A 71,835-nucleotide genomic window follows, 5' to 3' on the forward strand; every position below is an offset into this window, starting at 1 on the left:
CTTAGCACCAGAGTCTCAACATTGACCCGCATACCTGAAAGGACGGGACAGGGTGCCATATCGAGCGTGTGTGTATGCGCGTACGGTGAAAAGCAAGATGAAGCTCACAATGATGGATGAGGCCACACCACGTACGGTCGTGCCATGAGGCTGACTCGCGAGACCCTCCGTACACTACCGCCAGGACGTCAGCAACAGGCTCACTACAGGGGGTCATCGCGATGGACGGCGCCATACCGGGGGTATGGTCGCACGACCGTGCAGAAGGCCCATCCCTTCATTCGGGAAAGAACTCTCTCTCTCTCCCTTCCATTCTTGACAAAAGCAAGACATCTATGTAAGATGTCTCCCTTGAAATGTAAAAGGGAGAGCGCCCCCATCTCACACATAAGCACACCAGTTGTAACAGGCCCCAGAGCAATACTACGATCATCACTACACTGGACTAGGGCGTGAGCCTGAACCAATATAACCCTCTGTCTCAATCGCACGTTCGAGTCTTAGCGATTCACCATTCGAAGTGAGTCCACGCTAGAATCCCCACTAAACAGAAATCTTATTGTCCATGGTTTCCCAAACCATGACAGAATGTTTATTGTAGCATCACATGCATGCATGAATTATAAACTAATTAGAGTTAATAGACTTGTCTCACCGTTTAGTTGCTATCTTTGCAATTGGTTTTATACTAATGATCGTTCGTTGCGACGACACATAATTACTTTTGATATCCATAAAAATAAAAAATTAATATCAAAGTGAACATATGGTCCACATATTAGATATTAAACTGAGAATAACAAATATTATATTTTATGTTAGTCAAAAAGTCAAGAAAGGTATGAGTTGAAAAGGTGCCCAACTCCTTTTTTATAGCTCCATTGGTCACTCGTACTCCTTCAGCTAACAAGGTGGTACTATGCGGGAGTGTTGCGTTGCGTGTGACTTTCTAACATGGTGGGCCATATGTGATGTAGCAACCCATATTTGGTGTAACGACCCATTGGTAGGCGAGAAGCAGAGAAAAGGAATAGGCCTACGTGCTTTGCACATGACGTACTTTATACGAAGCTAGTGCTTTAAAGTAGTAACAAAGAAGAGAAATGAAACAATATTTAATATTTGGAATAAGTCTACATAACCCTTACCTTTAGGGAGTGGTCTACTTCACCCCACTTTCAAAATATTTATTTAACACCTTCAATTTTACAAATAAGACAAATAACCCCTTAACCAGTTTTAGTCGTTGGTTTTGATGATGTGACACTGATTTAAGTGATACCGCTTTTATATTTTTGTCGGCGTTTCGACAGGGGGTCCCTGGACCGACAAGTAAATTGTCGCTGCGTGTCCCAGCCCAGATGGGTCGGCGCGAGACGGAACACAAGGGGGAGCAAAAAAGGGAACCGCGGCTCGTGTTGTCCTGCGCCCAGGGTGGATGCGCTTGCAGTAGGGGGTTACAAGCGTTCGCGAGGGAGAGTGAGAGAGAGAGAGCCTGCCCGTCAGCCCGTTCTCCCGCGCAGCCACCTTCTCGTACGAGGGCCCTGGACCTTCCTTTTATAGATGTAAGGAGAAGGCCCAGGTGTACAATGGGGGGTGTAGCAATGTGCTAACGTGTCTAGCAGAGAGGAGCCAGAGCCCTATGTACATGCCGACGTGGCTGTCGGAGAGGTGTTGGTGCCCTGTTCATGTGATGTCGTGGCCGTCAGAGGAGCGCTTAAACCCTACGGAAGCACAGCTGTCGGGGCTGTCGGGTCCTTGCTGACGTCTCCTTGCTTCCGTAAGGGGCTGAGAACCGCCGTCGTCATGGAGCACGTGGGGTGCCATCATTACCTATTTACTGGGGTGAGCCAGATGGGACGTCGGTCTTGTTCCCCGTAGCCTGAGCTAGCTAGGGGTAGGGTAATGATGGGCCCCCCTGTAACGTGGTCGGTCCGAGCCCAAGGTTGGGCGAGGCGGTGACTCCTCCGAGGTCGAGGCTGAGTCCGAGCCCTGGGGTCGGGCGAGGCGGAGACCGTCTTCCGAGGTCGAGGTGGAGTCCGAGCCCTGGGGTCGGGCGAGGCGGAGACCGTCTTCCGAGGTCAAGGTGGAGTCTGAGCCCTAGGGTCGGGCGAGGCGGAGACCTTCTTCCGAGGTCGAGGTTGAGTCTGATCCCTGGGGTCGGGCGAGGCGGAGACCGTCTTCTGAGGTCGAGGTGGAGCCCGAGCCCTGGGGTCGGGCGAGGCGGAGCTTCCTATGGCGCCTGAGGTTGGACTCGGCGGCTGTCATCCTCACCCTGGCGGGTGGCACAGCAGTCGGAGCAGTGCAGGCGACGCTGTTTTCCTGTCAGGTCAGTCAGTGGAGGGGCAAAGTGATTGCGGTCACTTCGGCCTTGTCGACTGAGGAGCGCGCGTCAGGATAAGGTGTCAGGCGATCCTTGCATTGAATGCTCCTGCGATACGGTCTGTTGGCGAGGCGATCTAGCCAAGGTCGCTTCACTGTGAAGCCTGCCCGAGCTGGGCCTCGGGCGAGTCAAAGGTGCGCCCGTTACTTGAGGAGGCCCTCGGGCGAGGCATGAATCTGCCTTGGTCTACTGTTCCTGCCCGAGGCTGGGCACGGGCGAGGCGAGATCGTGTCCCTTGAGTGGACGGAGCCTTGACCTGAATTGCGCCCATCAGGCCTTTGCAGCTTTGTGCTGATGGTGGTTACCAGCCAAGTTTAGGAGTCTTGGGGGTACCCCTAATTATGGTCCCCGACAGTAGCCCCCGAGCCTCAAAGGGAGTGTTGGTACTCGCTTGGAGGCTTTGTCGCACTTTTTTGCAAGGGGACCGGCCTTTCTCGGTTACATTTTGTTCCGGTGGGTGCGCGCGAGCGCACCCGCCAGGTGTAGCCCCCGAGGCCTTAGAGGAGTGGTTTGACTCCTTCGAGGTCTTAATGCCTTTCATGATGCCTCGGCCGGTCTGGTTGTTCCCTCATGCGAACTGGTCGTAGCCCGGGTGCATAGTCAGGTTCCGAGTTCTCGGGATGGTATGTTGACGCTGTCAACGGTTTGGCCGGAGCCAGGTTTGCGAGAGCAGCCCCCGAGCCTCCGCACAGGGCGAGAGGATGGTCAAGGACTGACTCGGCTTTTTTCATACGCCCCTTTGTCGCCTTTCCGCAAGGAGGAGGGGGGAAAGCGCCATGTTGCCCTCGGAGGGCGCCGAACATGGTGTCTCCAGTGAGTTGCTAACGACTGATCCGAGTGGACGCCCGTGCCCCGTTCGATAAGGGTCGGCTAGTGGCCCAGAGGCGCGCTCCAAAAGTACCTGCAGGTGATTTGCCGGACCCGGTCCCGTTTGATAGGGTCCAAGGGCTCGATGCCTCCCTCTGATAGGATTCCGTTACAGAATCGCTCCTGCTGGTCTCGGAAATGTCCTAGGGTACCTCGGGAGCGTAGCCCGAGCCTCGGCCATGTATCGGACGTACACATAGTCATCCCTCGCTCTGCATGTTCTGAGGCGGCTGTCGAACCCTTTGGGGGCCAGCCTTCGAACCCCTGATCAGTAGTGGGCGCGGAGCCCGAGTGGCCTGAGGCGGCTGTTGAACCCTTCCGAGGGGCCAACCTTCGAACCTCTGACCAGTAGTGGGCGCGGAGCCCGAGTGCTCTGGGGTGGCTATCGAACCCTTCCGAGGGGCCAGCCTACGAACCCCTGATCAGTAGGAGGGCTCGGGGCCCGCTTCCTTCGCAGAGAAGGATCCCTTTCGGAGTATCCCCTTTCTCGGTCCCTGTAGCAAGAGAGAGAAAGGGGAAGAGGAAAAGGATACGAAATTGAACGACGTGGCACACCTTTTTTGACGCGGTCATTATGGCAGAGGTGAAGCGTCGCCCGCTTCGCCTGCCAAAGGTGTCGCCTGCCCTGCCGCGGAGTTAATGCGACGGGACGAGTGGTTCGCGGGGCAGCCGTTGCGCGAGCCGTTCGAGGAACGGAACACGGGCGCGTCGTCTTCACGCCGTGGGAGAGGGCTCCCCTGCTGCTCCAGGAGGGGACGTGAGCCTGCAGATGATTTGACTGCTGCTTCCGTCCGTGTGCTGCCGCCATTACTGCCGGCCCACTTTTGGCCATATCGACCGTCGTGCCTTCTCCCGTGGCTGACTGACCCATGACCGACGTGCTCGGCTGGCACTGTTGGTCCATGCGCAGGGTTGCCTCGAATCGCGACACCGGTTCCGCAGTCGAGAAGGCGCAACATTGGCGTAAGTGGCGGTGCATTTTTTCACACGTAGTAACCGGCACGCCGGTTACATGACGTGTGGGCCTGGGACTCCATGCTGGATGCGTCGAAGTCGAAGGGGTGCATCCTCGTGGTGCGGCTGCATGCCGCCTGCATGGTGGTTCGCCCTTTCACCCGCTGGTTTAGGCGAAGATGGAGGAGTGCTTGTAACCGCTGGGCGGTTACACGCTCCGCGCGCGGCGGTTTGGCTTCTTCTGTCCTGGGCCAGCTCATATGACGCGTGGGACCCAGCCCCCGTGTCGTAGGGGGAGGACCTTTGAGCGCGTTGGCGAAGACTTAGCCCGCGACGCCTGAGGACGCGAGTGGGGTGTGTCGCCTTTAAAAAGGGATCAACCTCCTGGGTGGTAGCCACGCCTTCGCACTTTCCTCATGCATCGCGCCCTTCCGCCTTCCAAGCCCCCGGATGGGGAGCGCCCGCGTTGCCTTCGTCTTATCGTGGGAGGAGCGCAACCTCGTAGAGGTTGGCACCTTTCAGCCATCGCTCAGCTTCAAGGATTTTCATCAGGCAGCCCGACTGCATCCCCTCACTAATGGTCACCCAAGACGGTGACCACCAGTTCGATGGTGGGGAGAAGCAAGCCAGGCTGCGGCCTCTGCTCTGCCCTCAGCTTCAAGGATCTTCATCATCCTTGCTGGGGCGGAGGGCGAGCTGAGCCGGGGCCTGCCTTCGCGTGGGCTGGCGTCCCGCCTCTTCCTCCGACATCTGGGGGTGGAAACCATCCTCCAGCTCTGCGGAGGAGGCGTCCTCCAGCCATGCCGGGGAAGGCGAACTGCTGCTGCCCAGCCAGGGTGCAGCATTCTGTCCTCTGTCCGGGCGACGGTGGCCAGCCGCACCAGTGGGACTCACAACACGTCGTACGCCGCAAGGGCAGTACTCGTGTTCTGGGACGGTCCCATTCTCGTTTTCGTGGCGAAGACGGGAGTGAGGACCTGCCAGTGCGCTTTGGGGCGGCCGGCACTCGCTGGTGCGGTGTTGGTGGGCAGGTGGACGCCACCGTCAGTGCTGAGGTGGTGGCAGCTGGAGAAAGCTTCTCCGCCGATGAGACCGTCAGCGCCATTCACGGGCCGACCTCCGGCTCTTTGGCTTTAATATCTGGTTCTCGTCCTCCGCGAGGGGACGCGAACGAGAGCCTTCCAGCGGTAGCGTCCGCCCTGGGACCATCGCTGCTGCTGCAGAGGTCGCCGGCGAGTCAACCGGAGATTGTCGTCCTGCAGGCCCTCCAATGTGGGGGGTTGTTCGTACCTGCGGGAGTGGAACCGGAGTTCCGCCTGTAATGGCATCTTGAGTGCCGGTGTATGTTCATTGCGGCTGTCGGGGCCTGAACATCTGTGTATTTGGGCGTAAAGCCATGTTTCTTCCTCATCTCAAGCACCAGGTCTCGCCTGTCGCCTAGCTGAACCGCTTAACCAAGTGTGAGTTGCCCTGCGGGGAAGGTGACGAGTGAGGTATCTGTATCCCGGAGGCGTAGGAGTCCCTCGGCTCGGTCGGCCTTGCCACTCAAGGCTTCTCTCGCTTAGTTAAGGAACCCTCAGCTGCTCTGCGATGAGCCAGAGCTGGAGGCAGCGGTGTCAGCATGGACAGAGGCGGAGTTAGCTCGAAAAGGGGGCTTCGTCGGCCCAGGAGTAGGGGGCTTCCCAGGCCGAGGAGGCGTAGCAGCGGCGGCCGGAGCCTAGCCGGGTCGTCCACTGGCGGGACCAACCCTGGAGTCGGGCTGCCAAGGCCATGAGCCGGGCTGGTGTCCTCGGGGGACAGCTGACTGAGGCTACGGAGCGGCCGGTCCAGCCGTCTGCTCGGGCCGGGTTCCTGGAGGAGACCCCCGGCGGCGATGGTTCAGGCGCAGCGCTGACATCTTCCTTCGAGGTGGAGATCCTTCGCCCATGTCGCCGTCCGAGGCCGGGTCAGATTCCGCCGAAGGTGGAGACGACGCCGAGGGTGCTGCTGCTCCCCCTATTGATGTCTGAACCTACAGGAACAGTTTGTCTATAGTGTGCGCATGTTTTTGCGGCCGCCGAGGCCCAAACATGTCATTGTCGTGTTATAAAGCTGTGTTTCTTTTCCTCTTGTTTCGAGTATCAGGACTTGTTTGTCGGTAGCAGAATCGCTCATCCGAGCGAGAGTTACTTATCGCGGAAGGTGATGAGTGAGGTATCCGTATCCAGGAGGCGTAGGAGTCCCTCGGCTCGGTCGGCCTTCGCCGCTTACGTGTACTCTTGCTCGTCTGCGGGATTCTGTTATCGATATAGTCGAGAAGGCACGAAAAATCGTTTCGGTAGAAAAGTTTTCAAGCGTTAAGACTTGTTCGGTCAGCAGAATCGCTTATCCGAGCGTGAGTTACTTATCGCAGAAGGTGATGAGTGAGGTATCCGTATCCCGGAGGCGTAGGAGTCCCTCGGCTCGGTCGGCCTTGCCGCATACGTGTACTCTATCGTTTTCAGGATCCCACTATCGAAGTAGTCAAAAAACACGAAAGATGTTCTGGCAGAAAGACTTTTTCTGAGGGAAATTTTAACGCAGAGGGGGTTCCCCCTTCTAGCCCCCAAGGGAGGGTCGGGCTTTGCCGAGGCAAGGCTGACCCTTCCTTGATGGTTAGACTTTATTTGTGTATGTAAAGAGAACGAGGTATATGAACGACTTGAAAACATCTTAAGGGTAGAAGCGACGTAGCTGTCGGATGTTCCAAGCGTTGCTGTAGACCTCGCCTTGACTGTTGGCCAGCTTGTATTTTCCGGGCTTCAAAATCTTGTCGATGATGAACGGCCCTTCCCAGGGAGGTGTGAGCTTGTGGCGCCCTCGGGCGTCCTATCGTAGCCGAAGCACCAAGTCACCCACTCGGAGGTCTCGGGACCGAACCCCTCGAGCATGGTAGCGTCGCAGGGACTGCTGATACCGCGCCGAGTGTAGTAAGGCCATGTCCCGAGCCTCTTCCAGCTGGTCCAGTGAGTCTTCTCTGCTGGCCTGGTTGCTTTGTTCGTTGTACGCTCTTGTCCTCGGGGAACCGTATTCTAAGTCTGTGGGCAAGATAGCCTCGGCCCCATAGACTAGAAAGAACGGCGTGAAGCCCGTGGCTCGGCTTGGCGTTGTCCTCAGACTCCAGACCACCGAGGGGAGTTCCTTCATCCATCGCCTGCCGAACTTGTTGAGGTCGTTGTAGATCCTCGGCTTAAGTCCCTGCAGAATCATGTCGTTGGCACGCTCTACCTGCCCATTCGTCATGGGGTGAGCTACGGCGGCCCAGTCCACCCGGATGTGGTGGTCCTCGTAGAAGTCTAGGAACTTCCTGCCAGTGAACTGGGTGCCGTTGTCGGTGATGATGGAGTTTGGGACCCCAAAGCGATGGATGATGTTGGTGAAGAATGCCACCGCATGTTCGGACCTGATGCTGTTTAGGGGTCGGACCTCAATCCACTTGGAGGATTTGTCGATAGCGACCAGCAGGTGCGTGAAGCCCCTGGGTGCCTTCTGCAAGGGACCGACGAGGTCCAGACCCCACACAACAAACGACCAGGTGATGGGTATTGTTTGTAGGGCCTGAGCGGGCAGGTGTGTCTGTCTTGCGTAGAATTGACACCCTTGGCAGGTGCGTACAATCCTAGTGGCGTCGGCCACCGCGGTTGGCCAGTAGAAACCTTGTTGGAAGGTGTTTCCAACGAGGGCTCGAGGCGCTGTGTGGTGACCGCAAGCCCCCGAGTGTATTTCTTGCAATAGCTCCTGACCTTCGGCGATGGGTATGCATCGCTGGAGGATGCCTAAGGGGCTGCAGTGGTAGAGCTCCTTTTCATCACCTAGCAAGACGAACGACTTGGCACGCCGTGCCAGTCGCCGAGCTTTGGCTCTATCGAGGGGTAGCTCTCCTCGGTGGAGATATTGCAGATACGGGGTCTGCTAGTTTCGATTAGGCTGACCCCATTCCGCTCTTCCTCGACGCGCAGTGCCTCACCCTCGGCGGCCGAGGGTGCCTCGGGTTGAGCCGAGGGTGCCTCGGGCCGAGCCGAGGGCGCCTCGGGCAGGGCCGAGGCCTTCTCGGGCTCGGGCGTGTCGTCGGTCTTGACGAAGGGTTGATGTAGGTCTCTGGAGAAGACATCCGGGGGAACCGTTGTCCGCCCCGAGGCTATTTTAGCCAGCTCGTCCGCAGTCTCGTTGTATCGTCGAGCGACGTGGTTGAGCTCGAGCCCGTAAAACTTGTCTTCCAGGCGCCGAACCTCGTCGCAGTAGGCTTCCATCTTCGGGTCGCGGCAATGGGAGTTCTTCATGACTTGGTCGATGACAAGCTGCGAGTCGCCACGAGCGTCGAGGCGCTGAACCCCTAGCTCGATGGCGATGTGCAACCCGTTAACCAGGGCCTCGTACTCGGCCACGTTGTTGGACGCCGGGAAATGGAGGCGCAACACGTAGCGGAGGTGCTTCCCGAGGGGTGAGATGAAGAGTAGGCCCGCGCCCACTCCTGTTTTCATCAGCGACCCGTCGAAAAACATGGTCCAGAGTTCCAGTTGGATCGGAGCTGCTGGAAGCTGGGTGTCGACCCATTCAGCCACAAAGTCCGCCAAGACTTGGGACTTGATGGCCTTCCGAGGGGCGAACGAGATTGTCTCGCCCATGATCTCCACCGCCCACTTTGCAATCCTACCCGAGGCCTCTCGGCACTGGATGATCTCCCCCAGGGGAAGGACGACACCATAGTCACCGGATGAGACTCGAAGTAGTGTCGCAACTTTCGCCGCGTCAGAATCACCGCGTACAGTAGCTTCTGGATTTGCGGGTAGCGGATTTTGGTCTCAGACAGTACCTCACTGATGAAGTAGACCGGCCTCTGGATGAGCAATGCATGCCCTTCTTCTCGTCTCTCGACTACGATCGCGGCGCTGACCACCTGAGTGGTTGCTGCTACGTAGATCAAGAGGGCTTCTCCCGCAGCGGGGGGGCACTAGGATGGGCGCGCTTGTAAGGAGCGCCTTTAAGTTCCCGAGGGCTTCCTCGGCCTCGGGGGTCCAAGTGAAGCGCTCGGTCTTCCTCAAGAGGCGGTACAGGGGTAGGCCTCTTTCGCCGAGGCACGAGATGAAGCGGCTCAGAGCCGCAAGGCATCCCATGACCCTCTGTACTCCTTTCAAGTCCTTGATAGGCCCCATGTTGGTGATGGCCGCGATTTTCTCCGGGTTGGCCTCGATGCCCCGCTCGGAGACGATGAACCCCAGGAGCATGCCTCGGGGGACTCCGAAGACACACTTCTCGGGATTGAGTTTTACGCCTTTCGCCTTGAGACACTTGAATGTCGTTTCAAGGTTAGAGAGGAGGTCGGAGGCTTTCCTTGTCTTGACTACGATGTCATCGATGTAAGCCTCGACCGTTCGGCCAATGTGCTCTCCGAACATGTGGTTCATGCACCTTTGGTATGTCGCGCCTGCATTCCTCAAACCGAATGGCATAGTAATATAGCAGTACATGCCAAAGGGTGTGATGAAAGAGGTTGCGAGCTGGTCGGACTCTTTCATCCTGATTTGGTGATACCCTGAGTAGGCATCAAGGAATGACAGGGTTTCGCACCCAGTAGTGGAATCCACGATTTGATCGATGCGAGGCAGAGGGTAGGGAACCTTCGGACATGCTTTGTTTAGACCAGTGTAGTCTACACACATCCGCCATTTCCCACCTTTCTTTTTCACAAGCACAAGGTTGGCTAGGCATTCGGGATGGAATACCTCTTTGATGAACCCTGCAGCCATTAGCTTATGGATCTCCTCACCTATGGCTCTGTGCTTGTCTTTATCGAATCAGCGCAGAGGCTGCTTCACGGGTCGGGCTCCAGCTCGGATATCCAGCGAGTGCTCGGCGACATCCCTCGGTATGCCAGGCATGTCCGAGGGACTCCACGCAAAAACCTCAGCGTTCGCGCGGAGAAAGTCGACGAGCACTGGTTCCTATTTGGGGTCGAGCTCGGAGCCGATCCGGACTTGCTTGGAGGCGTCGTTGCTGAGGTCGAGAGGGAAGGACTTAACCGCTTCTGCTGGCTCGAAGTTGTCGGTGTGGCGCTTCGCATCTGGCACCTCCTTGGAGAGGCTCTCCAGGTCGGCGATGAGGGCCTCGGATTCGGCGAGGGCCTCAGCGTACTCCATGCACTCCACGTCACATTCGTATGTGTGTCGGTACGTGGATCCGACGGTGATGACCCCGTTGGGGCCCGACATCTTGAGCTTGAGGTAGGTGTAGTTGGGGACGGCCATGAAATTGGCGTAGCATGGTCTCCCCAGCACTGCGTGGTAGGTTCCTCGGAACCCGACCACCTCGAACGTGAGGGTTTCCTTTCGGAAGTTGGAGGGAGTCCCGAAGCAGACGGGTAGATCGAGTTGTCCAAGGGGCTGGACGCGCTTCCCGGGAATGATCCCGTGAAAGGGCGCCGCACCGGCCCGGATCATGGACAGATCGATCTGCAAGAGCCCGAGGATCTCGGCGTAGATGATGTTGAGGCTGCTGCCTCCATCCATGAGGACCTTGGTAAGCCTGACGTTGCCGATGACGGGATCGACAACGAGCGGGTACTTCCCCAGGCTCGGCACGCGGTCGGGGTGGTCGCCTTGGTCGAAGGTGATGGGCTTGTCGGACCAGTCTAGGTAGACTGGCGTCGCCACCTTCACCGAGCAGACCTCCCGGCGCTCCTGCTTGCGGTGCCGAGCCGAGGCGTTCGCCACTTGCCCACTGTAGATCATGAAGCAGTCATGGACCTCGGGGAACTCTTCTGCCTTGTGGCCCTCCTTCTTGTCGCTGTCATGGGCTTTGCCACCTTCCGCCGGGGCCCCGGCCTTATGGAAGTAGCGCCGAAGCATGACGCACTCCTCAAGGGTGTGCTTGACGGGGCCCTGATGATAGGGGCACGACTCCTTGAGCATCTTGTCGAACAGGTTGGCCCCTCCGGGAGGCTTCCGAGGGTTCCTGTGCTCGGCGGCGGCGACAAGATCTGCGTCGGTGGCGTCGCGTTTCGCTTGCGACTTCTTCTTGCCTTCTTCTTTGTGCCGCACTGAGCGGACGCCTCGGGGACGTCTTCCTGCTGGCATCCCTGAGGCTGCTTGTCCTTCCGGAAGATGGCCTCGACCGCCTCCTGGCCAGAGGCGAACTTGGTGGCGATGTCCATCAGCTCGCTCGCCCTGGTGGGAGTCTTGCGACCCAGCTTGCTCACCAGGTCGCAACAAGTGGTGCCGGCGAGGAACGCGCCGATGACATCTGAGTCGGTGATGTTGGGCAGCTCGGTGCGCTGCTTCGAAAATCGCCGGATGTAGTCCTGCAGGGACTCTCCTGGCTGCTGGCGGCAGCTTCGGAGATCCCAGGAGTTCCCAGGGCGCACATATGTGCCCTGGAAGTTGCCGGCAAAAGCTTTGACCAGGTCGTCCCAGTTGGAGATCTGCGCAGGAGGCAGATGCTCCAGCCAGGCTCGGGCGGCGGTGGAGAGGAACAGGGGGAGGTTGCGGATGATGAGGTTGTCATCGTTCGTTCCACCCAGCTGGCATGCCAGCCGGTAGTCCGCGAGCCACAGTTTCGGCCTTGTTTCCCCCGAGTACATGGCGATGGTAGTCGGGGTTCGGAACCGGGTCGGGAACGGCGCCCGTCGTATGGCCCGGCTGAAAGCTTGCGGACCGGGTGGTTCGGGCGAGAGGCTTCGATCCTCCCCGCTGTCGTAGCGTCCCCCATGCCTGGGGTGGTAGCCTCGGTGCACCTTTTCGTCGAGGTGGGCTCGACGGTCGCGGCGGTGGTGCTCGTTGCCGAGGCGACCCGGGGTTGCAGGCGTTGCGTCCCGCGTGCGCCCGGTGTGGACCGAGGCTTCCCGCATGAATCGGGAAGTTGCGGCGCGATGCTCTGGGGGGTACCTCTGCCTTCAGGAGGCAGAGCTTTCGGCCCGTCGGACCGCGACATCCTCCAGGAGATTCTTGAGTTCTCCCTGGATACGCCGCCCCTCGGTGGTGGATGGTTCCGGCATCGCTCGGAGTAGTATTGCTGCTGCAGCCAGGTTCTGGCCGACCCACTGGAAGCTGGGGGCAGCCTTGCCCTGGCATCGTCAGTGATGCGGTGCTGGACGTCCTGAGGCAGATGACACGCTTCTCCGGCCGGTGCTCGGCCTGCCCACTCATGCCCGACGTTCTGCCGGAGCTGCACAAGTTGTCCTGCTTCCTCGTCGAGCCTGGCCTGCATCTCGCGGATTTGCTCGAGCTATGCGTCCTGACCCCCCGCAGGGACTGGGACCACAGCTAGCTCCCGAAGGATGTCAACGCAAGGCGCAGGCCTAGGGGGATCACTGTCCTCCAGCATACCAAGGTGGTTGCCTTCGTCGAGACCCCCTAGATCGACGTGGAAACATTCGCGACTTGGGCCACAGTCCTCGTCGTCAAGGCTGTGGCCACCATCGGAGCAATCGGAGAGGCAGTAGTCACATGCGGTCATGAACTCTCACATGGCACTGGAGTTACTGAGCCCGGAGAAATCCCAACCATAGTCGGGCTCATCATCTTCCTCGGAACCCGGGGGCCCATAGGTCGAGACGGCCGTCAGCCGGTCCCAGGTTGACCACATATGGTACCCCGGAAGGTTAGGATACGCCTTTATGAAAGCGTCCACCGAAGCGGGGTCGCTTAGTGGGTCGAAGCTGAATCTAAAAGGCACAGGGTGGAAAACGGACAGTACCTCTTGATCGACGGATGGTGACGGAGTCGCGTCAGGGACGGACTGCACCGTGATCTCAGGTACGAGGCTAACGCCCAACAAGTCCTTCGCGAGCGTGCTGGCGTCATCCGTCCGCTTGGGGTTGGCGTGTTGCGGGGAAACGACGCCCGTCTTCGTCTCAGACGCGAGGTCGACGCCCGACGTGTCCCCCGCTGGGGCGCCGGCGTCGTCGACTCGCTCGACAGCTGACGAGGTGCCGCCTCCTGCTTGGCCATGGTTGCCCCGCCTCCTCCTCATGCGGCGGGGAAGGTGACGGGACAAGCCTGGATGCTGTTCTTCCGCCACGGGGGGGAAGACGTCGTCGATTCCGCCGCCGACGGGCGGGCTGAAGGCCGCCATTGTCGTTGTCGCGCGGCGGAGGAAGGAGTACCATGTCGTAGCTGTCGTCGAGGGACATGAACTCGACACTCCCGAAACAGAGCATCGTCTCGGGCTGGAGAGGTTGCTGGAGACTACCCATCTGGAGCTTGACGGGAAGCTGTTCGTCAACACGCAGCAGGCCCCTACCTGACGCGCCAACTGTCAGCGTTTCGACCAGGGGGGTCCCTGGACCGACGAGTAAATTGTCGCTGCGTGTCCCAGCCCAGATGGGTCGGCACGAGACGGAACACAAGGGGGAGCAACAAAAGGGAACCACGACTCGTGTTGTCCTGCGCCCAGGGCGGATGCGCTTGCAGTAGGGGGTTACAAGCGTTCGCGAGGGAGAGTGAGAGAGAGAGAGCCTGCCCGTCAGCCCGTTCTCCTGCGCGGCCACCTTCTCGTACGAGGGCCCTGGACCTTCCTTTTATAGATGTAAGGAGAAGGCCCAGGTGTACAATGGGGGGTGTAGCAATGTGCTAACGTGTCTAGCAGAGAGGAGCCAGAGCCCTATGTACATGCCGACGTGGCTGTCGGAGAGGTGTTGGTGCCCTGTTCATGTGATGTCGTGGCCGTCGGAGGAGCGCTTAAACCCTACGGAAGCACAGCTGTCGGGGCTGTCGGGTCCTTGCTGGTGTCTCCTTGCTTCCGTAAGGGGCTGAGAACCGTCGTCGTCATGGAGCACGCGGGGTGCCATCATTACCTGTTTACCGGGGCGAGCCAGATGGGACGCCGGTCTTGTTCCCCGTAGCCTGAGCTAGCTAGGGGTAGGGTAATGATGGCCCCCCTGTAACGTGGTCGGTCCGAGCCCAAGGTCAGGCGAGGCGGAGACCGTCTTCCGAGGTCGAGGTGGAGTCCGAGCCCTGAGGTCAGGCGAGGCAGAGACCGTCTTCCGAGGTCGAGGTGGAGTCCGAGCCCTAGGGTCGGGCGAGGCGGAGACCGTCTTCCGAGGTCGAGGTTGAGTCCGAGCCCTGGGGTCGGGCGAGGCGGAGACCGTCTTCTGAGGTCGAGGTGGAGTCCGAGCCCTGGGGTCGGGCGAGGCGGAGCTTCCTGTGGCGCCTGAGGTTGGACTCGGTGGCTGTGAGCCTCACCCTGGCGGGTGGCACAGCAGTCGGAGCAGTGCAGGCGACGCTGTTTTCTTGTCAGGTCAGTCAGTGGAGGGGCGAAGTGACTGCGGTCACTTCGGCCTTGTCGACTGAGGAGCGCGCGTCAGGATAAGGTGTCAGGCGATCCTTGCATTGAATGCTCCTGCGATACGGTCGGTTAGCGAGGCGATCTGGCCAAGGTCGCTTCACTGCGAAGCCTGTCCGAGCTGGGCCTCGGGCGAGTCGAAGGTGCGCCCGTTACTTGAGGAGGCCCTCGGGCGAGGCGTGAATCTGCCTTGGTCTACTGTTCCTGCCCGAGGCTGGGCTCGGGCGAGGAAAGATCGTGTCCCTTGAGTGGACGGAGCCTTGACCTGAATTGCGCTCATCTGGCCTTTGCAGCTTTGTGCTGATGGTGGTTACTAGACGAGTTTAGGAGTCTTAGGGGTACCCCTAATTATGGTCCCCGACAATTTTCAATTATATATTCTAGTTGTATCCAAATTTTATGTAATTTTACACGAAAAATAATAATTAGATATTATATTTTCCCAAATTTATCTGTAATTTTAGGAGTAGCAATTTAATTACTAAATATAAAAACTACATAAAAAGATATTAATGTTTTTGTCTCTGATTCATTTCTTATCTTATGAGACTATACATTTTACTAGAGCTAAATAATACTATTGTTGGGGGTCTTCTTCTCCGCCGAAGATCCTCAAGGAAAAACACCTTCCGCAAAATAATACAAAGGCTCGTCAAAATTACTTTCAGCCTCGGTTTAGCCCCTCAAGACGAAGACTCTGCGTAGAGGCGACAACGCAGAACGCCGAAGCTCAATAGCTTCGGCCCAGACCAAGCAGAGAAGGAAAAAGGACTAGATGGACCTTATTAGTTTTAGTTGCTTGTAAACAAATGTTCGAGGACATGGATGTAATTTTACCCGGATTGCGTCTCGTGCCTATAAATAGATAAACAGTACCCCCGTACTGTTCACGCTAGATTGTAATCTCTATCACACCATTCTCGCTCTCCCGCCTTTTGGCAAACCGAAGGTATCATTGTAATATGAACATTGTTAATGTTTATTCATGTTTAATGAAGGTAATGATAAATGGATTATTGATATATAGCAATTATTACCTTTATCTCTTTGTATTCTTCTGTATTCCTTTACTTTTTTATTTATATTCATGTTTACATGATAAAATCATGAAGGTATGACCTTCATGACATTCGTCTGAAGATTATTATATCTGAGAGGAAATAATGCTTCGAAGGACGAAGACCTTTAACCATTAACAATTGTGTTGTCTTGTTCTTGATTTATAGCATTTGAGAACAAGTGAACAACAACTATTACTAAACTACAAATTTTTTTATTTTATTAATCAAGTTAATTGGTTTTTCTCCTAATTACTAATTAAATTAATTTATATTTGTTTTTAGAAGCACCTAGCAAGTAGTGATAAATGATCTTTAATTTTTTACATAGATATTATCTTAGCCAAACTAAGATATATACAAATATTTTTATAATTTTATGAGAAATTTAAATCTCAATCTATATAAAGTTATGAGAAGTATTTATGTAAATTATGGGACAAGATTCAAAGTTCTCATAAAACTATATAAATTTTTATGTATTTGAGTTTAACTAGGAAAAGATTTGTGTAAAAATTGGAGATTTGTTACTGTTTGATAAGTATTTTTTAAAATTAAATATATAATTGATTAGTAATTAGAATAAAGATCAATCAACTTAGCTAATAAAATCAATAAAAATTAGTAGTTTGATAATAGTATTATTTAGCTCTAGTAAAATTTTAGCATTAGAAGATAAGAGATTAATTGAGACAAATATATTAAACTCTTTTTATGTAGCTTTTTAGTAAATAATCTGTTAATTCTAAAATTTTAGAAAAATTAGGATAAATATAATATATAATTATCACTTTTTGTAAAATTATATAAATTTTAGACACTATAAGATAACAGTACTGAAAAGATAAAACTGAATACTACTTAAATTAGTGCTATATCATTAAAAACGTAAAAACTCGCTCAAGAGATTATTTATCTTATTTTATAAAACCGAAGAGGTTAAACAACCAATGTTAAAAATAAAAGTAAAGTTGACAGCTCTATTTTTTCTTTAGAAAATAAAAATCTTTTAAAAATGGAGTTACCAAATTAGCCACAAATATTTCTAGTTAGTATTCAAACAATATAATAACTACACTAAAGGCATGTACATATATTTAATATAGAGATTTTTGAGATGTCTAAAGAAGATTTTTGCAAAAAATCTAGAGCCTTCTCTACTTCTGTATTTATTAATAGACTATATTTATAAATATTTTATTATATAATAAAATCTTTTAATTATCTTTTGTACTTGAAGAACTATTTTGATGTCTGTTCATTGTACGTGCCCTAAGTTTTCCGCTGCAAGACAAACGAAGGAGCACCGCCTTTACAAATTGTGCGTTGGCTTTTTTGTGTTGTACAAATAGGAGATAGGACAGAACCCACCAACGTGTTGGTTATTTACCCCGTTTACCACTGAGTCCTCCGCAAGCCATTCTTCCCGACATGGCGATACCCACGGCCACGCACGCGTCAGAGATGAGGACGACGACAATCAGGATGAGGGTTTGAGCACGGACGACCCCCTCTCCATCGTCCGCTCTAATTTCTTCCTCCCCCGTCAGCAACCCTTGTAGTCTCTGCTACCGTCAGCCCGTACGCGATCAAAGCCCCGCTGCACTGCGGCCAACCGTTTCTGGCACCGGCACCGGCACCGGATCCGCCGCCTTCGTCGTCCAGGATGGCGATGATGAGCCGGACGCGGGATCTGCTGATGGAGGGGTTCGAGGGGCTGGTGCGGGATGGGTCGTTCAAGTGGGGCCTCCCCCGCCGCGGGGACACGGCCATGGACGACGGCGGCGACGACGACGGCTCCCTCTCCGTGCAGCGCTCCTCCATCGCTGGCCTTTCCTTCAAGGCCAACGCCGTCGTCGCCCGCTGCTCCCGGTAATGCCTGAGACCGAGCTTGATGCGCTTCGCCTGACGCCCTCCCTCTCTTGTGTCTCCGGAAAGGGAAATGCTCTAGGGGACTAGGATGCAGATTGTTCAAGCTCCTGCCGATGCCCAAATGTGGAAATTGATCACCAGTAAAACCCAACCCTGTTCTTCCTCCTAGCAGAATTTGTTGTTGCCACTGCTTCTATGTCTGAAAATATTTGAGGAAACATTATTGTTGTGATGAGTTAAAACCTTACATCTTACTGACCAAACCAACCTGTACACCACACATGTTGGAGCAGACACCATTCAGCTTCAGCAGGAACTAGTGCTTTGTTGCACTTGTTTTTGTAACTCAACTGGATGGATATGCCCATTTTTATTTTTAATTTAAACTGTTATCTTTTATAGTCAACATTTCTCTTGAATACGGTGTATCTGCTTGCATTAATTGTTGATCAATTTCTTTTTTGTTCCAAATATCTTTCAGAATCCTTGGCGTTTCTACCAATGATCTACAAAATAACTTTGATAAGCAAGCATCTGATTCCATAAAGCAGCCAAAAAGCTACGCAAGAAATTTTTTGGAGTACTGCTGCTTCCTGGCACTTGCTCAGATATCACAAGTGACAGGGTATCTTGCTGACAAGAGCTTTCGCCGCTTGTCTTTTGACATGATGTTAGCTTGGGAGGTTCCCTATTCTTCAAGCCAGCTCACTGTTAAGGTACTGCTTTGTTCTGTTACAGAATTAGTTAACATTCCATCATCACTCACAAGTTCTATGTTATGTCAAAGATTTATATCAGTACCTTTTGTTGTATTGAATTTCACCCCCGCTTTGCAGGCTGAGGTAGATAGCACAGTTAGCTCAGAAGCTTTTACAAGAATAGCACCTGCCATCCCAACCATTGCTGATGTAGTAACTTGTGCAAATCTCTTTGATGTACTTTCATGTTCGAGCGGAGGCCGTCTTTCATTTTCTGTATATGAGAAGTACCTTTCAGAATTGGACAGGTCACTTTCTTTACTACTATAATCATATACACATTAACTAGCTTGAATACTTGGCCTCTGACAAGTTTTGTTGACCTTTGGTTCTGTTGAAAGAGCAAAGTTGTGCCTGTACCTGGGTAAGAACGCTTGTTAGTTACTAATGTGAAGTCGTCATGAGGTATTGAAATGCAATAATAACAAAACACTACTAAATCCTAGATAATGTTATGAAATTCATATTTTGATTATTGAGCTCACGTTTCTATTGACCAAAATACACACCATTGATGAAGGGTGCATATTGTTGGCATCTATTTTGTAGTGGTACCATAAATATATGATGGTGGCATGGTGCGAAAGGGCCTCTAGCCGAGTGGTTAAGGGCTTTCGAGTAGCACCTCCAAGTCTCAGGTTCGATTCCCTCGGGGGCGAATTTTCCGGCTTGGTTAAAAATTCCCCTCGTTGTGCCTCATTCGCTCTCGGGTTACCGATTGGGCCGTTGCAGAGCGGACGGTTGACGCCGGCCCGTTAGTGATGGGAGGCCAGAGTTCGGGGATTTTCTCGGCCGGGACCAGTATTTCAGTCTCTTCTTAGCCATCCGTGGGTTGTGTGCATCCTTGAGTGCCGAGTGCCGACCCTAGGCATTATACCGGGAGGGCGGTCTTTTCCTCCCCGTCCGAGTTTTTTTTTAATATAGATGGTACATGTCACTTCTGTTGGAGATTTTTCATAGATGTACCATGGTACAGACCTTGATATAAGAATAGACTTGGATCCTTTTACAATGGTAGAAAGAGGGTTACATAGTTATTGACTGCTGTAACCTTAGCCTACAAGCCCCAGTTACCCATCGGTTAGAGAACATGGAAGTGTTAATCCATATGCATATGCTCATGTGGATGATAATTATGAATCCTTTACAATCTTAACATGTCACTTGATCATTACTCACTTTACTTCTGTCTACAATTTTTAATGGTGGAATAAAGTTCTCTACTTCTCTGACACGTTTATTATCCTATGAATATTTAATAAGTACATATAAATTTCTGTTTTATCTTGTTTGCTAAAGGAAGCACTTAGCATATGTGTTTATCTCATATAGAGCGGTTAAAAAGATGAAGACACAATCTGAGTCATCACTTCTATCAAACTTTCGGTCTCAGAGAGGAGAAAGGATTCTGGAAGTTGATGGTACATTGACAACACAACCAGTACTTGAACATGTGGGTATTTCAACGTGGCCAGGTATGAGTGGTTCATTGATGGGTTGATCAGGTTGCTGTCATGTTGATTTACTTATTAGTGAAATCACATGTTACATGTATTTGCCTTTCTTTATTCTTACATCACTGGTTTGACCCTCCTGATGCAGGAAGATTAATACTCACAGATCATGCCCTTTACTTTGAAGCTCTTCGGGTTGTTACCTATGATAAGCCCAAAGTTTATGAGCTTGCAGAAGATTTAAAGCAGGTTGTTAAACCTGAGCTGACTGGTCCATGGGGGTCACGTCTCTTTGACAAAGCCGTTATGTACAAATCAACAACCTTGTAAGTTCTTAACACATAAGAAAGCAATATTACACAAGCTACATGCACCTTATCTTTTTTCAATGGTCTTTTTATTGTTAGTTTTAATATAGGGATCATCGCCATTTGTGATCCAGAAACTTTGTTATATTAGAACTTGTTGGTAATATGATTCAGCCAGTTTGTGGCTTTGTGCATTTGTTTTTGAGATAGTCATAACTTGTGTTTATTCCTATTGTGCACGCAGAACAGAACCTGTGATCATAGAATTTCCGGAGTTAGCTGGCCATTCTCGCCGAGATTATTGGCTGGCCATTATATCAGAAGTACTTTATGCCCATAGATTTGTTAGGAAGTTTGATATAAGCGGAATTGACAAAGAGGAAACAATTCTGAAAGCAGTACTTGGTATTATGAGGTTACAAGCCATTGAAGAGTTACATTTTGAAGTTCCAAATCGTTATGAATCTCTTTTGTTGTTCAGCCAATGTGACAAACTTCCTGGAGGTGATGTTATACTTGAAACATTAGCCAGTTCTATAGCATCAAGAACTTCAGATCGAACTAACCAACCTGGCACAAGTAGAGGAATGCATGCTGTCCTGTCAAACCTGGGCATGGTATCACCAGTTAATAGTGGTGAGCGTTTGTTTGTTGGTGAGATTGTTGTTGGGGAAATTAGTGCCTTGCAGAAGGCTGTTACTGATTCAATGAACAACTATAAGAAAGTTGAACTGGCCCAAGCGTCGGTTGATGGAGTCAAAGTTGATGGTCTTGATACAAACTTAGCAGTAATGAAGGTAAACTACTAAACCCTAAACAATCATTTTCGCCTTTCATTTATTTACTTTAGATTGTGTTGTGCTGTCACTTAGTTCCTGTAAAGCAGGCTCTCGTTTCATTCTGTTTCCTGTTTCTTCTATTTAATCCTTAAACATGCTCAGGAATTGTTATCCCCGGTAAGTGAGCTTTGGAGGGTTTTGCTATTGCTCACATCATGGGACGAGCCTATGAAGTCCATGTTGTTTTGCTTCCTATTCTCTTATATTATCATCAGGTATGCTACTTTCTCCATGGATATTCATATGATAAGTTTATTTTAGAGATGCTGCTTTGCCATAGTAGCAACTATTGGCTATTTTATGTGTAAGGGAAGTTCATGTTGAGATGTAATAACTAAGATTCTAAGAAAGTAGCTCATGCAACAATGGGCCTATTAAAATAAACTTATGTGACTGCTAGCAATTATTGACCGGACTTATGTTGATCGGCAAGGCGATTAATCACACCATATCGACGATTAGTCGGACGATAAGGACGATCAGCTCCTCTGATCGAATCGACTCCTCTAATCGAGTACTTAGAACCGATCAGACCGACTAATCGTGACTAATCACGATTAGTCGGACGATATGAAAGCACTGCTCCGAATCATCAATATGAAAGAAATAACATCTAGATACACTCATATGCATGTGCGCACTCTCATCTCATTTCTTCGTTGGGTCCTGGGCCAATCTATTTCCTTATAGGTACTTCAGTGACAACTGACAACTTGTACTGTAGCTTTAGTAATGTGTACCAGAGCTGATGAATGTGAATGATGTAGCTAGTTAATATTACTGGGCCAATAATAGTCTAAGAGTGTGTTCAGCCAAGTGCAATTCTAAAACATTTTGGTCAATTTGACGGTCCACCATTGATACTGATTCTTTTAGGTCAATGGAATGTGGACCAAGAGCAATTAGCAATCCAGATTTCCTTAGCACAAATCAGTTTTCAGTTTCTTTGTTAGCACTCTATCCTTTGGGAGGAAAGAGCTGTTTAGACTTCAGAAACATATCACAACAAAGCGAATATGGTAACTATGCTTGATTGGCAGTAATTGACTCTTCAGTTGGTTTATCACTCATACATTTTATATGGAGCTACATATATGGTTGGCAAAGGAATAATGTAGTTTTATACTAGTAGTCTGAACTGTATATTTAAATTCTCAGACATATTAATCTTAATGAGATTTGCTAATAGTTCATAATTTGCTACATGTCATCAATTCTCCTTAGATTTCTTCACATTTGTGATGTCTCTATGTTTCTTTGCTGACACAGGGGGTGGGTAATCTATTTTATTGTCACGGTACTATTGTTTTCAGCAACTTTTATGTTTCTCACAAGATTAACTAATCAAGGAAAGCAAATGAGTGAGGTAAAGGTGGTATCCCCACCTCCACTGAACACAATGGAGCAGCTCCTAGCTGTTCAAAATGCCATTTCTAAAATTGAGGAGCTTGTCCAAGATGCAAATATTGTTCTTCTGAAGATAAGAGCTCTATTGTTGGCTTTTCCATCCCAGGTAATTCTAGTAGCTCACTCTATCGTTCTGAGGAATTCTTTTGTTATACAGTTCCGTTGAGGAGTTATATACTGTGAATATATTGTGACTTACATCGTGTAACGGTGTAAGTGCAAATGAAACCCTTAACCCCCAAATTATGATTGGCAGTATACTTCAGTTAGAATAAAAGTAATCTGTGCTATGTTATCATATGCAATGCTCCATGAAATTATTACCTGAGAAAATAAATGAAATTTAGAGTTCCTTGGTCATTAAAGCATTTGCATTGGTCTGAATGACTGACCAAATCCGGTGTTAAATTTACTATTCTGATGCTAAAAATATTTCAAGCTGTTTTTGTTATGTGGTAGCTTTATTACGACCTTTGAAGGAAGGCTTCTTTGGTGATGTGCTCCTTCAGACCTTGCAATGAGAGATACTTATATAATCTAAGTCATGGCTTTTGGCTTGGTTAGATAGTCTTGCCCAATTGTTCTATCTGCCCGGCACCTCTCTCTCTTTTCTTTGGTCTCTGGTTTTGTAAAATATCATTACTTGGAACATGTGTTCATTTTCTGGACCCATATTTGGTAAAATGGTAATTTGATTTAGTTGCTGAAATGGCTTGTGTAAACGTTTGCTACAAAACATGACAATTCTAATTGGTTCTTAATTAGTTGAAACTTGAGAGGTCAAGGCTTCGTATCTTGGTTGGAGATTTCTTTTAGTAATAGAGGAGTAATGGGGAATAGGATTTAATAGTATTGACTGATATAGGCATTACAATATATAGCAGTCACAGGGTGACGCACTAGGAAGGAGTGCGGCAACCTGGACGCAATCAGAGCTTGCCTACCATGAATGGGATCCTACTTCCTATATAGAGATAGCAGATCCTATCTACCATATGAGGGAGCATCTAGTTGCTATACTAGTCCTCATGCAGGAGGAAACAAATAGACAATCAAACCTCACACAAAAGGAAGCCTAGGAACATTGCCATAATAGTCTAACATTTGGAAATGAATAGTTGTGTATTTGTGGTTAGGCTATCTCCCCTTATTAAGTTGCATGCATCAACCAGTTCAACATAAAAGCTTAAGCTACAATTCATTTATATTTCAACACCCCCTCACGTCGAGACTTTCTCAGGCCTTAGATGGGAATATGAACGAGCGACAATTATTTTATTTATAGGATTCAAACTTGAGACCATTGTCTTTGATATCATATTAAAGTTGCATGTACCAGTTCAACCCAAAAGGTTAAAGCTGATAGAAAGATGTAGGTAATTCACTTATATTCCAACCATTGTTATTAAGGTGTTGCCTAGGTGTCGCCTAGGCGGTAAGGCGTACCAGCGAGGTAAAGGTGTCGTCCTCGCCTTACTCCGACACCTAAGGCGTGCGCGCCGCCCGCCAGGGAGCAGAAGACGGCCGTGCCCGGGGAGGGGAAGGCGGTAAGCCGGTGACGGCAATGGCCTGGAAGGCGCGCCCTGAGCAGAGGCCACCATCGCAGGCAACGGGAAAGAAGGGGGAGGGAAGAGGAGGAATGACGTCTTCCATGGCGAGGAGAGTGGCCGGCAGCGGCATAGAGGCCTCTTCCATGACAAGCAACCGGCGGCGGCGTAGAGGGAGCGTGGGGGAGGGAATAACAGGAATAACTGGCTGGGTAGTGGGAGAGTTAACCTAATATTGATGGGCTTGCTGGGCTAGTTGGGCTGTAACCTTTTTCTTTTTTTCTTTTCTGTGTCTTTCTCTTCTTTATTGATATTTTTGTCCTAAACACTTGTTTAAATATCAATATTTTTCTATTTTTTAATATATTTAAGGCGTCGCCTCGCCTTGCGCTTTACCTCTTAAAAGTTTAAAAGGGTATCGGTCGCCTTACCACTTTAATACCTATGATTCCAACACCTTCATAAACAGTTCAAAAGTAGAGCCTCCCTGGGTTTGGTCCTCTCTTTTATGGTTAAATATTCGTTCCATATGTCTATGGAACCTGACCTCCAAATTAATAATATCATGTCACTTTCAAAAAAAAAACCCCAAGTCAGCTGCTGATTTAGGTGAGATACCATTCAAGCACCCATAGCTAGACCTGATTGAGTGCGTTGGGAAGTTTTCTGATTGTCCTTAACTGGATCTATCTTACGCACAAACAGTCATTCATTACCACAAGCTGGATCTGTCTGACGTATAAACAGTCATTCATTCCAACAAGACGGATCTGTCCTACTAACAGTCATTCATCGCCCTACTAAACCTCCTGGTAGAGTGTAACTGGAGAGCTTTCTGATTTCTATACCAACAACTTGGACAGATCTGGTTTTCTGAAGCCATGTGCGTTGTCAGCTAATAAGAGCTCCACTACTTGTTACTGTCAAGTTTTCTGCCAAATGCTATAACCTGTATGCATAAGTTCTGACAAGTTTATAAATAGAATCTCTTTCGATATTTCACTGTGTGCTTCTCATATCACAGGCGACGGACAGGGCTATTCTGGCATTGGTACTGATGGCCCTGAGCCTTGCCATCGTTCCCACAAAAGTGCTTCTGCTGCTGGTGTTTCTGGAGGTATCCACGAACAACTCACCACTACGAAGAGCAAGCACAGAAAGGTGTACCAGAAGGTTGAGAGAGTGGTGGTTCAGCATACCTGCAGCTCCAGTGGTGGTGGAGAAAGAGAAAGAGGACAAGAAAACTAGATGATACATCCAATGTAATCTTTATGTTGCTTGGCTGATACGTTGTGTAACGTATCAGCCAATGCCCACCTTTGTACAAAGACCGCAATATCAACAACGAGGGGCAGTTTCAATGAAGATTTCATCTCACTTGTACCACCTGCCCTGTTTACATGGCTCTTGATGCTTTGTTGCAAGTTGACTAGAGCTGAGGCCGGTGTCAATCGCCGCTAATAACACAAATCCCTTTCTCTGGGTTGGACATATCGCCGTGCGGACCTGCGCCCCTTCGTTTGTAACATGAACAGTATTGATTCTTCGATATTATGGGATTGCTTCTCTAATAGACTATGTAATCTAGTTTATATATATATATATATATATATATATATATATATATATATATATATATATATATATATATATATATATATATATATATATATATATATATATATATATATATATATATTATTTGATCTCTTCTTTACGGGTTCGAGATTATATGCCAAGGCAAAATTGTTAGCTGTCTTGAGAATTTCTTCTGTTGCCAAAATAGGGTCAACTCCTGTTAATGGCATAGTCTATCTTTGTTAAGGTTAATGCCATATATATCTTCTCCCTCCACGACAGATAATTAGAGATATACAATAACACTCATTCCATTAGACATCTTAGGCGGTGATACTTTACAAACAAATAAACTTGAATCAGTATACATGTAAAATTCAACATTAGTTTAAATTAAACATGTATATATTATGGGATGCACGAAGGTTCTTCGAAGGTTAAGCACTACGAAGATGGAGATCTAAAAAATGTACCTTATGCATGATTCTGTTCAACTATTTATAGAGAAGACGAACCAACTTTATACAGATTTACAGTAATGCTCATCCACTTTTATATAAGCTATTTATACATGACATTAAGACAATAACGTACTTTCTTCATTCTACTCCGCAAATTCCAACCTTCATGTACAGTTGCCTTCTCTTTTGACTTATGGCCGAAGTTGTCGCCTCGTCTGTCAGTGACAACATTATCTTTGTTGCTTGTGTATAGACGAAATGCTTTTGTACGCTGCTTTTAGCCGAAGCTTGGCTTCTTCCATCAGTGGGAAAATTCCTGAAATACACTTGTTAACGACAAAGCCACATGTTAATGTTAGATAACTGATCTTTGCCTAATGAGTGATCTTCGGCATATAAGGTCCCCAACAACTCCTAACATCCAAACAGAGCCTTAGTCTTCCTCATATATTTGAACATTTTTATCTAACGTCAAGTTAAGATTTTCTTCTCTAAGGGTTAGTTTGAAAACCCCATTTTTTTTTCAAAGGATTTCTATTTTTCTAAAGGAAATTAGTTTATTTTCCACTTGAAAAAATAAAAATCCCTTGCAAAAATAGAGTTCTCAAACTAACCCTAAATAACACATTCGTCCATTTGATACGGTTAATGATATGACAGCTAAAATAACATGCATATCCTTGAGACCTTCTATGTAGGGGTGGTAACATGCTCCAAATTTTACACTATAGAATATAAGTATGGAATCGAATTAGAATCAAGTTCTATTTTTATTTATTTTTAAACTAAATTTTATTAAGGGCTCGAGACATAGGGATCTTGATCCATTATCACCGTTAGGGTGGATAACGAGTCAGCTCGGCTCGTCCGAGTTCGAGCTGGCTCGTTAAGCTAACGAGTCAGCTCGACTCGGCTCGTTAAGTTAATGAGCCACAGAGTCAGCTCGACTCGTTTATGAGCTCGAGCTGACTCGTTTAGCTCGCGAGCCAGAGCAGAAAAATAATAATATGTACATAATAATTAATTTTTAGTTAATTTCAAACTAATTTAATAATAGAAAATAGTAATTATACTTATAGTTTTACAAACCACGTCAATATAACACCAAATTAGCATAATTCATCATTCATCAATTCATAATTCACATACATGTTCATCAGTTTAACTCATAATTATATTTGCATAGACCAATTTAACACATAAACATAGTTCATTAGTTTAACTCATAAACCATAGACACCTCACATACATATAACATGTTCATCAATTATTTCGTATGATATGCATATAGTTTTGTTTTGCTAGAATGTGGTAGTTCGTTTAGCTCGCGAGCTGGCTCGTTAACGAACCGAGCTAGAATGTCAGCTCAGCTCATAAAAAAATTCAAACGAGCTAATCCGAGCTGACTATGAACCGAGCAAGCCAACGAGCCACAAGCATTTCGTTCAGCCTTAACCACCGTGTCTATACATCAGCAACATGTAATGCTAAATAGGGAAAAAATAAATGGACATGTTGCCAAACAAGGAAAGCATAAATATCGTAAATATACATGTGAATTAAATTATGCCAATTTGATAAATGAAGAGTTAAAAATAAATAATCAATAATTTCAAACACTAAGGTAATAGCACGTACAAATAATATTCAATATATTTCATGCAGGGTCATCTCCTCTACGGTTAAGACTACAAATGTTGGGGAGATTTGGTACTGATTTCCTTGCAGGTCATCTCTACAAGGCTCGCTTGCGTTTCTGAAACACGAACAGCTCTTTCGATAGTAGTAGCTTATACGAGGTGCGCCCTTCAGAGTCAATCACACGATCTGGTGTTTTGAACTTTACATGAACAACTCTTTCGATAGTAATTGCTGGACGAGGTACTGCCCTTCTGGTTCCTCCAGGTAGATCTTGTCGTTCAGATAATTCTGTAGATTGTTGACAGCCTCAGCCTGCATCTTGTTGCCTTGTTCCTTCAAAGCCGGTAAAAAGTACCGTGAAATCACATATAGGATTTTCATGAACTGCGATCCATATTTCTTGTGAAGTGCAAAACCAGCCATCTGAAAAGCATAAGAACCCCGATTAACTAATGGCACGCAAACAGGAGGTCTTGAAGCAGATTCCTACCTTGAGGAAGGCGTGAAGGGCACAAGCAGTGGCTGTAGTAGCTGGAAGAGAATTGAGGAACATGGCGAGCCATTTCCATCCCTCAGCTAAGCCATGAGGATGGCGTACACCCTTGATTTCTGTCTGTAAATGAAGTTAGAGAGACAACTTTCTGTTCAATTGCAATAGGCCAGTATACTGGACAGAGGCTTATGTCTTATGAAAAATTCATTAATTCAGATAGAAGGTATAAAACAAGCACGGAACAAGAAAAGAAGTGCACACACTTGAATCATTGCCGCGTACAATTTGACATATGCAACGACATATGTTAGATAACTTTCAGTGCTCTCGAATTGTCCATTTTCTTCCTGGTAACCTATCAGTCTGTAATAATCTCTATTTCGTGCTTCTGCCTATAAAATTACAGATATCGTGAGAAAAAAATCCAAAGCTCGATACATTTATATAAAACAGTGGGTGACAGTATGTCACAGCATTTTGGTCCACAAATCTGCTGCATACAATTGTTAAAAATGCATTATAAATAATTCTGAGCATTGCTGTGTCTATTAGGGCGTTTTCTCATGGCATCCCATATAAGAGTCAGAAATAAACAAATTCCAAATATATTACAGAGTCATACCATGCAGACTTACATTTAAAGCATGCAAATGCTTTGGAACCGTGTATATGCAAACTCTGTTGAACTCAGCTAAAAGATAGTCCATTGCATCTGGTACCTGATCAATAAGATATATCAGATGCGGTTATGAAAGAAAATGTGTGATCTTAGAAATTTTTGTAAGTATACACCAGAAGATTTCAAGAGTACAGCAGCAAGTATCACGCGTCATAATAAATAAGAAATGCCTTCAGATTGGTGCTCTAGTGTTAATTAAATTATACTTCAAGCAAGATCACAAGTGTCAAGTGGCAAGTCATAGGAAATAGGTCATGTCATCTTGGCACATGGAAATGGAAGCAAAATTTTACAACACGGTTGGTGTCAGTATCATCAAGATCCATGCCTATATTCATAATTCTCACGAATTGGATGCAGAGTGTGGCCATATCATCTGGGTTTCACGCTTCCACTGCTCACTAGGTGCCTGGGTTTACGGATACATAAGATACACTTTGTCCAGCTCACATGTTCCATCTTTACCACAACACGATTTCATATAAGCTATTTGTGATCTGACCCGAGTACAGATGAGATCATGGGCGGAGCCAGGCCCGGCTAATCTAGGCACATGCCCGGGCTTCAGCAGCCCAGGATCATGCAGTGTCATGGGCATCATAGGGAGCGGTCACTCATGTGGGGCCGCACCTATGCGCGCCAAAAGCGAGAGGCCGCAGGGGGCGCTGGCAGCAGCGCGCGCAAGGAAGGCATGGCAAAGGAAAGTGACTGATTTGGTGGCTAAATTGATAGACCTAAATTGTAGGGGAGATAATTCCAATTAGTCACTTGCCTAATTAGTGATTGCCTAGTTCGTCAACCGGTGGCCTATATATAGGCCTGTACGCAGGAGACAAAGGAAGAAGGAATATATTATCAAACCAATCTCTCTCTCTTGCAATGACTCTCAAGCGCCTAGGGCTGCTACCCTAGAACCAAGCCTGCGGCAAAGGGTATAACCTCGCCGGAGAAGACAGCCACCCCCATGGACCGAAGGTCCATGACACCTGGTATCAGCTCCAGGTTATCCTCACCACCACCAGCCGCCCATCCCTCACCACCACCAGCCGCCACGCCATCAGCCGCCGCAACGCCCTCCCATCCGCCCTCTCCAACTCCAGATGCATTCACTCGGCTCGAAGAGAGTTTTGGCCGTTTCGCAGAGCAGTGGGATTAGTTCGTTGTGATGTTCCACCACTACAAGGAGAAGACAGAGAAGGAACTCCAAGCAGCGGTGCGGCTTCAGACGACAGCGCGAGGGTTCCTGGCACGTCGCCAGGTACAGTCCCTTCGTGGGGAGAAGCACCTTGATGTGGCCTCCAGGGCCACCCCATGGCCATCATCACATGAGCAGGCCGTGGTGCGCCTGCAAGCCGCAGTGTGCGGCTTCCTTGTTAGGCGGGCGGTGTGGAAGCTGCACTTGCTGATCAGCTCATCGCTGCACCAACTCGCAGCCTGCGCGCCCAACCACCGGGTCTCGTCTATACTTTTTGAACCCCCTGCAGAAGTCGAGATCTGGGTATGCAGCCCCCCTGCACGGCCGAAGAGGGTCGTCTCCTTCATTCGGGCACCTGCCTTGGTGCTGGACAGACCCAACATAAGAACGGGCTAGTTCCTCCTCCACCTTTCATCCAACGTGAAGGCCGCAGTTCAACTCTTTCCTTGGGATCCAGGAGGACAGGAGGACATAGCTGCAGTTCACATTTATATTTTAGTTTCACAATTATTTTGTATTTTCGTCTTAAATAATAAAGGTAAGCCGAGATGTAAAAGGCTTAACCTTAAGTCGTGTCAGGTAAGTCTATGGCAGCTCGAGGACGAGCTGGTCCTCAAGGGAGGGGGAGATGTCATGGGCATCATAGGGAGCGGTCACTCATGTGGGGCCGCACCTATGCGTGCCAAAAGCGAGAGGCCGCAGGGGGCGCTGGCAGCAGCGCGCTCAAGGAAGGCACGGGCGCTGGCAGCAGCGCGCGCAAGGAAGGCATGGCAAAGGAAAGTGACTGATTTGGTGGCTAAATTGATAGACCTAAATTGTAGGGAAGATAATTCCAATTAGTCACTTGCCTAATTAGTGGTTGCCTAGTTGGTCAACCTGTACGTAGGAGACAAAGGAAGAAGGAATATATTATCAAACCAATCTCTCTCTCTTGCAATGACTCTCAAGCGCCTAGGGCTGCTACCCTAGAACCAAGCCTGCGGCAGAGGGTATAACCTCGCCGAAGAAGACAGCTATCCCCATGGACCGAAGGTCCATGACATGCAGCACCTCCCAACCCTAGGCGCACAACCCTGCTCAGCCTCTCGGTCGCTCCACCGCAGCGCCTCTCCTCCGTCGGGCCCAGCCTGGCAGCCCACTCTCCCTCTACCTAGCGCCCTGGCAAGGGCCAGATTAGACGGTGCCGGTCGGGCGACCCCCCCCCCCCCAACCACCCACCCGTGAATTTGATGTCAATCTCGACCTAGATCTCGGTCGATCTAACATCCCCGGCTCGAGTGCCATGGGAACAGTTGGATCCGTCGCACGCTGCGGCACCAGGTCCATGAGCTAAGCATTCGAGTCCGGATCAATCCCCGGCTTCCCTTCAAACTCTTAGATCGATCTCTCATGTCCCAGCGGCTCACAGGGTTAGAACTTGAGGGCGTCCAAAGCAATGCTAGAGTTCTTGATTTCTTCAGCTGCTCGACGCCGGTGAATCTTCAAATGGAAGATTACGTTGTCAGTTCCATGGAAGTGCACTCACCATCCTTGAAGCACCCCAGCATACGATATTCTTTTATTCCAACTACTGCACCAGGATCTTAAAATGTCTGCTTCGGGTTCAACAAGAGTTGTCGTCGAGCTCCACTGCTCAAAAGCATGTCGTCATTAGAAGTTGCGACAATCGGGCTTAGTAATATGTGCGATGATCGATGTAGATGGGGTTTTTTCTTATGATTATGGCTATGCTGCTTGTGAGGGTGGTTATTATTATTACGGGCTTGACTAGTGTGATTGTGTGTTTCTGTAAGGTTTAATGGAGGCTACAAGCCTACAACTATGAGTTGTCGGCTTCAACTTAACTGGTATGCTTGCAGTTGCATCCCATTCAATTCCATCTCCTATTTTGTCTTGATCAATGCGCAATTTCTTTCGTAGTTACATCATCCATAAAATTCACACATAAATTGATATATGTGACCTTCCACAAAAGTTGTATGTATCCCAAACACAGAAATTGTATCAAATGTTCCTTTCGAGTCATCATATTTGACCTATTAAGGCCCATTAGGCCCATCCTATTGCTAAAGCTTGTTGGCCTCAGTATATACTAGAGTCCCTATGGACCGATTGTCATCAATCAATCCCAAGGTTAGTAACACGATAACAGAGCGGGTTAGGATTAGAATCCACACAAAATTTTCAGCCATCATTACGACCTGAATTTTTGTCGCCGTCACGGATGTCCTCTTCATCACCAGCGCATGTGCGGGTGTCCTTCACCTGCGTCTCTCCCCTACTGTCACATTCACGACTACAGCACGACCACCGTCGCGATCATCCTCTTCGTCACCATCGCCCCTGCGAGCGTCCTTCGTCTGTGCCTCTCCACTGCTGCCATCCGCACCCATGAATCCCGCTCGTCGCCGACGCATCGCCTGCGTGACCTTCATCTTCGACTGCTTCGACTTTGCCTCCACATGCTCGATCTTCTTCATCTGTCGTGATTTCACCTCCATGCGTTTGCGCTTCCACCTGGTCTTCATTCGCGCTTGTGGCGTCCATCCGCGCCCGGCATAAATCCTATGTCTTCCTCACATTCCTAATTCTTCATCTGTGACACAATCTTCTCCTATAACCACACTGAATGTTCTTATTACCATTACACCACCTTCCACTACCACATCATCTTCATCTTACTCCTCAAAACCACCTATACCCAAACCTACATTCACCGTTCTCGCTCTATCTCTACCGATAGTCCTAAGATCGTGTCCAGTAGTTTACCCAAAACACTGTTTTTGCATTGTTATGCATTGTAGATTGCACTGTTCGCAGAGTGGAGGTTGAATATGGGTATGGGGATGGGTAAGCTGCTAGAGATAGTCTAATGCAGAACCTTTCCACGTGCTGCTACAGTAATTGTCGAACCATCCTCTCATCATAAGGCTTCTAGTATCCCTGAGTGACAGCTTGATATGATTGAGGAATTGGTTGCTCTAGAACACACGAGTACATGGGATAATATTCCTTTACCCCCAAATATTGGCACCATCACATGTAAATGGGTATTCAGAGTTAAAACAAAATATGATGGTTCCATTGAGCGATACAAAGCTCGTCTTGTGGCTCGTGGTTTCCAACATACTAAGGGGCTTGATTATGATGAGACTTTTGCACCAGTTGCCCATTTAACTATTGTTCGTATTTTGATTGTTGTTGTAGCCTACCCCAACGTGCTTGGGACAAAAGGCTTTGTTGTTGTTGTTGTTGTTGTAGCCTCCTCTTGGACTATATCTCAGATGGATGTCAAAAATGCTTTTCTTCATGGTGATCTGCATAAAAAAGTTTATATATTGCATCCACCTCCTGTGTTGATGCTCCCTTAGAGCATGTTTGTCGTCTTCGTCGTGCCTTATATGGGTCTCAAAAAGGCCACTCGTGTCTAGTTTGAGAGATTCATTTCTGTAACCAAGGTTGTTGTTTTTTCTTCTAGTGATCATAATCCAGGCCTATTTATTCATACATCCCCAAAAGGTCGCACTATACTTCTATTATAGTAGATGACATGCTGATTATAGTTGATGATTCAGAGCATATTTCTCAACTCAAGAATCTTAGCAAGGAATTTCAGATGCCTGATTTGGGCACTCTTAGTTATTTCTTGGGTATTTAGGTTCTCCATATTCCAAAAGGTTTTTTATCTCTCACGGTCCAAGTAAATCCAAGATCTTCTTTATTGTTATGGAATTACTGATACACACACTATTGTGGCACCGATAGATATTCACTAGCAAAGTGCCCCTACGCTGCTACGGTTTAATTTATGTGAGTATAGAGTATAAAACATAAAGACATATGTGTTTTGTTAGTTAGGTAGGTGTGAATATGGGGTTCAAGCTAACAATTATGGTTCAAATCCCATTTGTGTATAATTTTAGCCTTTTACCATTTAATGTGGGGATCACGACGACGGTGGAAACCGTGGAACCATGGAAAGTGGTGCTTTATATAGTAGAGATTTGCGACTTGGTTCGACTAGTGGGACACCTCTAGAGGATTCATCTCGCTATCGCCATATTGTGGGCGATCTTGTTTACCTTACGATCACCATACCTGATATTGATCATGTTGTTCGTATTTTGAGTCACTTTGTATATGTCCCTATCTTAGTCCATTATGGCCATTTGCTTCATGTGCTGCGGTATTTATGAGGGACAAGATTAAGATATTTCCTATATGTTGTTGATACTTGATAGCCCTCTACAGCTTCATGCTTACTCCAATGTCACTTGAACAAGTGATCCTCTAATACAGGTTATTGTATTCTTCTTGGATCCTCACCTATTGCATGGAAATCCAAGAAGCAAGCAGCCAACTCTCGATCTAGTACTGAAGCAGAACTTCGAGCTCTTGCCACTAGTACTGCTGAAATTATTTGGCTGCGATGGCTATGGGTTGATCTTGGTGTCTCTTGTGACACTCTTACACCTCTTTAGTTTTAGAGTGACCTATTCAGTTTGGCAAGGATATGGATACTTAAAATACCTTTTAGCACTTAGTAATTGTTTGTTTGAATGTTACTACTCCCTCCGTCCCAATTTATAATTTGTTTGACTTTTTTGCACCAAGTTTGACAAGCTCGTCTTATTCAAAAAATTTGTGAAAAAAATGAAAAATTTAAAGCCATACTTAAAGTATATTATCTGCTAAATGGTATCACCAAGTTTGGCCAGAATGGAGAGAGTATTAGTTATTCCCTTAAAATCATTAGTCTATAATTGATTTGAGACTCTTAAGTGAACTTTAGAAGTTTATAACGGTGCCCAGGATTTAATTCCATGCTGGCTCCGCCACTGGATGAGATGGCGGTATCACTTCTAAGCTTCAAACTTAGCCAAAATAGAAGTCACGCACAATTGATTCTTCTCAAATAAGAAAAAAAAGACTTACCTACCAGAAACAAATAGTTTTAAGTAGCAGTATAAAACTAGTGACCAATATGATATGTGCTCTTGTGCTTTACTAAATATGCAGGATTTTCAATGTAGTATATTCAGAAAATTCAGGACAAAAGAATCTGTCAGCTACATTACAATGATAAGCACTAAGTTAACACCACAGTATCACTAATAAGTAATAAGAATTCAATAATACATGAGGACAAATAGTATTTTGAAGATGACAAGAACAAACCTGATTTGTGACTAATAGCATGACATATCCACACGCAAAGGCCAAATTTCCGAAGGTTCTGTCCTTTGTATTTCTACTCTTGACAATAGAAATAATCTGGAAAGCATAGTAGGTTAGTTTCATGAGTCAATAAATATTAAGGAAAATTTGATCATGCAAGAAAAAACAAACAGTAGGATTACTAAGCCTAGCTGGTATGGTAAGGCCAATAAATCCTAATGAGTAGCTAAAGATGTATACGCCTTTAGGCCCCATTGACAACTAAACAGGAAGGTACAGTCAATAGTAGAATACCCTTTGAAATAACTGAAGTTATGTTGCTAGCTACCAGTCCCTCCAATCCAATACACAAGACATTTAGACTTGTGCAAAATAAATAAGAGTCTCTGTGAAATGACCATGTGAATCATTGATCCTTCAATAAGTAACTAGGCAGGAGCCATGGAAAATGGAGATGCTACTAAAAGAGAACATTTACTGTGCCAAACCAATGGAAAAGTACCGCAAAGTGTAGCACAAAATTATAATTTTACGAAGAGTGGGGACTGGGGAAGGCAACTTATATTTTGGAACAGAGCAGTACAAATGCTTACAACCACATCATTTAAAATGTTCGCTCATGATAATATATATGACTGGCAATAACACATAGGCTGTAAGCCTGTAAGACTGTAACCATGCAATAAACACAAGTCACTAAAAATTTTCGAGTTACAAAAATAAATTGCACATTTCTGTGATATTCCACAACACAGAACACTGGCTATGCTACTAATTTAATGAAAAGGTTATAACAAATATAAAGTGTCTACCTTGTTTGCAAATAGACAACAAGAGATTGGACGGGGACAATCCTGTCCATCTAAAGCTTTAATAAGCTCACTAGCCCTTGCTCTGCACCAAAATTATATACAAGTTGAAAAGCAAATGCTCAGATAAGGTATACACCTCAATATTTCTGAAAAAACAGGCGATCACAATTTATTAACTTCACGTGTAACGAATGGTGATAGAAGTAGGATAAGTTGGCAAATGGCAATAAAGCAGAAAAAGAAACCGTGGAAGTATGCTCATGCACTGGTGGCACTAGGTCCAGGCAGTAGCCAAAAATGATCAAGCTGATTGTTTCAAGAAAAGGCCTGCTTCAATGCTATTTGCTATTGGGCTGCGAGGCGAAAAAAATCCATATAACAAAAAACCATTTAGCTAGTTTACTTTAATGACTTAAATCATCATGGAACGATGCATGGTGGTCATAAGGAACAAAATGTAGCACCCGCCAAGTTTGAAATTGGATTCAAAAATAAGTATTACAAAGGCATATTGTTAAACTGTCTATCATACTACAAACAAGCACTTAACCTTATGATTCATGAATATATATAATTTCCATAATCAACTCGGTTTACAATTTGTCACGGTAGCGTAGCTTTCAGGTACTTTATATAAACATATCCAAGTTAAGCTGTAGCATTAAACTCACCTGACACTATCAGTAGTTGGCATAAGTTTACTTATGGATTTGGCAATTTGTCGGTCATATTTGCTGAATTCCTGCATGATATGATGTCGGCCAGAGTACAAGTTAGCAACATACTCATTTATACACCAAATGGTAAGTCATGGAACACAGGAGCAGTCATTAGTCATCAGAATTAACGAATCAAAAAAACAACAGCAAGTTTTGAAAAACTGCAATTAAATATTAGAAGTTTCAGCAGTAAATAAGACCTTGTTGTGATGAATGTTTTCTGGCACTTGATTCTGTACTAATGCATACCTCCGTGACTCTGCTTCTAATGCATATTTAACGCCAAAAACTTTGATGTCTACCATGAAAGAACCAAGTTATTAAAATATACAACAGACAATTACAGAAGAAAATAAAAGAGGCGCCTATGGCGGCCAGTAACAGGCATACAGAAACCCATCCATGTCTAAAGAAGAACCTAACACAAATAACCACAATGCTAGCTAACTAGCAGGGATGCCTGGAATGGGGGCGGTGAGCAAAGACAACTTTTTTGCACCAGCCATCTCCCATAGGTGAACCTCCAACTCAACTCTTCTAATAGCATCAGCAATACTGGGGTTCTTATTATCAAAAACACATCCATTGCGTTGCTTCCATAAGGTCCAAACTCCCAGGATGACTAGAGAATTGAGGCCGTCCTTTGCAATTCCAGAGACTTTGATACATAACTTTCTCCACCATTCAAGAAAAGCACTATCCTCAGATTGGGGGGCAAGAAACTGCAGGTTCACTTGAAGAAGCAATTTAAACCAGAATTCACGAGCAAAAACACATCCAATCAACATATGGTCCAAGGTTTCTTGATCCTGGTCACATAGTGGACATCTCTCTGGATGGTCCATACCCCTTTTCTGCAGTCTATCTGCCGTCCAAACCTTCCTGTGTGCGACCAACCACATAAAAAACTTGGTTTTTGGAGGAGCCCAAGATTTCCATATTCTATGAAAAGGCTCAAACTCAGAAGATCCCAAAAAGAAACCCCTATATGCTTAATATAATATCGCGCAGTTCTCCTGCGCTTTCGAGAAAAAAAAAATATACAACAGACAAGTAGTGTAGCTGGGGAATAACAACGTTTGTAAGTTATGATATACTTCATACAAATACAGAATTGTCAGTGTTTTACAAGTGTATAGAGAGGATATATGTGCAAATAGCACCAGAACTTCCATTTCCCTCTATTTTTGGGTGTGTGCTTGCATAACGACATTTGACACTGGTGCTGCAGAATACTTAGCAGGATTTCTTAGATTCTGGGAAATTGTATCTTTGATACTTGATAGAACAAGCTTGCATTTTGCATATTTTGTTATCTTGTAGCTAGATCCTAGAATAAAAAGATATGGCAGAATGACTGATGCCAGTACATAACTCCAGCCTAATAAAAAAAGGGGCGTACCCGGTGCCGTAGGCTTCCCGCACTGTGCGGAGTCTAGGGAAGGGTATCTTTAAGCGCCAAGCCTTACCCGCATAATATGCAGAGGCTGGGGCTCGAACCCGGGACCTTCCGATTACAGACGGTAGGCTCTAACACTGCACCAGGCCCGCCCTTCACATAACTCCAGCCTAATAAGTAATAAAAATAGGGCAAGGTTGGTAAATGCACAGGCTGAAGATATACTTCACAGTGTAGAAGATAAGTTAAAAATGACTTCTAACATAGGAAGTTAAATGTTCGAGAAAATAAAATGGAAGTTAGAAAATGATGAATGGGTTTTCAGACGATCATAGGTATTGCACAATTACAACTCCAGTTTCTGTAATCACAAAGTGGTACTGATTCCTTTCAAAGGATTTCAGTACGAATGAGATTGGATATGGACATATGGTACAAAGGAAATATATCTATTATGAAAACCAGTAAACAACTTTAGAACAGTAGTACAGAGAACTACAGATATTAAGTTTGCACATCAGTTCTTTAAACAAGGAGTACCTGCAATATTATTCTGCAAATCTGGACTAGATTGGGAAGTTGCTGCTGCATCTCTCAATTTAGCAGCCTGCTTTTCTGCCGCTTCCTTTTTAGCAGCCTCAAATGCTGTTTTTCGCGCTTCAGCTGCTAACTTTGCAGCTTCCTTCTGCCTAGCCTGCATCATAGTTGATGACCTTTGTTAGCTACAATGGCCTTTAAGAGACAAGTAGACTACAAGTAAAGCAAGACTGGTGGTAAGAAAATCCACAAAACAAAGAGCAATAGGAATAGCTTTGGGGGGATAGATGCAATCAAAACTAATGGAACCCAAAACATTATTCTGATCAATATAAAATCCACTCCAATAGTATAACAATGAACTAGTAGTCTCAAAGATCCTAGGCCCCCAAAATCCAAATCGTGTAGTTATGTGCAGAAAAAAGATCACTTGAAACAATGAATCTCCATGGCAAGATAAATAAGCATTCCGGTAAGCACATGCTGAACTTGCACTTTACGGCCTGCTCTTGTCATCAAATCTGCTTTCCAACCCGGGAGTTGATCAGCAATTCTATCCACAATAGGCTGCACCTGATCCTTGGTGAGATTTTTCAGGGACAAAGGCAGCCCCAGGTATTTACACGGAAAGGTTGAGATGCCACAAGGGAGAAGATCCTGAACCATTTCCAACTCCACATCCCCACACTGAATGAGATAAACATTAGACTTTTGTTCATTGTTGCGGAGACCTGAAGCTTCCCCAAAAAGATGTAAGATATCTAGAGTTATAGCAATATCCGCTGCCGAAGGGTGTAAGAAAAGTGCCACATCATCTGCATACATAGACACCCGATGCAGAGGTTTTCTGGGGGAAAGATCCAAGAGCAGACCTGCATGCTCAGCTCTGGAAAACAATAGACCAAGAACATCCATTACTAGAATAAAAAGCATGGGGGAGAGAGGATCCCCTTGTCGGAGTCCTCTTCTATGTTCAATATGTCCTCCTGGAATGCCATTCAGAAGCACCTGAGTGCTAGAGGAGGAAAGAAGCCCACAAATGATGTCCCTCCAAATCTGTCCAAAACCAAGATACTTCATAACTTCGATGAGGAAAGGCCAAGAAACCGAATCAAAAGCTTTAGTAATATCAAGCTTTAGGAGAAGACGTGGCCTTTTCTGTTGATGGAAAAGTCTAGCCGTTTGTTGGACCAACATAAAATTATCCTGAATGAAACGTCCCTTAATGAAGGCACTCTGAATCGGAGACACCATACCATTCAACTTTTGACTTAACTGATTGACCAATAATTTTGTAATCAACTTTGCGGCACTATGCACTAAACTGATTGGCCTAAAGTCTTTGACATGCACGGCCCCATCATGCTTTGGGATTAAAGTAATGTAGGCCGAGTTCAGCAAGCCAAAATTGTCAAACTTCCTGTTCCAAACCGCAGCAACTACAGCCATAAGGTCCATCTTGATAATGTTCCAACAGGATTTATAGAAGCGCCCAGTGAAACCATCGGGACCTGGGGCCTTGTCATTGGGTAAACTCCTAATTGTATTCCAAAGTTCAAGTTCTGTAATAGGCTCATCGAGGTGTGCAAGATTGAAAGTTGGCATGTGCAATGCCTCCATATTAATAGTCTGCTCCCTATCCCCACATTCTCCAATTAGCCTGGCGTAGAAACTGTCCATCATAACTGCTTTATCATCATGACTAGTGAGAATCTGATCTCCATTCACCAGCTGTGCAACAAAATTCTTCCTTTTTCGATGTCGAGAGTGCATATGAAAGAGTTTGGTGTTAGCATCCCCCTCTTTAAGCCAAGAAATCCTCGAGCTCGATCTAGCAATGGTCTGTTGAAGTGATGATAAAAACAGGGAATGTTTTTTCAGCAAATTACTTAACCAGATTTCAGCCAAGGATAAAGATCTGCTATCCTGCGCTATTTCTAGTCTATGCAGAATTTCCTTTGCCAAAGCCAACTGAAGCCTCACATGTCCCACATGCTTCCCACTCCAAGAATGCAGCTTCCTAGCTGTGGCTTTTAATTTCAAATTCAGAGTCATGAAAGGGCAGTTTACAGCTGCCACAGAATCCCAAACCTCCTGGACAACATCCTGGAATCCCTCCAAATTGGACCAAAATGCTTCAAAACAGAAACGTCTTGACAAAATTAGAAGAGGTTTCCTTTGGAGAGGGCGCAAGGAGGCCAGAGGTGGTCACTGCCTGGTGGTCTGGGGCAGAGTATGTAGACCCCTCCAGCTGGGTGGTCTTGGCATTTCTAGTCTCAAAAAACTTATCTGGGCCCTGCGCATGAGATGGCTTTGGCTCCAAAAGACTGAGCCTAACCGACCTTGGTGCAGCCTTCCTATCCAGGTTCCAGATAAAGCAAGGGCTTTCTTCTCGATGGTGGACTTCAAAGGTTGGTAATGGGGCTAATACTTTGTTCTGGACTGATAAATGGATTCATGGGCAGAAAATTGCAGATTTGGTTCCTAGATTATTTGATATCATTCCGAAAAAAATCACTAACAAAAGAACGGTTCAGGAGGCGTTGACAGATAGAAGATGGATTGCTGATATCACAGGATCACTCTCGGTGGGAGTCTTATTGGATTATCTTCATCTCTGGAATTTGATTTCAGATTTTGAGCTGCTGCCAGACATAGAAGATAAACATACATTTAGTATTGCTGCAAATGGGGCTTATTCTGCTAAGGCTGCATATGATGGGTTGTTCACCGGGTCTGTGCATTTCGGTCACTATGAAAGAGTTTGGAAAACTTGGGCCCCCTCTAAATGCCACTTCTTCCTCTGGCTAACAGTACTAAATAGATGTTGGACAGGAGATAGGTTGGCAAAGAGATGACTTGATCATCCGGAGAAATGTCCACTTTGTGACCAGGAATCTGAAACTTTGGATCACATTTTGGTTTCTTATGTTTTTGCGAGAGAATTCTGGTTCCGGCTGATGTGCATTTTCAGACTACAAAATCTGGCTCCTACTCCTAGTACGGTGTCTTTTATGGGATGGTGGGAGATGATTGATAATGGTTCTGGAGATATGATTATGAGGGGTGTCAACTCTCTTATTGCCTTGGGAGCCTGGATTATCTGGAATCATCGGAATCGAATTGTCTTCGATGGAATTTCCCCTAGTGTTTCTGCAGCTCTTTGTCAGGCAAGGGAGGAACAACAGTTGTGGGAAATGGCAGGAGCTAAGGGTCTCTCCTTTCTTGCCGCAACCATCCGGGGCACCTAGCTGCCTGCTTTATCGCTGAAGGGTTGTAATTGTTTATCATGGATTGTTTGTTTTTGTTTTATCTTTTCTTTTGTTTCTTTTATCCTCCTTAGGGGAGGTCTTTTGTACTGGGGTCTATTTTGGACCCTCTTTTCCTTCTACTTAATATAATGATGCGCAGCTCTCCTGCGCTTTCGAGAAAAAAAAACAATGAATCTGAGCAAACAGACCTCTGCTTCTTGCTGGGCTCTTTCCTGCCTTAACTTTTCTTCCTTGACAGCTTGCTCTTTTCTTTTAGCTTCTTCAAGAGCTGCATCATCTCTTATTCGACGTTCAACAATCTGGGATTTTTGTTCATGATCCCTTTGGACCATAGATAAGTGCTTATCGAGTACTTCTGCCCTACAAGAAAGCAATAAGGTAACATAATACTGAAGACAATAAAAACATTGTCAATGAAGTACTACAAAGTTGCAGTATGCAACACAACTCATTTGAATTTGCTTTTATAACCCATCTTTTAGAGACAATATACATGGTAGAATGTTCTGTCAATTTTCCTCGTTTCTTTTTGTAGCTAATAGAACGGTACCAATCTCATGAATGAATGAACCACACTTTGTAATGCATAATTAGAAGGGACTAGAAGGACAGGTCCGATGCAGTGATGAGAGCTGTAACACTAAGTCACTAGTCACGGGTTCGAAGCAGCCTCTCCACGTTTGCAGGAGGAAGGCTTACCACGGTTTATCCCTTCCCCAGACCCCACCGATGTGGGAGCCTCCGGCACTGGGTCTACCCCTTTATAATTAGGAGCTGGCCCAATATCAGTGTATCACAAATGTTTGCAATCGGAGAGAGTATAGACTATGAGATCTCAACTAAAAAGTTTGAAAAAATAGTAAGCATAGTCTGAAAGGATAATTTAAGAATGTGAGAATCAATTGCTAACTTTAAACAACACAATAGACACAAATTCCACAACAGTGCACAAAGCCAAGGAATCAATATGATAGTGTCATAACAAATCAAAGATAACTCATAACAAAACGTCTCCTAAAATAATAAAACACAACTACTGCACAGTGCTCTTGAAATAAAGTAAGTGGCACTTATATTTCTTATAACTAAAACACACACATCCCGGCTAAGAGGGATATAAATAGAAGTATTCAACAGATCAATGAACTCAAAACCTTGGTGATGTTATCACTTATCAGAGTGAAACCTCCAATCAATCTAATAAATGTAACATATATGTATGAGAATTTTACATGTAGGTACGGCTTATCTTCAGGTTGTGTAAAGAAGTTCACTGAAAGCAAGTTCTAGCGGCTATTGTAATATATCCGTCCCTTTGGAACAGAAATAAATTAAATTTGCAGAAGGCCATGAATGTCATTTAGACATTTACCATGAAACAGAATTGCATGCAACAAATGGAGGTAGATTAACTTTAAAGGGTGATCAGCACTCTAAAACAATGCAGTAAGCGATTAGGTCAATACTGACAATAACAGGTACCAAAAAAAGAGACACCACCACTATGAAGCTCACTTTGGATACAGATGTTGGAATAGTACAAGAAATGCTTTGTGCCTTAAATGCTGCGCACTGAAACAAATGTAATGTTTCTCTGCTATTTAAAAAAAAACTACAGAAATTGCAATGGAAACTTCAAGAAATGCAAGAGACATCTAGAAAATCCATACATTCTTCTCTGGAAGTGTACATCAAGTCTTCTGTCGATCTCTTTTCTTGATTCTGCATATTTCTGAAGTCGGGCAAATGCAGAAATGGTTCTATGGATTTCATTTTGGTGGCATACCTCCAACAAAGCTAGCTTACTTCTAACTTCTTCCTGAAGAACAAATATCATAAATGATGAAGAGAAGCATTATAAGTAGATAAACAATGGGGTCCAAGAATGGTCCATCGTTTTAAAGCAACGCAAGAGAACGCTGTAATTGGTGGGATGCCAATGTTATTCTATTGTCCAATAAAAACAATGCCATCAGTGGACCTAGTGCCCTGCCCTTTCATATTTTCGAGTTTCAACAGTAGTCTGACCTATTTCACCTAGCTTGAAAACATTTTAAACTCCTGGAGAAGTTAAAACCCAACAGTTGTATGGAACAGGCATATCAGCATCTGCTAGATGCCTAGAAGAGTGATATAATGTGGTGATGACCTAACATGAGTAAGATTGCTTCCCTGCTATCTTACTTCTTGGGCCTCAGTCTTTTCAACTTTGACATAAAATAATGCTGCAATTGAATAGTATGCTCAAATCAATAACGAACTAACCAAGCTCTTCTTTTCTACATGCATACCAAGATGCAATTTATGCTCAAAACCTAGAGCTGTTCGTTTATTCATCCATACAAGTGTGAAGTATCCAGAAAGCACTGAAAGAACCAAAGTGCTCCATTCAAAATCTATTGTAGTATAACTTTAGCCGGATGGACATAAAATAGCATGTGCAAGCATCCATATTCCATAGCTTAAATCAATAAAAGGAATTAAACATAAAATAATTTTATTATGAACCTCAATTGCAATAAGGACACAACCAAGTCCAATGGTTTATCACAAAAATACGCAGGCAAAACATTATAAAATGATCGGTACACACTTGAACTTTTAGATGATGCTCGCTTTCAAGCTCAAGAAGAATGCTCTTCGCTAGGTCCCTTTTCTCCATTAAGTTGTATGGGGTAACTTGGCCATCTAATTCATCCTCTGAATCACTGCAAAGAAATGAAAGGAACATAACTATAACAAATTATAGAATGGATAAAGTCACCAGGGAAGCTTCTGCAGTTTTGGAAAGGAGAAAAAACACATGTTACAGAGAATACTCAATGGTCCAACGGGATCCTTATGCTTTGTAGTTTGTCCTAAGACAGAAATTGCCTTCCTTATTGTTGAACGCTAAAAAGAGCAGTGCGGACGGTCCGGCCCTAAGGCCGGACGGTCCGCGGTGGTGGCGCGGACGGTCCGCGCGTGCGCAGAGTCAGTTAGGGTTCCTATTTCTCGCGGGATTTGTTACCTAAAACCACGGGATTAACTCGGGAAACAGTTTGAAGCGGATCCAGGCCTCCCCCTTTATATAGATGAAGGGCTACGGCCGATTGAGCCCCCACCAATCGATCAAATCAAGTCTATTTCTCGTTTTTATCTTATGCAATTAGGAGTAGTTCTAGTCTAGTTCTAGTTTAGCCTCTCAATCTCCAAATTCTCCGCTTCTCTTCGACTCTACGTCGATTAGAGCAGTCTAGGTCGGTCTGCTCGAGCCTAGACATCACCTAGGATCTCTCCTCCCCGACGGGGTCCCTCCCGGAAGCGAGATCCAGGCGCCGCCGGCGACCTTCACCACGCCCTGTGCACGCGCGGACCGTCCGGCCCCAGGGCGAGGACTATCCGACCGCCAGGCAGGGAACCCAAGCCTCTGTTCCAGGTCGTGGACCGTCCGGCCCCTGGTCGCGGACCGCCCGCGCCTCTGCAGAGGGCACCACCGCCGGTTCGTGTTGAGTGATTGGCGCCCCCCAAAAGGCACCAACATACTTTTGGCGACTCCGCTGGGGAAGGTGTTTAGATCTACTAAAAATCAGGCCCTCAAATGGCCGGTTCTAAAGATCACACCGATATCTCCCCGGACAATATCCTGAAGCCGGCTGTTGAAAGTCTGACGCCCGATGAGCAAGAGCAATACGAGGACTACATGCGTCAAGCGAAGGAGAAATTCTTATCACAATACACAGTGGATCGCCATCAGAAAGTTGTCAAACATGGAGAGACCGACGTCGCATCTCTTCTATCTTCGCTTCAAGTCCCCAACGTAAGTAAACCCGACGACATCCAATTTATTAAACAGTATGTAGATCATCAGCAGAATCAAATGAAACAACAGATTGGAGGGTTAGAAGAGTCAATTAGAAAATTAACGCATACGTTGGAGAAGTCCGTTGCTCCTAGTTTTCCATCATATGAGACTAGTAACAGGATATCTATGTCTAATACATCGGCAACAAATGGGGATTTGTAGCCCCAACCATTATATGGTATATGCCGATGAACTCATATCCAGGGCAAGTACCACCGCCGCCATCCCTGCTTGGTAGATCGGCGCCCCTGAACACGGTCGGACCGTCCGAGCTTCTGCCCGGACCATCCGGCCCATACACGGACCGTCCGGCTTGCTCTGCCGGACCGTCCGGGGCCGCCCTAGGACTGCCGCCGTCCCTGCTTGGTAGATCGGCGACCCTGGACGCGGTCGGACCGTCCGACCCTTACGAGGACCGTCCGGCTTTCTATGCCGGACAGTCCGGGGTCGTACCAGGGCTACCGCGTGGCGCCCCAATAATGGCGAACACGACCGGCCAGTTCGGATGTACCACCGTACAAACCGGATACACATATGCAGAACCTGCTGTTGCACACCACGCACCAAATTATTACACACCACAGCAGCAATATGTTTCGCCCTCTACATATTTAAACCATAATGCACCATACAATCACAGACCGATCAACACTATCGATCGGTCACGGCAAGAAGGTCGGTATACTAATACCCGACCAAATGAGCCCCACAGCCCAGGATCCGGTGGTCTACCACCGGGTGCAATGGAGAAAATTAGGGAAGAGATGACTGAACTATTTCGAGATAAGTTCGGAGTTAGTGTAGCCAGAGTAGGGCAATCATACCAAAAGCCATATAATCACCGGTTTGACACTATCCCATATATCCACAAGGGGCAAGGATACCGGAATTTTCTAAGTTTTCTGGTGAGAATGGGAGAAGCACATACGTGACATAGGCCAGTTCCTAGCACACCTAGGCGAATTGGCTGATGGAGAAGCATTTCGTGTTCGGTTATTTTCTTTATCCCTTACTGGTACCGCTTTTGCATGGTACGCCGCCCTGCCTCCTAATTCCATTAATTCCTGGAATGAGTTAGAAAATAAATTTCATGAACATTTCTTTGTCGAGGAATATGAATTAGGATTAGCTGACTTAGCTTCAGTCCGACAAGGACGCGAAGAATCGGTTAATGATTATATCCGGAGGTTCCGGGACACTAGAAACCGATGCTTTCGAATCCATGTTGCAGACAAAGAGCTAGCAGGGCTAGCTTTTAATGGGTTGATATCCTACTTAAGAGACAAATTAGATGGGACCCAGTTCTTTTCGATAGCCCAGCTACATCAGCGGGCTTTAGCCTGTGAAAGCTGATTTAAAGAGACATCAAAATCGGCCGCCCGTACTATACATCTAATAGAGCGTGATAGTTCAGATGATGAATCCGCAGATGTATATACCGCTGAGTTTATTTGGCCAACAAAGGCCAAATCTTCAGCACGTTCTTCCTTACAGTCGGTTCAAAAGAATCGGCAAGAAGAGATTAAATTTACCTTTAATGTTGCCAAATGCGATAAGATATTTGATGAGCTACTTAAAAATGGCAACATTAAATTAACTCATAATATCCCTCCTATAGATGAATTAAAGAGACGTGCTTATTGTAAGTGGCATAATTCTTTTTCTCATGCCACCAATGGCTGTAATGTTTTTCGTCGATAGGTACAATCGGCCATAAATGAGGCCGATTGGCTTTTCAGGAAATGCAAGTGGACACACAGCCATTTCCTGTTAATACAATAGATGTCGCATGCGAAAAGGTCTTAGTTCGGCCCGAAATGGCCGATAAAAGCAAAAGCAAAGACATCATCATTGACGATCCTCGCGCGTCAAGTATATCGCAAAAGGAGATTGCTCGAAAGGCTCCTGACGATAAGGCTAAAAAAGTCCGGAGGCACCGGGGGGCAGGCACAATTAATGAGCCAGGCACGACAACCTGGCTTGAGCATCATAAACGGTATGGCACCTACGTGCGGACGGTCCGATGCTCAGACAGACAGTTCGGCTAACTCTGCCGGACAATCCGCCTATGGCCAAAGGCACCAGCCTCCACACAAAGTCTTAAAAGGGAAAGAGACGCAACGGCAAAGCACATATGGTCGGCTGATCAAAACTGACTCTACTTTTGATCAGTTGCTCTCCAAGAATGCTAGCAAGAAGACCGTTCTACGTGATCGGTCAACGAAGAAACCTCGGTCACCTGCTAAAACAAAACGGGTAAACAAAACGACCCGAAAGGCGACACAACAAGCATCGCCGATTCATCCTATGAGACCAGGGTACTTTCCACCCGTTTACTCATCGTCGGTATATTATCCTGTTCAAACATGGAATGGTACGATGATGAATCCATGGTATATATATAGTCCCTTTGTCTATCCAGACTGGGGGCACCTCCATTCTATTCCTTTTGATCCATTGACCAAATGATCATGGCCGAGAAGGATACAATTTGAAACGGCCTTTATACATTGGTGCTTTATTGAATGATCTCCATGTTGAAAAGCCGATGACTTACATCAGGTTTAGTTCATATGCTTTTGGTTTGTCAACCTTCACCAAAAGGCAGGGGGGCATATGTTGAACGCTAAAAAGAGCAGTGCGGACGGTCCACGGTCCGGACAGTCCGCGGTGGTGGCGCGGACGGTCCGCGCGTGAGCAGAGTCAGTTAGGGTTCCTATTTCTCGCGGGATTTGTTACCTAAAACCACGGGATTAACTCAAGAAACAGTTTGAAGCGGATCCAGACCTCCCCCTTTATATAGATGAAGGGCTACGGCCGATTGAGCCCCCACCAATCGATCAAATCAAGTCTATTTCTTGTTTTTATCTTATGCAATTAGGAGTAGTTCTAGTCTAGTTCTAGTTTAGCCTCTCAATCTCCAAGTTCTCCGCTTCTCTTCGACTCTACGTCGATTAGAGCAGTCTAGGTCGGTTTGCTCGAGCCTAGACATCACCTAGGATCTCTCCTCCCCGACGGGGTCCCTCCCGGAAGCGAGATCCAGGCGCCGCCGGCGACCTTCGCCACCCCCTGCGCACGCGCGGACCGTCCGGCCCCAGGGCGCGGACCGTCCGGCCGTCAGGCAGGGAACCCAAGCCTCTGTTCCAGGTCGCGGACCGTCCGGCCCCTGGCCGCGGACCGTCCGCGCCTCTACAGAGGGCACCGCCGCCGGTTCGTGTTGAGTGATTGGTGCCCCCCAAAAGGCACCAACACTTACAATTATCCCTCCCGCTACAGGTAGTTAATCCAGAAACCATGACACAAATTCTATGGAAACAGCAATTACATGTACCCAGTTGTAGATCAAAATTCACCTTGATTGGAGATCGTTACACGAGAACCTTGCTCCTTTAGCCATGAGAGCCCGGGACTTCCCAGCACTTGTACCATCGTCTTCATCTTCTAAGTCGTCTTCGTCGTAGCCATCAACCCGCATCACAAATGCCTTCTCCCTCGTACCGACGCCGTTAACCCTAAATTGACCAAACAAAACTAATTCAACCTCATGGGACGGCAAATCACTAGAGCCAGACACAAGCGAGAGATTACCAATGGGGCGGCTGCTTCAGGGGCGTGGGCGGCGCAGCGCGGCGGGTGGCGTCTAGCGCGTCGAGCTCGGCGAGCACGTCGCCGAGCGTCCAGCTCGGGCGCGGGTCCAGGTCCCTGGGGCAACGCAGCTCCACACGCTCGAAGCCCCTGCGGCGGGAGGCAAAACCGAGAGGGGGGAACAGGAAACACGTCAGTCACAACGAACACCAACGGAAGGGAGAAGGCAAGCTGATGAGACGGCAGAGTGGGATTACATCGCGGCCGTCCCCGTCGCCGCGGCCCGATCGCAGGGAGGTGACCCTAGGTGGCCAGGGCTCCGGCCTTGGTGCGCCTCGCGTGAGATGCACGCTTTGACACAGGCCGGAACCTAAACAGCGCAGGAGCGGAGCAGGTTGCCGGGTGCGCTTTTCAAATCGATCTTATTAACTGAAAGGAACCCCCCGATGGATTGAAGCTGAAGCAGGCAAGTAGGCGAAGTAGCGCGCCGTGATCAGATCATCGGCGAAACCAGCAAATGAAAACGTGTAGGTGTAGCAAATTCGTAGCGACGGCGGGACAGGGACGGTGGCGTCACCTATGCGATGGCCGGCGGCCGCGGCGTCGCTTGAATCGAAAGGGGTGATATGAATCGACGGCGAGGGGATCGGCGGTGCCGCACCGCAGAGGGAGAGCGAGAGGGAGAGCTTGCCCGCTGGCCGCTAGAACTAGAAGCGGGGGGCTTGAGGTTTTTTGACGTTTGAGCCCGAAGGAAGGAGCGTGTGGGGATGGCCGAATGGGCCGGCGGATAGCTGGGCTAGCCATGGGAAGGGAGGCTGGGCCTCGACCCTCTTGTGTGAATTTTCAAGCTAATTGGCAAACTGGACGGTTCCTGCTAAAAGCAGTAGCTAATTGAATTTAAGCCTTTTTGACATGGTTTTCAGAAACTATTGCTAAAAAATGAATAATTCTTCTCACGGCGAAGCATCCTTGTTTCAACTTCTTTTCGCACAGGTATTTTTTTTTTGCATATGGAGTCAGATCATAGTCCATTTGAGCCGATGTTGGCGTCCATGACAAAGAAAAAGGATCTAGACGACATCTTTAATGAGGTGTTTGAATGCACTAGAGTTAATTGTTAGTTGACTAAAAAGTTACTGGTGAAATTAGTTAACTAATAAATAGCTAGCTAACTATTAACTATTTTATTAAGAATAACTAATAGCTGAACTATTAGCTAGAGTGTTTGGATGTCTCCGACTAATTTTAGCCGCTAACAGTTAGCTCTAGTGCAATTAAACACCTCCTAAGACCATTCACCATTCTCAATAGATATAGTTTATCGTAATGTTTCCAAGATTGCCTTATTAATATTTAGCTATATAAAGTTTCATCCCTTAAAGCTTTCTCATATCTCTCTTTATTAAATTACATGACATATTATCCTATTTATTTATCTGGCATGCCATTTAATAAGAATAAATCAGTCACTAAGAACGGTCTAAAGTTTAGATACCTAAACATTAAAATTGAAGACTATAGACCCAAATAAAACAATCATACAAATACAGAGTCTAGGGCCCTATCTAACGACCAATGTTAAAACTGAGTAAAAAAATTATATTGCAATTATCATTGTCGCACTCGCCTTCTTGACGAGCGTCCTAACACTCGACAAAGTCTGCCGAATGTTACACTCGGCAAATATTTTATCAGCAAAAGATTTTTTTACCCAATATTTTTCTTGTGCACTCGGCAAAGAATCTCTATACCTAACGTTAGAAAAAAGCACTTAGCAAAGAAGCCGAGTATCGAAAAACACTCGGCAAAGAAGTGTTCCCGAGTGTGTGCTTTTTACACTAAGCAAAAACTTCTTTGCTGATGTCAAAAAAAAAACACTCATCAATCACTTGGCACTCGATAAAGAGCCGAATTCTGATAGTGTACGTACTAAATCAAGTTATAGTTCATGTTGCACATATGTCAAAAAAACACTCATCAATCACTTGGCACTCATCAATCACTTGCCCAAGCTCGTTCGAGAGTGCAAGGAGGCAGGTGCCCCGAGCCCCTGATAAATGGAGCTAGTGACTATGCTATAGTGTTGATGAGGGGAGAAGGGAAGGGGGGAAAAGAAGAAAATAAAAAAACATGTCACGTGATGTTCACTAAAAAAGAACCACAAAGTCACACGTATTGGTGCTTATTTGAATAACGTTTACCTCTGGCTCTCACGAATGAGTCGTACAAAACGAACTAGTAAGAGTTTAAAACTGGTTTTCAATGAAAAACCATTTCAAAAGAACTACAACTTTCAAAACGTATTCAACTCTCGCATATGGAATGTAGGGATCTTAAGACCGTCTTCAACATATTCGTAAAGGAGTCACAACCCTATATAGAGAGATAATCTGATGTGTACCTTGTACCCATACTAGGGGCACCCTAAGTCCCTAAGATAGACCCAAGAACTCACTAAAGATAAGATACATGCCAACAAAACATGGCCTTCAACCATACAAAAACATGGTCACCACATGAGTCACGACCTCTCGTCCTTCTACGATCTCCTGGAAACATCCTCCTACGATAGATCCTTCTTGGACCAAGAGAACACCTCAGGTAGTCTCTCCACGCTTGCTTCATGGTCGAAGGAGATGACACATCAAACCCGGTGGGGCATCCTATGTGGGAACAACACACCCTTGAGTATTGAGTAGAAGGTAGATACTTGCGGGGCCGCACATATCAACACTTTAGGCTGGACCTGAGGATGAGTTTGAATCGATGGTGACGCGAAGTCCGAGACTCCGAGTTCAAGTCGATGCCATAAGATTATGCCGACCTAGATTTGGCGAGTTGCAGACTAGTATCTGCTAAAGCTTGGACGAGGAACATCAGTCACTAGAAAGCCTAGGACAAGCTCGAGATTCCTAAGCGATTCGACATTAAATATGAGGGTACTGAAGATAACTTTCTCTCCTTGTGCGAAACCAATGGTTGCACTTAGATCTCTAATGATCAATGTGACTCCTCCTACTTGGCATACCAACTGTTGATGATTATTCTTTAGTGAATTTTCGAGATAGATCGTGAGATCGAGAATTTAAAATAAACGCATTGGAGAATCAAATATTTAAGCAGTTTTGGGCTCTCAATGTGAGATAATACACTACGCCCTGTTTATGACAATGTTTATTGCATATGCAATATGATATAATAGTATGTTCTCTTGGGGCTTCCCGACCCTCCTTTTATAGTCAAAGGAGGGGCAGCGTTTACAGGGTTTGCATCCGAGTCGATTACAAACTCATACCAAGTCGTTTACTTAATATGAGTTATGTGTGAGTTGATCACGAGCCATGTGCACGTTGTACTATATACTTTTACATATTTCTAGTTATCCTACTAGGATTTTACTATATCTACATGGACATTTCTCTTATCTTTTGATCAGGTGGTATCTTTCCCATCTTTATCTTTATAGAACTTCCTTGCAGATGAAATGTTTTCCTAACTTTTCCTAACTTTGTGGGCCAAGTCTCTGAATACTTGGCCGAGCTCATGGACTCATTTGTCACGGTCTTCTTTTGTAGAGTTGTATGTGAATACCACTAGTATATATCATTTACAATAGATATTTAAATATTTATCGATACCAATTGTAAATATATAGAATAAAAAGTCTTTGAAGTATCGGTTGATGGTCCAATCGGCACTACTCTCTCTAGTACCGGTTCAGTACTAAAAGATTTAACCGTGACTAAAGTTTGATGTTTTTTTATGATCAGTTCGATATCCGGTAATGTAGCTGATCCTAATTGCTGGAGCAGCGGACAAACAAGACACGTTTTACACGAGGTGAGGGTGGTGTCGCGCACACGGATGCTCTGTGACGGTGTCGCATAAGATTTATATTTCCTGGTCACAGACACACATCAGGCATCTGGGTCAGATGATCACACGCAGTGCGTGAGATCCCAGGCGCTAGATCCAATCAACATGCACACCGCGCGGGTGCACCTATAGATGGCCAAAAAGCACGAGGCCCGTGAGCCCGGCACGAAGCCCGTTTTTTGGGCCCGGTCCGAGCCCGGCACGGTAGAATAAGCGGGCGGGCTTGGACAGGGAACTAGGCACGGTGGGCTAGCCCGGCACGGCCCGTTTACCTTTAAGCCCGTTAAGCCCGTTTTTTTTACACTAAAACGTGCTTACCGGCCCGTTTAGCCCGCTTTTCGGCCCGTTTTTTCGTGCTAAACGGGCCGGCCCGGCCCGTTTAGGCCCGCTGCGGGCCGGGCTTGGACAGAAACTTAAGCCCGCTGGCTCAGCAGGCCCGGCCCAGTTTTGGCCGGGCTTCACCGGGCCCGGGCCGGGCCGGGCCGGGCCGGCCCGTTTGGCCATCTCTAGGTGCACCCCAATTTGGGGTCTGCTCTCTTCGTACCATCCATACTAAACATGGATGTACGGGCGTCCCTGGCCCTTGCACGGTTAGCCACAAGTATAAGCGTACGCCGCCTTTTGTTCCTTCCACCGGAAAAAAAAATTCTATACATATTAGATGTAAATACCATCTTTTACAGCCCCTTACATCCACCACTTGAAGGACCAAAAAAATAGATCAAAATTTACAAAATAACATTTTAGTAATTTGTTTTTCTTTTATTTATATGGACCAGCAGCTAGTGTATGTGAGGGGCTGTAAAAATGGTTCTTTACATCCTACATGTAAAGAATTTTTCCCCTCCCATATGCATACAAGCTCTTTGAATGAAAGAACTGCAGTGGTGTGGGTCTCAGGCAAACAATCCACGTCGGAGGAGGAGTGTTACGGCGTTGCATTTCACCACGGTTTACTGGTGAGTGATTTTTTTTTTCTTTAAGGCCTCCTTTAGAACACATGGATTTTATAGAAATGATATATGAATTTTACAGAAAATAGTTCAAAACCATAGAAAAAATGCAGGATTCACGAAATAATCGTTTGTTCCAAAGGATGCGTTAGACTTCGGCAAATCCCATTCGCCGCATCCAATCCATCCACTACGGAGTGTTCAGCCAAAGCTTTAAACTAGTCGTCATTCGTCAAGAACACAACCACCAGCGGACAACCCGACCAGTGAAACCCTCTGTCCCGCCCTATAAATACCCATGCTTTCTTCTGCTCCTACACCACGCACCCAAGCAAGCCAAGCGACGACCAGCAGCAAGCAGCCAAGGAAGCTAGCTAGCTAGCTGACCGACCAGCTGTGATCGCAAGCAGGGCCGACCCCGACCGGCAGCGTATATACATGACACTGTCCATGACGGCCCCCGCGATGGCAGCAGCGCCGCCGGCCTGCTCCCCCATGGCGGCCAGGCTGACGATGCCGCCGCTGCCGGACGCCGCGGCGCCGCTGTCGGTCGTGGGCTGCAGGCGCGTGGCGGCCAAGCACAAGGCCGTCGTGGTGCTGGGCGCCACGGGCACCGGCAAGTCCCGCCTGGCGATCGACCTCGCGCTGCGCTTCGGCGGCGAGGTCATCAACTCCGACAAGATCCAGGCGTACGCCGGCCTGGACGTGGCCACCAACAAGGTGGGGCCCGCCGAGCGCGCGGCGGTGCCGCACCACCTGCTGGGCGTCGTGCACCCGGACGCCGAGTTCACGGCGGCGGACTTCCGGCGCGAGGCCGCGGGCGCCGCGGCCCGCGTCGCGTCGCGGGGCCGCGTGCCCATCATCGCGGGCGGCTCCAACTCGTACGTGGAGGAGCTCGTCGAGGGGGACCGCCGCGCGTTCCGGGAGAGGTACGACTGCTGCTTCCTGTGGGTGGACGCGCGGCTCCCCGTGCTGCACGGCTTCGTGGCCCGCCGCGTGGACGAGATGTGCCGGCGCGGGCTCGTGGACGAGGTGGCGGCCGCGTTCGACCCGCGCCGCACCGACTACTCGAGGGGCATCTGGCGCGCCATCGGCGTGCCGGAGATGGACGCCTACCTCCGCGCGGGCGGCCACGGCGACGGCGACGGCGACGAGCAGGAGCAGCGCGCGCGCATGCTCGCCGCGGCGCTCGACGAGATCAAGGTCAACACGTCCCGGCTCGCCCTGCGTCAGCGCGGCAAGATCCAGCGGCTGGCACGCATGTGGCGCGTCCGCCGCGTCGACGCCACGGAGGTGTTCCTGAAGCGCGGCCACGCCGCCGACGAGGCCTGGCAGCGGCTGGTCGCCGCGCCGTGCATTGACGCCGTCAGGTCCTTCCTGCTGGAGGAGCAAGAGTACAGCAGCAGCATGGTCACCGCCTCCATGTTTGCCTCCACGGCGGCCGCGGCTGTCTAGCCTCCCCCCAGTGGCTCACCAGCTCAGCGAATGGAAGAATGAATGGCCAGCTTGGCTGTGCTGCATGCTCTGCTGCGGTCAACCGCGCGCTGACCGGCAGAGTGGCGCTGATGATATAGTTGACCCTGTCACAAGAGCAGGGAAAGTAATTATTTTGTCCCCATTTTCTCTGTATTTTTGTACGAGATGATGCGATCGAGCGCGAGAGCGAGTTTTGAGTACCCTGTCCCAAGAGCACTGTTGATTTGGGGTGAGACTGTGTTCAGCGGTTACCCCTAAATTTCTCCCCCTATATCTCACTCACGTGACACGTCAGCGTTCTCTTTCCCTCTATATCTCGACGCTCTACAGCGGTTCCCCCTATATCAAACCTCTATACCCCACCACATTCATAAAATATTATTTTCCCTACTTATTCATCATTTATTACCATTTTTTCTCAACTATCAAATACATGTGTGCACTGAAACCAAGGCAAGGGAGCAGCACAACGCTACCCTTTATCTGGCGCTGTACTGTGCTCACCGCTAGTACTGTAGCACGTATAGGGGTGACCGATGAACGGAGCGCGTGGAACTGTATCCGCCACAGCAAGGGGAGGGGAAGGTTGGCGGGCACCATTGAACATAGTCTGATGTAATGTAACACAACAGGCTCTTGCTGTAAAATAGAGAGAGAGAGAGAAGAATGTTGGCGATACTTTGATGAGCAGAAATGAAATGGTTTCTTTTCTTTTACGAGATTTATATGTGAATATTGTCTAGTCAGTATCGCAATCTGCTGAACTTTTCATGCTCACCGTCGAGTTGTGTTATCGAGAATCTCACACTTGTTGCGCACTTGCAATAGTCCAGGACTAGATACATTTTTGGGCAAACACAAATCGCCCCTGTATCTTTAAAATGAGGATTATTTATCCGGGCTATAAAACATCGTCGGCGTCTCTTCGGTTACCATCATTTTTTCTGCGTGTTTGAGGGGGTAATAAATAAAAACACTGCATTTTTCTCTGGGCAGTTTCTGTTGTAGGTCAGGTCCTGTGAACAGAAGTTGACATATATGAATTGCTTCTGCTGTCCCTGTCCTTGTCCTCGTTTTCCAACTCTAGTAAGTACTTGCCTACCTGGTGTGGTGTGGGAAACATTCTCAAGCATGTGGCTGGTGACAATGCTGCGAGATAAGTTAGCAGAGGACTTTTTGAATGCCAAGGTCAAACCACAACACTGTCCGGGCACTGTTTTCTTTCTTTGAATAGATCCTCCCATCGACATTAACATTAGCCATGATGACCAACGGCTTCGGTGTTACTGATAAATGATACTGTAATAGTCATAGATATATAGGAAACTCTACCATCGAATTAAGCAGCTCCATAGAAGTTTGTGGAGCACCTCTCACAACTTCACCTTTTTTTTACTGGAGCTGAGCTGCGTGGAGCTGAAACTGTTTGGCTAAAAAAACGTAAAGCGAAACTGAAAAAAATATATGGATAAAGCAGTCTTAAAAACCCCCATTAGTACTTCACTTGCGCAATATATTAATGTGCTCTAGATGTTAACAAAGTCGAAGCTTTTCTATGAGGAAGAAAGAAAGTTAAAATGCAGCATGCTCTGGTCAAACCATTAAAACATGGTGTAAAGGAAGCAACATATAGACTAATTAAATAAACAAACCACCAGATAGCAAGAGGGCCATCGTCGAGCATGCATCCAGAACGTTATGTAATATTTTAAGTCGACATACATATGAACTTGGCAAAGTTTCTTTTGGAGGGAGGGGGGAATGGTTTGCAGTGCACCACTGAGTTCTAGCGAACCACAAAAAAAAAACTATCCCTGTCCAAAATTGAAATTCGTTTTAGTTAACTAATATGTTTATACAATATTTGATGTATGTGTTTTATATATGTGTCTAGTTTTATCTTCATCCATTTGAATATATACATAAAAAATCAAGAGGTAAAATGACTACTCATCTGTCGTTCGCTAGCTTATTTTTGAACTACAACACGATAAATAAAAAAGAATAGAGGGAGTACTATTTTAAGATGCAGAAAGTATAAACTAGTGGTACAGAAGCCGTTCAACTTCTATTGGGTCACAGTGCTTTGCACTATATGTATGTGTGTATGTATGCATGCGACTAATAGTTAGGTTATGCAAATGATTATAAGATTAGACTCCTCAAAGCAATTGTACATAGCACCCAGAAACCCAAACCAGTCCATGGTATTATCATCTGCTAGAATATTTTGTACATATCAACCACTTGTGTGGTGTTCTTTCTCCTCTCTCAATCTTTTTTTTTTTGCTTTTCGTTGAAAAGTGGGCGGCGATATTTGTTGGTGGCTGGATGAGAAACGGTTTCCATATCATTGCACACGAATTTCATTTTCATGCAACAATGAGCCAATCATGAGTGGATCCACTTCTTATCCATCCATTTTTAAAACTTCTGTTTCAGTTGTGTTGTGTTGTCCATTTATTTCTTTTTGCTCTTAAATCTCGTATACATGCAAGGAAATAGCTGACGTCAACTCTGGACCAGTCCACTAGTAACCACTGTCAGGAAGCGACAAGAGTTCTGTTATTTAATTATAGATGACTTTCCTTTAGAAAGTATAAGACATCTTGCATATGTCTTTGCTGTGGTAATTATAGATTTATACATGGTAGTTGTAACTTGTTGCGTGCTATATGCTTTTCAGTGGTGATGTTAACCATGGCTGCTATGCTTGTCAGAGGGTGATGTTAACCATGGGCTGCTATGCTTTTCAGTGGTGATGTTAACCATGGCTGCTATGCTTCTTATGAACTTTAACCCCCCACCAAAGTCTGAACCACCCCCCATGGAAACCCAAGAAGAACATTCATACTGCTCTTTTGTACCACACTAGATAGATAGATGCAAGAATTGCTGAGGTGAGAATGACAATGTACTCTCCAAACTTGAGAGCCACACATTAGCAAAAGGGAGAAACAAAAAGCCGCCATTCCATGGTGAATACATATATCTAAGTCTAAGCCATGCATGCATGGTTCTCCATTATTACAAGAGCTACTCTAATTAGGATGCATGCCTGCCACTTCTTGCAAGCCTCCAAGGATGAGCCCTGTACCCCACTGCCCCCCCTTGTCCTGGTTTAAAGCAATGGTCAAAAGGAAAGAAAAAAAAAACTTGTGTACCCTATATATATACACTGAACTTTTTGGTATTCTATTGAGGGTGACACTAGCATTTGTCTCTTTCTTTTGCATTTGTTTATGCGCACGTAGTAGCTTGCAAGGCTGGGTGGTGATCATCAGAGGCAGTGTTTTTATATATATTGGCATCTTTATGGGGAGGGGTTCAAAGGCTTCATGGACCTCTAATTCTTGGGGTTATAGGGTAGTTAGTACAAGCATGCAACCGCCAAGACTATATCCAATTCCAAGTTGGTAGCTTGTTTAAGAAGGTGAGATGCATCATTGCTTCTGTACTTGTTCAGGACATACCCACTAGCCAACTCTGGCCATCTCAATGTGCGGCACCAAAACACTTAGATCCAATAGCGAAAAAACAGTGTAAAAAACAAATCTTATCCTTCAGTTTGTTACTTTGTTATATATATAAATATCTGAATGAGTAACGACAAATAGGTCAATTAATAGTTAAATTAAAAAGGTGCCAAATGCAGCGTCGTCTCGAGCTGATAATCATGTGGTCTTACAAGCCACTATGATGGGGTGGTGCTATCTTTTAGCCTTTCTTGACGTTGGCGTTATCTTGTGAGAATTCCAGATCGATATCCTTGACAATGTGAGGACGCACGCATCTTGATGCCGAGCTAGGGCTAGGTGTAGCTAGTTCCATCGCATTGTGACAGATAATCTCTCTGAAATCGGATTCTTCTAATGTGACACAAAGCAGATCAATGCTCATTGCGATAAATAGTTACGGCGCCACTACAAAAATGGTTTTTAGACGCAGCCTCCAATTCCAAAAGAGGCTCTTTTACAAGGGTGGATATATATGCAAATCTCTCCAAAAATCAGACAGGGGCTTCAAAAACCTTTTTTTTAAAAAAATATAAATCATAAAACTGCACCAAAAGAGAGAAAATAAAATCCTCGTGCCCTAGCTCATGGCAGCAAGCCTCCTGTAGCACATTTTTTGTATGAAATACACACGGATGCGCCTAAGGATTGAGACCTTCAGACTCGTGTGGAACTACTTTTCACCAGCATACTGTATAGTCACACATGTTTAGATTTTGAATAATATGTACTATATTTAACTTTGAATTTTTTCCCGCGTCTCCCTCCTACGCGCACCGCCAGAAAACTACAAAATTAAGTACAAAACCTAGAGTTCAAACCCTAACCTCTCTCTCCCAGGCTTAGCTTCTAACTATTGGAACACAAATTTATTTGTGTTCTACAAAAGATAGATATTATAAATATTGTGAATATAAAAATCATAGTAACACAAGGGTAACCGATTGTATCCTTTTATATCAATTCACCAATTCTTTTTGTATATCTGGTCACTAAATGTTCTCAAATGAAAAATATCAACTATATATAGAATTTCAGATCTCAGGCACTAGAACTTTGGTATAGAGAAAATTGTTTGACATATTCAAATTTTGAATTTAAAAATATGAGAACTTATAATGAATATCACTTAAATGATCTCAATTGGAAAAGGATTAATCCCACACAGTTCTATTGTTTTAATACAAAATTTATCTTAATCCGGCTTTATTTGTAAAAGTTATGAACTTAGTTACGCAAAAACTATTTTTAGGTGCGCTTGTCCTTTAAATTTCATTTTAGAGCCAATCCAATTAGTTAACTATTTTTAGATGCGTCATATTTGCATTGTGTCTAATTGGATCTCTTGCTCAACGAGAGATTCTGATATTTGCCATCAGCAAGAAACATGTTTGTAAAATTGCCATCAGGCCCATATTTCATAGACCCAGCTGGACCCACAATTCATAGACACAGTGGTAAAGGCTAACAACCAATGGCTCAATGGAGGCAAATTTAACGTCTGAGTTTGAGGTGTCGTCGCAACAACATATGGGCTCAGAAGTACCATCTAAGGACTAAGGCATTATCGACACAAGTGGGGTCCTAGGTGATGGTGGATCCAATTGCAAAAACAAAGCCCCCACATTTGTTGCAAACCTAGGACTTGAATTGTCAATCAGTAATTTTTTCCGTGAACAACGTAATCACTTAGTAATCCTTTTTTCATATCATACAAGTAGACAATATATTAGTAACTACTCAGTAATACTATAGTAATCACTTAGTAATTTTGTAGCAATAACTCGGTAATTATTCTATGAGTAATCTACACAACAATTTTAAGGTAATTTTACAGTAATTTTGCAGTAATCACTCAGTAATAACAAGTCACTATTACTACATTCATCACTTAGTAATTTTATAAAAATCAATCAGCAATAATTCAACATGTAATATATAGGTCCACACTAAAACAACAATTCCACAGTAATTTTATAGGTACTCAATAATTATTACATCAATTACTTAGTAACTAACAACAATCATACAATAATTTTCCAGACAGTAATTTCTAGTATTCCGTAACGAAAAATAGCACCTATGCAGTAACTTACTGTGACCACTCGGTAAATATACATGATCCATACAATAATTGTTTGTCCGGACTATATTATGCGTTAATTACGTCATGAACCCAAAAATAATTGGTTGTTCAGACCAATTATCAATCTATGGAAATAACCGACGAATCATAGCGACCTGAAATTACCAACGATTTCTAAAAGGTTGAGGACCGTCAGTTGTCGACGACGACACGGTTGCACGAACGAGACTGGTGGGGCGATGGTAGGGGAGGGGGTTATCGAGACGATGATGTTGTGATGGTGGTTTTTTTTGTTGTAGGCAAATTAGAGTGACGTGAATGTCGACGCTAATAAGAGATGTAGGTTGTTTAGGTTTTTATTGGGATTCGAGCCGTCGGGTTTTCATTACTGGTTTGGACACTGAAAACAAACCCAAATCTTATTGGATCCCATGTTGTTTTGATGTTGGGTCACACAAGGGCATCAGCGATAAGTAAAGGGTGAAGAGAATGACACCGAGTTTTATCCCGTGGTATCGGTGATTTGCCGATCACCCCTAATCCATGTTGAGATGGACTTCAAGCTCTCACTTGCTCATCTATCAAGACATGATTTGATCTTTGAGCTAAGTGGACAAGAAATCACTCAATACATCGATTCTACTAGCGTCTCCTTTGTCGCTCCGGTGAGGTAGACGCGAACCCCTCACAATCAACATCACGGCTCCTCCATAATCTTCACGAAGAGCTTGACTCAGACAACACCCGAGCCGTCTAGGGGGCAGCAACCTCCAAGAGTAACAAGCCAATGACGCTTGCTTGGCATACCACCTAGTGCCTCAAAGACCACAAATGGATGCAAATGCACTAGGAACACTCAATCTCTCACTAGAATGCAATCTCAAGCAAAGAGTGTGAGAGAATGAGTTAGAGAATCACAAATGAGCTCAATATGTGCTAGGAATGACCAAGATAGTCCTCACACATGAGCTCACTTCTACTTATAGCCCACCTCACAATTCTAACCGTTATGTGCTTGAAGCACACATTCTGAGCACACGCGGACGGTCCGTGCCCTATGACCGGACGATCCACCGTACAAACAACAACTATAATTCCCGTTTGAAACCTATTAGTGCTATTAGAAAAAATCAAGCCCGGACGGTCCGCCAACCTCGGCCGGACGGTCCGAGACCTGGCAACTTAAAACACTAGAGCACTGACCAAGTTGATTTACACTAGCGGATGGTTCACCCTTCAAGGCCAGACGGTTCGTGCCTGGGAGTTAGTACATTCCGGGCTAAAGCCCCGAACGGTCCGTAGTTCAAACTCTCAAAACACACGGTCCTTGCCTAAATCCAATTTGGCACTTGCGGGCGGTCCGCCGACTTCCGAATTCGGTCGCACAGTCCACACAAGGACACAGGGACATGTGCAACTTCGGCCCTCTCTGGTCAGGACTGCGGACGGTCTGGCCCCAAGGCTCGAATGGTCTGTAGTACAAATATACTGGACCAGTCTGAAGTGAACACACTTCATACCCCTCTGGATGGATCGCGGACAGTCCAGCCTCCTGGTCTGCACGGTCCACCGACCCCAATACTTAGCCAATTTTTAAACACGCTTTTGAAAAGATTTTAACTCTCGAAATAGGAAGCGTTGTTAGTCCTCATGCAAATGCAACTACTAGATGCTCTATGAGGCACTAAATTTTACACAGACCAAAGTTATTGACCCCTCTTTATAGTACGACTATGTAGCCTATTAATTCGACCAATTCCTTCTCTAAACACCCGGTGACCGGGAAAAAAACAAAACATGTGCTATACTTTTGCCTTCACCTGATCCACAACCGATGCTTATAAGTTTCCAAGACTTTCTGTTCTCTGTGGTCCAACCTACATTCTTGTTTCTCCAAGAATTATTAGTCCATAAATGGTTGTTGAAAGGGAAATAGTCTCAATATTTCCTATAATCGATTTTGGTGTTTGACGACCATCACAAACCTTGTGGACTAACCAGTTTGCCCAGTTGATCTTTCACAGGTGCATAAGTTCATCTACAACCATTCTAAGTTGACTGTCCGGAATACCGTAGATTATTCTAGACAGGAGAAACTTTTTTGGAAAAACACATACGCGCGGAGCGTTCGGGCCCTTGCGGCGGACCGTCCGCGACACCAAGGTGACCCTCGGACAGGAACACTGCAAAAACACAAGTCTACACTATGGACCGTCCGACGGAGAAGCGAGCACCGTCTGAGACCAAGCGCGAACCGTCCGATCGGTGAAAACCAGAAAAACCCGAAGGTGACGGGTTTGGTAAAATATAATTTTAGCGTCCTCGCGGACCGTCCGGGGTGCACAACCGGACCGTCCGCGACTGCTTTATCTGACATCTGACGACACATTTAATGCATAGTAGCCGTTGATATAGCCGTTATTGCTGACCGTTGCGATTTCAGCCGTTGATGTACAGGGGCGGACCGTCCGCGGTTGGCAGAAAAGGAGCAACAGCTAGGAAGTGGCTGGGGGCTATAAATACAACCCCAACCACCTCCATTCACTTCACCCAAACACTCCAATTCTTCACATTCAATACAAGAGCTAGCAATCCAATTCAAAGACACAATCAAAGCTTACAATCTCTCCAAGTTCCACAATTGAGACAAGTGATCATTAGTTATTAGTGACTTGAGAGAGAGTGAGTGATCCGTGTGTTATTTGTCGCTCTTGTCGCTTGGCTTTTGCAATCGTGCTTTCTTCTTTTCCCATTCTTATTCTCAAGAGACTTATAATCAAAGCAAGAGACACCAAGGTGCTGTTTGGTTCAAAAAATGTAACGCAAATGGTAATGGTAATGGTTTCGGCTCGATTACTGACGGTAACAAATTTGAATAGACTGGTATCAAATTTTAGTGTGGTATCTGATTACGGTTGGACTAAAACAAACATGATTTAACGTTATCCGTTACCCATTACGTTACAAATATATGAACCAAACGGCACCCAAGTGTGTGGTGGTCCTTGCGGGGTCTAAGTGACCTATTTGATTAAGGAGAAAGCTCACTCGGTCTAAGTGACCGTTTGAGAGAGGGAAAGGGTTGAAAGAGACCCGGTCTTTGTGACCACCTCAACGGGGATTAAGTTCTTTGGAACCGAACCTCGGTAAAACAAATCACCGTGTTCATCCACTTCATTTCTTGGTTGATTTGTTTTCCCTCTCTTTCGGACTCAGAATTAATTCTAACGCTAACCCCGACTTGTATTGTGTGCTTAAGTTTGTAAATTTCAGATTCCGCCTATCCACCCCCCTCTAGGCGACTTTCAATTGGTATCGGAGCCCGGTACTTCATTAGAGTCTAACCACTCGAAGTGATGTTGGGAGGATCCGCCAAGAGGGAAATGGAAACGGACATAAGCCGCAGGAAGGCTCCATCAAGAGAGTCCGACGCCAAAGGAAGGGAGGACTCACCTCCCCGCATCAAGTCGCATCGGAGTGGTGACAAGAAGAAGAAAATGAAGAAAGTGGTCTACTATGAGACCGGTTCTTCGTCGCCCTCCACCTCCGGCTTCGACGCACCGTCCATCACTTCTAAGCGCCATGAGCGCAAGAAGTTTAGTATGATCCCCTTACGCTATCCCCGCATTTTCAAACACACTCCTTTACTTTCCGTCCCATTAGGCAAACCACCGGTTTTTACAGTGAAGATTATTGTATGTGGAGTGATAAAATGAGGCATCATCTAACCTCACTCCACGCTAGCATTTGGGACATTGTTGAGTTTGGAGCACAGGTACCATCCGTGGGGGATGAAGACTACGACTCGGATGAGTTCGCTCAAATCCGGCACTTCAACTCCCAAGCCACTACTATACTCCTCGCCTCTCTATGTCGAGAGGAGTATAATAAGGTGCAAGGGTTGAAGAGTGCCAAAGAGATTTGGGACGTGCTAAAGACCGCACACGAAGGAGATGAGGTGACCAAGATCACCAAGCGGGAGACGATCGAGGGGGAGCTCGGTCGATTCATCCTCAACCAAGGAGAGGAGCCACAAGCCATGTACAACCGGCTCAAGACCTTGGTAAACCAAGTGCGCAACCTCGGGAGCACCAAATGGGATGGCCATGAAATGGTTAAGGTTATTCTTAGATCACTCGTATTTCGTAATCCTACTCAAGTTCAATTAATACATGGTGATCCTAGATATAAGCTAATGTCTCCCGAGGAAGTGATAGGAAAGTTTGTTAGCTTTGAGTTGATGATCAAAGGCTCCAAACAAATCATCGAGCAAGGCGGCACCTCCACACCCGAGGTGCGACCCGTCGCATTCAAAGCGACGGAAGAAAAGAAAGAAGAGTCTGCATCAAGTAGGCTCGCCATCGACGCCTCCAAGCTCGACAACGAGGAAATGACGCTCATCATCAAGAGCTTCTGCCAAATCCTCAAGCAAAGGAGGGGGAAGGATTACAAACCCCGCTCCAATAAAGTGTGCTACAAATGTGGTAAGCCCGGTAATTTTATCGCTAAATGCCCTATGTCTAGTGATAGGGACAACGACAAGAGTGGGAAGAAGAAGGAGAAGAAGAGATACTACAAGAAGAAGAGCGGTGATGCCCACGTGTGTCGGGAATGGGACTCCGACGAGAGCACCACCGACTCCTCCTCCGACGAGGACACCGCCAACATCGCCGTCAATAAGGGCCTCCTCTTCTCCAACATTGACCACAAGTGCCTCATGGCAAAAGACGACAAGAAAAAGAAGGTACAAGCTAGAACCACTCCCAAGTATACTACATCTAGTGATGAGGGTAGTTCTAGTGATGATGAAGATAACTTGCTTAGTCTTTTTGCCAACCTTAACATGCAACAAAAGGAAAAATTAAATGAATTAATAGGTGCTATTCATGAGAAGGATGAACTCTTGGATAGCCAAGAGGAATTCCTTATTAAGGAAAACAAAAAACATGTTAAGGTGAAGAATGCTTATGCTCAGGAAATGGAGAAAAATGAAAATTTGACTAAGGAGCTTAGCATTTGCCATGACACCATTTCCAACCTTAGAACTGAGAATGTTAATTTGATTGCTAAGGTTGAAAAATCAAATGTTTGTCATGATTCAATTGTCAATCTTAAAAATGAAAATGATAGTTTGATTGCTAAGATTGATAAATTGAATGAATCAATTGCTAGCCTTAAAACTGAGAATGATAAATTAATTTCTAAGGCTAAAGAATTGAATGTTTGCAATGTTTCTATTTCCAATCTTAGGAATGAGAATGCTATTTTACATGCTAATATTGTTGAATTAAATGCTTGCAAACCCTCTACATCTACTGTTGATCATGTTACTATTTGTACCAGATGTAGAGACATTAATGTTGATGCTATTCATGATCACCTAGCTTTAATTAAAGAACAAAATGATCACATAGCTCAACTAACTGCTAAAATTAATGAGCATGAAATTGAAAATGAAAAATTTAAATTTGCTATAAGCATGCTCTGTAATGGGAGACGCCCTGGCATTAAGGATGGCATTGGTTTCCAACAGGGAGGCAATGCCAAACTTAATGCCCCCAAAAAATTGTCTAATTTTGTTAAGGGCAAGGCTCCCATGGCTCAGGATAACGAGGGTTACATTTTATATCCTGCTAGTTATCTTGAGCATAAGATTAAGAGAATTCATGTAAAGAAGTCTCATTCTGTTTCTCACCATGCATTTATGTATAAGAATAAGGCATCTAGCTCTAGGCATTCTACCCATGTTAAAATGCCTAAAAATAAAACTCCTACTGCATCAAATGAGCCTAATGTTTCATTTAAGACTTTTGATGCTTCTTATGTGCTTACTAACAAATCAGGCAAAATAGTTGCCAAATATGTTGGGGGCAAACACAAGGGCTCCAAGGCTTATGTTTGGGTACCCAAGGTGCTTGTTTCTAATGTGAAAGGACCCAAGACCGTTTGGGTAACTAAGAACAAGGCCTAAAACTGTTTTGCAGGTTTATGCATCCGGGGGCTCAAGTTGGATCATTGATAGCGGATGCACAAACCACATGACAGGGGAGAAAAGAATGTTCTCCTCCTACGAGAAAAACGAAGATCCCCAACGAGCTATCACATTCGGGGATGGAAATCAAGGTTTGGTCAAAGGACTTGGTAAAATTGCTATATCACCTGACCATTCTATTTCCAATATTTTTCTTGTAGATTCTTTAGATTACAATTTGCTTTCTGTATCTCAATTATGCAAAATGGGTTACAACTGTCTTTTTACGGATATAGGTGTTACTGTCTTTAGAAGAAGTGATGATTCAGTAGCATTTAAGGGAGCATTAGAGGGTCAGCTATATTTAGTTGATTTTAATAGAGCTGAACTCGATACTTGCTTAATTGCTAAGACTAATATGGGTTGGCTCTGGCATCGCCGACTAGCCCATGTTGGGATGAAGAATCTTCACAAGCTTCTAAAGGGAGAGCACATTTTGGGACTAACAAATGTTCATTTTGAGAAAGATAGGGTTTGTAGCGCATGTCAAGCAGGAAAGCAAGTTGGCTCCCATCATCCACACAAGAACATCATGACGACCGACATGCCGCTTGAGCTACTCCACATGGATTTATTCGGGCCAATTGCTTACATAAGCATCGGCGGGAGTAAGTATTATCTTGTAATTATGGATGATTATTCTCGCTTCACTTGGGTATTCTTTTTACAAGAAAAATCTCACACCCAAGAGACCTTAAAGGGATTCTTGAGACGAGCTCAAAATGAGTTCAGATTAAGGATCAAGAAAATAAGAAGCGACAACGGGACGGAGTTCAAGAACTCACAAATAGAAGGCTTTCTTGAGGAGTTTGGCATCAAGCATGAGTTCTCTTCTCCCTACACACCTCAACAAAATGGTGTAGTGGAGAGGAAGAATAGAACTCTACTGGACATGGCGAGAACCATGCTTGATGCGTACAAGACTCCGAACCGGTTTTGGGCGGAAGCAATCAACACTGCTTGCTACTCCATCAACCGGCTCTACCTTCATCGAATCCTCAAGAAGACATCATATGAACTCCTCGCCGGTAAAAAGCCCAATGTTTCATATTTTAGAGTCTTTGGTAGCAAATGCTTTATTCTTGTTAAAAGAGGTAGAAAATCTAAATTTGCTCCTAAGGCTGTATAAGGCTTTTTACTAGGATATGACTCAAACACAAGGGCATATAGAGTCTTCAACAAATCCACTAGATTAGTTGAGGTTTTTTGTGACATTGTGTTTGATGAGACTAATGGCTCTCAAGTAGAGCAAGTTGATCTTGATAAGCTAGATGATGAAGAGGCTCCGTACGTCGCGCTAAGGAATATGTCCATTGGGGATGTGTGTCCTAAGGAATCCGAAGAGCCTGCACAAGCACAAGATCAACCATCATCTTCCAATCAAGCATCTCCACCAACCCAAGATGAAGATCAAGCTCAAGACAATGAAGAAGAAGATCAAGAAAATGAGCCACCTCAAGAGGAGGACAATGATCAAGGGGGAGATGACAATGATCAAGACAAGGAAGATGATCAAGAAGTACAGGGTCAAAGACCGCCACACCCAAGAGTCCACCAAGCGATCCAAAGAGATCACCCCGTCAAATCCATTCTTGGTGATATACTTAAGGGGGTAACAACTCGATCTCGAGTCGCTCATTTTTGTGAACATTACTCTTTTGTGTCCTCTATTGAGCCATACAGGGTAGAGGATGCGCTAAGAGATTCGGATTGGGTGTTGGCTATGCAAGAGGAGCTCAACAACTTCATGAGGAATGAGGTATGGCATTTAGTTCCACGTCCTAACCAAAATGTTGTAGGAACCAAGTGGGTATTCCGCAACAAGCAATATGAGCATGGTGTGGTGACAAGGAACAAAGCCCGACTTGTAGCCAAGGGTTACTCACAAGAAGAAGTTTTGGATTTCAGTGAAACCTATGCACCCGTAGCTAGGCTTGAGTCAATTCGTATATTACTTGCCTATGCTACTTACCATGGCTTTAAGCTTTATCAAATGGACGTGAAAAGTGCCTTCCTCAATAGACCAATCAAGGAAGAGGTCTATGTTGAGCAACCTCCCGGCTTTGAAGATAGTGAGTACCCTAATCATGTTTATAAACTCTCAAAGGCGCTTTATGGGCTCAAGCAAGCCCCAAGAGCATGGCATGAATGCCTAAGAGATTTTCTTATCACTAATGGCTTCAAAGTCAGAAAAGCCGATCCTACACTCTTTACTAAAACCATTGCAAATGATTTGTTTGTATGCCAAATTTATGTCGATGATCTCATATTTGGGTCTACTAACAAATCTACATGTGAAGAGTTTAGTAGGATTATGATTCAAAAATTGGAGATGCCTATGATGGGGGAGTTGAAGTATTTCTTAGGATTTCAAGTCAAGCAACTCCAAGAGGGCACCTTCATCAGCCAAACGAAGTACATTCAAGACATATTTAACAAGTTTGGAATGAAGGATGCCAAGCCCATCAAGACACCCATGGGAACAAATGGGCATCTCGACCTCGACACGGGAGGTAAATCCGTAGATCAAAAGGTATACTGGTCGATGATAGGATCTTTACTCTATTTATGTGCATCTCGACCGGATATTATGCTTTCTGTATGCATGTGTGCAAGGTTCCAAGCCGATCCTAAGGAAATTCACCTTAGGGCCGTGAAAAGAATCATGAGATATTTAGCTTATACACCTAAGTTTGGTCTTTGGTACCCCAAGGGATCCACTTTTGACTTAATAGGATACTCAGATGCTGATTGGGCAGGGTGTAAAATTGATAGAAAGAGCACATTAGGGACTTGTCAGTTTCTGGGGAGATCCCTGGTGTCTTGGGCTTCAAAGAAGCCAGTAGCTCTTTCTACCACCGTGAAAGGGAAATGTGCCCTTGGGCCATTTCTAAGTATTTTGGTGATTTAGTGTCCAACACAAGTGCCTAAGTGTAAAATGGTGGACAAAGTACAAATCAAGGATAAAGGTTTGTTTCTCAGACTTAGTACATTGTTTTAGAGACTAATGTATTGTGTCTAAGTGCTGGAAACAGGAAAAATCGAATTGGAATTGTCTTGGCTCGAGCAGCCAAGAGTCTGCTCAGTCTGGGAGCACCAGACTGTCCGGTGGTACACCGGACAGTGTCCGGTGCGCCAGGCTGGCTCGAGCGAACTGGCCACTCTCGGGAATTCACCGGCGACGTACGGCTATAATTCACCGGACTGTCCGGTGTGCACCGGACTGTCCGGTGAGCCAACGGTCGGTCGGGCCAACGGTCGGTCGCGCGATCTGCGTGGGACACGTGGCCGAGCCAACGGCTAGAAGGGGACACCGGACTGTCCGGTGTGCACCGGACATGTCCGGTGCGCCAACGGCTCTAAGTCTGCCAACGGTCGGCTTCGCCATTCAAGGAAAGAAATCAGGCACCGGACAGTGTCCGGTGTGCACCGGACTGTCCGGTGCGCCAGACGACAGAAGGCAAGAATTGCCTTCCCAGATTGCTCTCAACGGCTCCTAGCTGCCTTGGGGCTATAAAAGGACCCCTAGGCGCATGGAGGAGTATACCAAGCATCCTTTGAGCACTATTGATCACTCACACATCATTCTTGCGCACTTGTTCGCCATTCTAGTGATTTGAGCCCCGTTCTAGTGTGCTAGTCTTTTGAGCTCAAGTCTGGGTCTTGTGTGTGCGTATTTGCTGTGATCTTTGTGTCTTGTGTGGGTTGCTCATCCTTCCCTTACTCCGTGATTCTTTGTGAACATCAAAAGTGTAAGGGCGAGAGGCTCCAAGTTGTGGAGATTCCTCGCGAACGGGATAAGAAAAGAAAAGCAAAACACTGTGGTATTCAAGTTGATCATTGGATCACTTGAGAGGAGTTGAGTGCAACTCTCGTCCGTTGGGACGCCACAACGTGGAGTAGGCAAGTTTTGTACTTGGCCAAACCACGTGATAAACCACTGTGTCTTCTCTGTGTTGAACTCTTTATGGTTATCGTATTGTGCAAGATCTTCTCTCTAGCCACTTGGTGATTATTGTGCTAACACTTAACCAAGTTTTGTGGCTTAAGTTTTAAGTTTTACAGGATCACCTATTCACCCCCCCTCTAGGTGCTCTCACACCGAAGCCGAGTATATTGCCGCAGGCCATTGGTGTGTGCAATTACTTTGGATGAGGCAAACCCTCAGGGACTATGGCTACAAATTGAGCAAAGTCCCTCTCCTATGTGACAATGAGAGTGCAATCCGCATGGGGGAGAAAGTTTTAAGCCCAAAGCAAAAGGACCGCACCACCACCTAATTTTAATTTGTGTTTCGAAAATTTTTATTGGTATATTTAAAATTGGTATGTGTTATTTTCAATTGGTATCTATCAAAACCCTCTTGAAAACTAAGAGGAGAATTTCAATTCAGGGGGAGTTTTGTTTAAAGTCAAAGGAAAAGCATCTGAAACAGGGGGAGAAATTTTAAATCTTAAAAATGCTTCTTGCAATCTTATTCATATACCTTTTTGCAAAAGACTTTGAAAAGATTTTTCCAAAAGAATTTGCAAAAACAAAACAAGTGGTACAAATGTGGTCCAAAATGTTAAATATCAAATCAAACTTATATACTTAGAAATACTTTCATTTCAAAATAACTTATGCACATCTGTCAAAATGCAAGCTAGTTACATTTCTACACTTTATATTTGCTTTGGTTTGTGTTGGCATCAATCACCAAAAAGGGGGGAGATTGAAAGGGAAATAGTCTCAATATTTCCTATAATCGATTTTGGTGTTT

At 46.1% G+C, this 71,835-nt stretch overlaps 3 protein-coding genes across 4 annotated transcripts; 2 read left to right on the plus strand and 1 right to left on the minus strand.

Annotated features, from left to right (window-relative positions):
- Positions 1-16,811: 16,811 nt before the first annotated feature.
- On the plus strand, positions 16,812-25,314 carry LOC103644231 (uncharacterized). Its single transcript, XM_008667429.3, has 9 exons — positions 16,812-17,430; positions 17,912-18,146; positions 18,267-18,436; positions 19,521-19,663; positions 19,791-19,968; positions 20,195-20,747; positions 20,892-21,004; positions 22,059-22,302; positions 24,768-25,314. The coding sequence occupies exons 1-9, from the start codon at positions 17,225-17,227 to the stop codon at positions 24,993-24,995; spliced, it is 2,070 nt and encodes a 689-aa protein (XP_008665651.1). The 5' UTR covers positions 16,812-17,224; the 3' UTR covers positions 24,996-25,314.
- A 1,983-nt stretch (positions 25,315-27,297) lies between these two features.
- LOC103644232 (protein GLE1) lies at positions 27,298-49,883 on the minus strand. 2 transcript variants are annotated; one of them, XM_008667432.3, is made up of 16 exons: positions 49,714-49,883; positions 49,394-49,593; positions 49,140-49,286; positions 48,905-49,063; positions 44,301-44,415; positions 43,378-43,526; positions 41,896-42,067; positions 38,439-38,592; positions 36,700-36,797; positions 36,452-36,522; positions 35,781-35,862; positions 34,969-35,064; positions 28,552-28,635; positions 28,180-28,308; positions 27,914-28,036; positions 27,298-27,846 (listed from the first exon to the last, which is right to left on the minus strand). In XM_008667432.3, coding segments are annotated over exons 2-16 (1,803 nt in total). In that variant the 5' UTR covers positions 49,396-49,593; positions 49,714-49,883; the 3' UTR covers positions 27,298-27,624. The 2 variants fall into 2 exon arrangements, with proteins under 2 accessions (XP_008665654.1, XP_035820316.1); XM_035964423.1 differs by having other exon boundaries at positions 49,394-49,883.
- Positions 49,884-54,241: 4,358 nt separating this feature from the next.
- LOC103644233 (adenylate isopentenyltransferase 5, chloroplastic) lies at positions 54,242-55,644 on the plus strand. The gene has a single exon (XM_008667433.3). The coding sequence runs from the start codon at positions 54,404-54,406 to the stop codon at positions 55,418-55,420; it is 1,017 nt and encodes a 338-aa protein (XP_008665655.1). The 5' UTR covers positions 54,242-54,403; the 3' UTR covers positions 55,421-55,644.
- The last annotated feature ends 16,191 nt before the right edge of the window (positions 55,645-71,835 follow it).

This window comes from Zea mays, chromosome 1, assembly GCF_902167145.1.
Source record: "Zea mays cultivar B73 chromosome 1, Zm-B73-REFERENCE-NAM-5.0, whole genome shotgun sequence".
Taxonomy (NCBI): domain Eukaryota; kingdom Viridiplantae; phylum Streptophyta; class Magnoliopsida; order Poales; family Poaceae; genus Zea; species Zea mays.

Excerpts from the sequence above, each read along its gene's own strand:
- LOC103644231 (XM_008667429.3), top strand. The coding sequence starts at position 17,225 with ATGGCGATGATGAGCCGGACGCGGGATCTGCTGATGGAGGGGTTCGAG. Across the intron at positions 20,748-20,891 it reads CAAACTTAGCAGTAATGAAG|GAATTGTTATCCCCGGTAAG; the intron begins GTAAACTACTAA and ends AAACATGCTCAG. Across the intron at positions 21,005-22,058 it reads TTCTCTTATATTATCATCAG|GGGGTGGGTAATCTATTTTA; the intron begins GTATGCTACTTT and ends TTGCTGACACAG.
- LOC103644232 (XM_008667432.3), bottom strand. Across the intron at positions 36,523-36,699 it reads AAAACATTCATCACAACAAG|GAATTCAGCAAATATGACCG; the intron begins GTCTTATTTACT and ends CATATCATGCAG. Across the intron at positions 27,847-27,913 it reads CCCTTCACGCCTTCCTCAAG|ATGGCTGGTTTTGCACTTCA; the intron begins GTAGGAATCTGC and ends TATGCTTTTCAG.
- LOC103644233 (XM_008667433.3), top strand. The coding sequence starts at position 54,404 with ATGACACTGTCCATGACGGCCCCCGCGATGGCAGCAGCGCCGCCGGCC.